Consider the following 72089-nt stretch of genomic DNA (forward strand, 5'->3'; position numbering starts at 1 on the left):
TGGCTACTATCAAAAAGATAAGAAATAACAAATGTTAATGAGGATGTGGAGCGAGGGAACACTTGTGCACTGTTAGTGGAAATACAAATTGGTGCAACAACTATATAAAATCGTATGGAGGTTCTTCAAAAAATTAAAAAATAGCACTACCACATAATCTAGAAATTCCACTTTTAGGTATTTATCAGACGGAAACAAAATCACTATCTTAGAAAGTTATCTGCACCCCCAAGTTCCTAACAGCATTTATAATAGCTATATATGAAAAAAAAAAAAAACGTAATAGTCCATCAAGAGATAAAGAAAATGTGAGAGATATATACACACACATAAATATATTGGGTTGCCCAAAAAGTTCATTAGAGTTTTTCTGTACTATCTTACAAAACCCAAATGAACTTTCTGGCCAACCCAATATATAGTGGAATATTATTCAGCCATAGAAAAGAAGGAAACCCTGCCATTTGTGATACAGATGGACTTTGAGGGCATTATGATAAGTGAAATAAGTCCGACAGACTTATTATATGTGGAATCTAAAAAAAAAAAAAAAAATGAACGCAGAGAACAGATTGGTGGTTGCCAGAGGTAGGGGGTAGAGGGTGGGCAAAATAAGTGAAGGTAGTCAAAAGGCACAGATTTGGGGGTATAAGATAAATAAGTTCTGGGGATTAATGTACAGCTTGGTGAATTCAGTTAATAATACTGTGTTCTATAGTTTCAAGTTGCTAATAGAGTAGGTTTTAAAAGTTCTCATTACAAGAAAAAAATTACAAATATGTGAGGAAATGAGTGTCAGCTAAACTTACTATTAATCATTTATATATATGTGTGTGTGTGTGTGTATATATATATATATATATATACTATTCACTATGTTGTACACCTTAAACTAATGCAATGTTATATGTCAATTATATCTCAGGAAAACTTTGGGAGAAAAGAACATAAAGTAGCTGAAATTGACTTTAGTACTGAAATGATAAACATCACAGCACAAAGGTGTTGCATTTGACTAAATATAAAGGCATTTCTAACAGTTACAGTTGTTCAGAAATGAAATAGGATCCCTTAAGGGTGGTCTACTCCTTGTAACCAAATTTGATCAACCAGATCCATTGGGTCTGCTATAGATGGGATTCCTTTGTAAAGTAGAGGCCTCTTTTCAGGTCTTCCAAAGCTTTGAGTTTCTTCCTTTCTCTGAATCAAGTCTTTGTTTGGTAGTAATGACATGGAAATTAAACACAAAGAGTTAGGAACCTCACATAGCATTTATCCTCTAAAATTTTATGCCAATATATCTACATTTAGACTGGCCTACTTTCATCCTCTATGGGACTCCTCCATGATTTAAGCATCCTTGAGCTCCACAGAATGTGTCATCCCTTCCTTACTGGGCAGATGGAACAGGTATCATGACATTAGTCCCAATCAGCTCCCCCAAAAGAAAAAAAAGTATTACATGGTCCTACTAGAGCATAATAAGTCTCAGTTGAGAATTTTCCCAAACTTCTCCCATAACAATTGTGTCCTCCTCTTAAGGAAGAAGGATAGTGAGCAGTATTTGTTGTCAATTCAGTCACTCAGTCGTGTCCAGCTCTTTGCAACCCCATGGACCACAGCACACCAGGCCTCCCTGTCCATCACCAACTCCCGGAGTTCACTCAGACTCATCTCCACTGAGTCGGTGATGCCATCCAACCGTCTCATCCTCTGTAGTTGCTTTCTCTTCCTGACTTCAATCTTTTCTAGCATCAGGGTCTTTTCAAATGAGTCAGCTCTTCACATCAGGTGGCCAAAGTATTGGAGTTTTAGCTTCAACATCAGTCCTTCCAATGAACATCCAGAACTGATCTGCTTTAGGATGGACTGGTTGGATCTCCTCACAGTCCAAGGGACTCTCAAGAGTCTTCTGCAACACCACAGTTCAAAAGCATCAATTCTTCAGCATTCAGCTTTCTTTATAGTCCAACTCTCACATCCATACATGACCACTGGAAAAACCATAGCCTTGATGAGATGGACCTTTATTGGCAAAGTAATCTCTCTGCTTTTTAATATACTGTCTAGGTTGGTCATAATTTTCCTTCCAAGGAGTACACATCTTTTAATTTCATTGCTGCACTCACCATCTGCAGTGATTTTGGAGCCCAAGAAAATAAAGTCAGCCACTGTTTCCACTGTTTCTCCATCTACTTGTCATGAAGTGATGGAACCAGATGCCATGATCTTAGTTTTCTAGGTGCTGAGAGAGGACATCAGAGGGCAGACAGACTGAAACCACAATCACAGAAAACTAGCCAATCTAATCACATGGACCACAGCCTTGTCTTACTCAATGAAACTAAGCCATGCCATATAGGGCCACCCAAGACGGATAGGTCTTGGTGGAGAGTTCTGACAAAATGTGGTCCACTGGAGAAGGGAATGGCAAACCACTTCAGTACTCTTGTCTTAAGAATCCCATGAACAGTATTTGTTGAGTACCAAGCAATAGGCTAACAGGTTCACATATTTATATTTCATTCATTCATTTCATTCATAATAACAACACCTTGAGGTAGCTTCAGGATGTCCATTAGACAAATAAATTAAGTCTGAGATCCAGAAAGTGTAAGTTAAATGCACAAAGTAACATCACAAGCAACTACAAAAGTTGGAATTCAGATCTAGGTTTACATGGCCTGAATATTTAGGCCCAGTTCCCTATTCCATGAATAATCCCCTCTGAAGATTTTTGCTCAACTCCAGACCAAAAGCTTTTAAACCACTTCACACAAACAGTTGGTTATTCTATATTAAATCACTCTAAGCAATGGTGTTTTTAACCTTCCTTGAAAAATATCCTAATAACTTAGTGCCAGCACCTAATGTTTTCACTGAAATTCCAAATAAACTGCAATATGTGGTTTTGAGTTTAGTCCTTTCTTGAATCAAGTCTTTCTTTCTTTGACTGTAATGACATGGAAATTAAACACCAAGAGATGGGAACCTCACACAGTATTTATCTTCTAAAATTTTACACCAATATGCCAATATATCTACACTTAGACTGTCCTACTTTCATCCTCTAAAGGACTCTTCTATGACCTAAGCATCCCTGAGCCCCACAGCATGTGTCATCTCTGAAAGTACATAAAATGAAGGCTAAATCTTCTCAAAGACTTTACTCTTATTTTATTCCTTAATGTGCCAAATGACTATGGCGTGTCTTCACAATGTCCCTCCAGACCTATCTAAACTCTAGCATGTAAAAGTGTGCTCATAACCAGGAAACAAAGACTTATGTTTTAAATTAAAATATGCATCTTTATTCTAACCATGAAATTATCTTTTCATTGGGCTTTACCAGAAAGAAATCATTAGAATGCAAATAAGCGCAAGAAAAAACCTTTTTCTCCAAAAAGTCAAGTGAAAAGATATGATAGAGCCAGGCAGCAAATTGTTAGTGAGCATCTCTACTGCAAGAAACTCATACACATCAATCAGCTCTTGGAGTCTGTGCCCTAAGAGAGAACTGACAGGAAATTACACAAGAAGTTATGAGGCCCAAAACACGGAAGTTTTTCTTTGGGAGGAAAATCATCTTTCATTTTCAGTTGACCTGATGAAGAGAAGGGGTGGAATAAACCTGGAGATGACAATCTGAGGAAATGAGGTAGGGTTTTGGTGCAGTGCGAATGAGAACAAGATATATTTTAAAAAACTGAACATCTGCATAGAACCTGCTGACGTTAAAATGAATGCCTCTTGTTCAGCTAGTATTTCAGGAACTCCTCCATGTTCCTCATGGGGGAGAAGGTGCCCAGGTCAAGAAGAAGCTAGTGGTAGAATGGACTACACAGCAAGACTCACAGAGCACACTCACAGGAGGTTTTGAACATTAGACCTCTGTTCTTATATAGGCTGAAGACTCATGAATTTAACAGAACTCATGCTGGGAATCAAGAATCCATGAAAAAAGGAAAGGGAATATGCAGCATTTGGTGATAATATCTTGATGATAGCCAGAAGAGGGTTTTTTCTAATTCTCAAGGCATTGGGAAAAAAAAAGAATCTTGGCCTCTAGCTCACAACACACCCAAAAGTTAATTTGAGAAACTATGCTGTTTTTAGAAGAAAATAGAGTATTTTGTGAAACGAAAATTTTTTCTTGGATGGCAGAAAAAAGTACAAACCATGAAAGCACAAGCCGCAGACTTAAACTTAAGTGTGTTCTTTCCAGTGCAATGTCCAATTCAACCTCTCTGGTTCTCCATGAAGGCTTTCTTGGGAGGTAAGTATGAGGGGTAGACACACACACACACACACACACACACACACACACACACACAATGATATTTCCCTTCTCTCAATTCCTGTTGCAATTAATGACTGAATTAATTTAAAATTCTCTCACAAAGCTATAATATTCATTGTATTGTTATTTACTAGCTGCCAGCAGTGTATTGGTAAATGTTTAGCAAATAGCCCTCTAGGGGATAAAGCCCTGATACGTGCGTTTGCCAATTTCTGTGATGTAAATACTTCCCCATGGCTGATTTCAAGGAATCAACATAAACTGACTAGATTCAGCATTGGGAAGAGATCCATACAACAGGAGTGCATGTGAGCCAACACAAACTGGTTTCAGGGCATCTCTAGTTCCCTGTCTTCCCCCATTGCATCTATAAGCAATCCCTAGTGGTATAAATGAAGTTAACATGGTTTCTTATTTGGCAAAAGTAGGTAAACACACCCAAAAGAGTAAATTCCTTAGAGGAGACTTAAGTCTAGAGCTCTATTTAAAGTTTAAGAAATTAGAATGGACATTTGCAGAATGTCTCCAACATCTGTATCTTCTGCTAGATATAGCCTCTGTTTTCTGTTTGGGTTCCATCTATCTTTTAGTCCACAGTCTTTGGGTTAAGATCCTTGCCCAGCTAAGGGATAGATCAGGTGACCAAGACCAATTTCCATATCCTATCCTGTGGTCACAGTGATTGGTTCACAGGATTGTCATGTGATCCACTGGCAACAATAAGAAGCAGTGGCTAAAAACACTGAGATATAATTGGGTATTTGTTCCCTGGGACTTCAGCCAAAGAGAATATAAGATCTTGAGCTACTGTCATCTCCTTGCCACTGCATAGAGCCTGCAAATGATACAAATCCAATAGATAGAGAAAAACTAATGATGACAATGTTTGAGTCCTGAACTCAGAAATGCTAAGAGCAAAACTTCAGCCTTAGACCTTTTGTTTATGTAAGCCAATAACTTTCCTTTTTTCAAATGTCAGTTTGTATTAGGTTTTCTCTGACATACAGCAAAAAATTTGCAAACTGATGCAGAAACATACCCTGATTAACAAGCTCAATATATTATTAACACAACTAGAAATATTACCAAAAATTTATAGCATGATAATACTTTTGAAAGCATTATTTTGGCATTTTCTTATAAAGTTAATGTACACTTGTTGCATGCCCCAGTTTTGGTAGGCACAATGAGATCCCCACATTCACTCCACTCCAAAGATATCTGCATCCACACCCCTGAACCAAGGACTGCCCTACCTTATCTGGTAAAAGGGGATTTTGAAGGAAGCTTGAAGCTGTGATTAAGTTAAGGATCTTGAGATGGGGAGATTATCCTGGGTTATCCATGTGGGCCCAATGTAATTATAAGGAAGACAAGAATAGAGTTATAGGAGATGTGACCACAGAAGCAGAGGTCAGAATGAGGCAGGAGCACTGGCTAAGGAAGAGGGTTGGAGTCTAGAAGCTGGAACAGGCAAGAATGTGGATTCTTCCCTACAGCCCTGGAACAAACACAGCCCTGCCAAACCAGTTTAGACTTTTGACCTCCACAACTGTAAAAGAACAGATCTATGTCATTATGTTGTTTTAAGTGATTAAATTCATAGTAATTAGTTATATCAGCAAGAGGAATCTAATAACCTAGCAATCCCATCTTCAGATATTTCACCAAAGAGAAACGAAAACTGATACACAAAAACATGGATGCAAATGTCTATGGCAGATTTAATCATAATTGCAAACACTGAAAACATTCTAATAAATGTTCTTCAACTGTCATATGAATAAATTAACTGGATGGTATTGAATCCAGTGAAATACTACCCATTAAAAAATAATGAGGGATACACTGGGAGAGTGGGATTGACATATACACACTACTATATATAAAGTTGATAATAAGGATCTACTGTATACCATAGGGAACTCTTCTCAATCCTCTGTAATGACCTATGGGGAAAGAATGTGAAAAAGAGTAGAGGGTCTTCCCTGGTGGTCCAGTGGCTAAGACTCCACACTCCCAATTCAAGTGGCCCATGTCCAATCCCTGGTCAAGGAATTAGATCCCACATGCCCCAACTGCTGCAACTAAAGATCCTGCATGCTGCAACCAAGACCCAGTACAACCAACTACTTAAAAAATAAAGTAAAAAAATTTTAAAGAGTGGATATTTGTATATGTATAACCAATTCACTCTACTGTACAGCAAAAACTAACACAACATTTAAAATCAGCTATACTCCAATAAAAACTGAAAAAAAGAATGAACTACTGATGTATGCAACAAAAGGATGAATCATGAATGTATTAAGTGAAGGGAGCTAAATTCAAAATGTTACGCACCTTACAATCATTTTGTATGACATTTTGGAAAAGGCAATACTACCACGATAGAAGATAGAACAGCGATTGCAATAGGGGGTGGAGAAAGGGTTGATTACCAAGCAATGGCACAGAGGAATTTTAGGGGTGAAGAAACAGTTGTTTATCTACTTCATGGTGGTACTTTCACAACTCTGCATTTGTCAAAACTCATAGGTCTAGATATCAAATAAATTGGTCAACAGTTCAAAAAAAAAAAAAAAAAACAGCAGCTGTATGAGAACAAGTTTGAGATGCTGACATGAAAATGCCTACTTAGAGGAGCTGCTTTTTCTATGCCCGTCTCAATCACAGTCAGGCTTTCACATCCAACCACCTTTCTTTCCCTTCAGCCATCATTTCCACAATAACTAAACAACAGTATAAAAATTTTTAGCTAAGCTAAAAATTCAGAATATCAAGAGGCAAGTCCCTGAAGGACCCACTATCTCTAGAAACCCAGTCAACAATAGCTCACTATTCCTTTAAAAACACAATGCTTAACCAAACTCTGACCCTACCTTGTTCCCTACTTTTCTGTTCCTGTTATTCTCTTATTAATTTTTAAAAAGCAGGCATTTCCACAGTTACATTGAGTTTAAAACCAAATATATATATTCGTGTGTGTGTATATATATATATATATATACACACACACACACACCCTTATGCTTTTAAGTTTCTCATCTTTGACCCTTTGTGCATCACCAAAGAAAAGCACTGGCTCTATCTTTAAAAAGAGAACTAGGGAGAAAAGAAGAACATTCTGATAAAAATGAATAGAGTAAGAAGTGGGGGACAGCAGTGGCATATTTCTAGGAAAAGTCAGCAGATGCATGGAGAGCTGTGGGTGACCCCTGGCAGGGGAGGCCAGACTTCTCCCTTCATGGCCCAACTTAATCTCATCTTATTCTATAAGAGTACAGTGCCTCATTTCCTATGTAGTACAAGGTCACAGGCAGATAAAAACAGAGAAAGAAAAGAAAAACAAGGAACAACAGAGCCTTTTTCCCCTGGATCTCAGAAATGGAGCTCAGCATTTCTATAACACCTTAGTGGTAAATGAAGGAGGTGTACCAAGCCTAATTTTTTTTTTTTAAATGAGTTCCCACTTTCTAGTATCTGGAAATGTTTCCATATTATTCCTGTCTCAAATCAAGGAAGTAAAGACACTGTCTGTCTTTATTCTACTACCACATGATAAAGAACGTGAAGTCCAGCAGATCCTTCAGTTCAGTTCAGTCACTCAGTCCTGTTCAACTCTTTGCAACCCCATGAATTGCAACACACCAGGCCTCCCTGTCCATCACCAACTCCTGGAGTTCACTCAGACTCACGTCCATCGAGTCAGCGATGCCATCCAGCCATATCATCCTCTGTCGTCCTCTTCTCCTCCTGCCCCCAATCCCTCCCAGCATCAGAGTCGTTTCCAATGAGTCAACTCTTTGCATGAGGTGGCCAAAGTATTGGAGTTTTAGCTTTAGCATCATTCCTTCCAAAGAAATCCTAGGGCTGATCTCCTTCAGAATGGACTGGTTGGATCTCCTTGCAGTCCAAGGGACTCTCAAGAGTCTTCTCCAACACCACAGTTCAAAAGCATCAATTCTTCGGCGCTCAGCTTTCTTCACAGTCCAAATCTCACATCCATACATGACCACAGGAAAAACCATAGCCTTGATGAGATGGACCTTTGTTGGCAAAGTAATGTCTCTGCTTTTGAATATGCTATCTAGGTTGGTCATAACTTTTCTTTCAAGGAGTAAGTGTCTTTTAATTTCATGGCTGCAGTCACCATCTGCAAATCCTTAGAGAATCCCAAAGTGCTCCAAGAGTGATCCAAATGTAAGCCGTATCAAGGTAAATGTGAGTTAAAGGTTTTACCTCTATCATTTCACTACTTCTTGTCTCAAAAATTCAAAACAGAGTTCCTTTCCCTAAATAGGTGATCTTGAAATCTCCAAATAGAACTCACTTCCCAATTGTATAAACAAGATAGTCCTTCTTCCTCCCTTCTACCCTATCAGTCCCTGTTCTTTCCCTCTAAGAAAACAAACTCACAACAAAAAACTCATCTCCTCCCAGGATTTCCTTGCTAATTCATAACTCCCATAGCTACTTACTCAACACCTACACAATTTTACAGACAACTCATTTTTATGGTGACCTGGGAGATGGGAGGTCACAGAACTGAAAATTCTAAATTAATTATTTTATAAAACAATTAGAAAAATCATGTCTGTGCTGTACCAAGGGAACAAATGACCCTAAGGGAATGCACAAATTATAGCAAATCTTATTCTTTTAAACAGAAATAAAACTGAATATTATTTTAATTTGAGGGAAAAAAATGTCAGGAAGGAAAAACTGTGGCACTACTCTCATGCTCACTGACTGGAAACCTGTGAATTAGACTAAGAAAAGAGACATTAACAAGAGAAAGGGCATATAATTTTTATTAATGTATTACATACACAGGAGTCCCCAGAAAAGAAGCAAAACTCAAAGAAGTGGCTAGACTTAGATGCTCATATACCATTCTAACAAAGGAAAGGGAGTTTGGGCTTCAAAGGATGATACATCATGGGGAAGTGGCTAGAAAATATATAGGGGAAAGTAATGGACAATGGGGTTATCTTAGTGAAGTTTGTTTACGGGAACTCATCTCAGGGTTGACTGTCTCTGGTGATAAGAGTCCTGCTCCTCTTCTTGGTATAGGTGAAGAACACCTTCACCAAGGGAAATACATGCCCTGCTTTTAGGCAGAGAACTCTTCCTGCATATATTGATTCTCAATTGCTTTCAGTACAAATAACGTGTATGCCAAAATGGCCTGTTTGGGATAGCACAGCCTGACTCTCCTTAAAAATCTTTCCAAAGTATGCTTGACCCATAGAAAATATTGGGTTGGCCAAAAAGTTTATTTGGGTTTTTTCATACCATCTTTTAAAAAAATATTTATATTGATTTGGCTGGATCGGGTCTTAGTTGTGGCACATGGGATCTTTTTTGCATCATGCAGGATCCTTTGTTGTGGCACACAGACTTTCTAGTTGTGTGGTGCATGGGCTTAGTCACTCCATGGCATGTGAGATCCTAGTTCCCCAACCAGGGATCAAAGCCACATCCCCCACTTTGCAAGGCAGATTCCTAACCACTGGATCACCAGGGAAGTACCTTTCCATACCATCTTATAGTAAAACTGTAACGAACTCTTTGCCCAACCCAATATAACTTAATCTTTTTCTAAAAACAAGGTCATCACTAGGAACACCAGTTAATGTGACAATATAGATTAGCTCTGACTTCTTCATTTTCAAAGAAACCATGTTGGAAAAGAATATAGGATTCAGAGTCATACAAACCTGAGGGGCATCCTGGAACTTCTTGTGGCTTTGCAACCCTGATTATGTTTCTTAACTCCTCTGAGGCTAATGTTTTAATGTGAAACACAGCTACATGTTTTCTTCCCAGGGATGCTCATCAAGAGTATAAAGATATTGCTTATATCATTTAAAAATGATGACTAGAGGACATGATATAGTGATTGATAGGTCTAGGTCACATGATCCATTTCTGTGCTGGGCCTATTAAAACATTTTAAAAATCAACAAAGACAGAAATTACAACTGTATTTTCTTCTTGGTTTACTTTGGTGTCTATTTTTTTCAAACAATTTTCTGTTATTTCTTTCACTGTCCCAGTATCAGCTGCCTATTTGTGTGTTACTCTGTTGGTGCTTAAAGTAAATTATACTCTTTGCCTGTCTTCACTAGAGGATATGCATACATGTCCCTGTGATGGCCTCACAATGAAGAAAGTACTTGACACCCAATGACTTTCAGTGTGACCACATGGTCTGCTCTGGCTAATGAGATACTAGCAGAATTCTACAAGCAGAGGTTTTAAATGTACTAGTACAGCTCAACATGTTTCCTTGTATTCTGAAAAGAAAAAGACCCAGGTAGCCACTAGTCCAATGAGGACAAGATAACAAGGAGCAAACACTTACCCATCTAGCACTTTGGAGCCAAACTCAGCTTAGGTCAGTTGAACCCAAACCAACATGCAGAAGGGTAATTTAAGAATAAATGATTTTGGATTTGGGGTTGTTAACACAACTTCAGTCATGTAGCAGTACATAAATAACACAGTGCCCTCAAATCTTTAGGTTTTCTCTCACTGACTGATTATAAATTTCTCAAGAACAACAAATTATCACTACTATCATGGAAGTCTCTTCCAGACTCCCCACATTAGACTTATCCCAAGACCACTTTCTTTTTTGATGATTCTAATTGCTAGGCAATTTTTAATTATATATGAATACTTTAGATTTGTGTGAAGAATAAGGATGAAATAAGATTTTAAACTCCTCCAGGAAGTAACTACTTCAATTCCTTTCATATTCAGGCAGCCTGAAGTACCCTATCAAGCATGGAGGTCTTTGGGCAAAGGAAGGCTAAATAATATCTATGGATGTGACTGATGATAAATGGTCACTGCTATAAGGTTCCCAATCCAATGAAGAAGCCCATGGACACTATCTGTTGTTTTCCAACCATGGTAAATTCTGAATTCAGCCCCAAACATTGTCAGTAAAAGACCATATACGCCCTTATCCATGGCCCCAGAAATCTCCTGTGGGTGACATGTTAGTTCTCTCACTCCTTGTTATATCCACTGGCTGTCAGGAAAATACAAATGGAAGTCAGCCTCAAAAAGTTGCACAATATAAATGATTTTAACATTCTGTTTTGGTTTAATTTCAGAAGGTTCAAAAACTTCATTTATTTCAGATTATTTTTAATATTTTGGCTCAGAGATTAATATTAAGTTTTTATCCCCTCTTTCTTTTCTTGATATTGCTTTTTCTAACCAGACTGTATTGGTTAAAACTCTAATTATAGAATAAAAGCATGGGTAAATTATTTTCAATATGGCTAAGACCAGACTAACTTCATAATAAAATTCTTTTTGTTAATTAATTTAAAATAATCTTAATAGTGACTTTTCTATTGACAGTGATAACACAACACCATTAGAATTATAATGAGTTTATATTTTTTCTACACAAAGGAGAAAGTTAATATTGATAATGATTTACACTTTCCACAGATTTAACACAGACATATGAATAATTTTTAACAATTAGATTCTCCATAGAACATAATCTTACAGCAGAAAATATCTGTGCCATTGTAAGGATGTAGGATGAACATCTACAGCATGAGATTGCCACTTCAAATGCTCATAGAATGAAAACTATTTGAGTTTGACCAAAAAAAAAAAAAATCAGGATGAATCTATCAGAAATCAACCAGCAGGTCTATAAACTATCAGAGTAGAGAAGAAAGTAAATGCAGATGTTAGAATTTTGGGGGTGGGGGAGGATAATTTGCATAAAATTTCCACCAATTTCTAGCAAGATGATTTTCATATCTTGAAATTACAGTATGAGGAAGGAAGAAATATAGAGGCAACAAGAAATAAAGTAATATTGAAAAGCCAACAAAGTTTTCACCTTTTTCAAGAGTCTCTTTTGCTTTTATTAATACATGCCTGCATTTTTTCTAGTTTTCATACACATACACTCTCCATATTTATATTTATGTAGAGAGAGAAAAAGTGCATTATATATATGTCAGTTAAGTCAGAATGGTGGTTTTATAAAGATCAAAGATATTCAGATACAGGCTTTTACATTCAAGTCATATATTATTGTAGTAAAGGAAATAAAAGGTGTTGATAAATTATTTTAATGCAAATTTTTTAGAAGATGAGCTATAAATAAGATTTTTCCATGGCTCATGGCGGGAGGGGGGAGGATTTTCTGAGAGCACGGAGAAAGATGTAAAGTATTCTTGAAATGAAAAATCAGGGTCAAAATTGTTAGGTAGTTAGAATAGGAAAAAGGAGTCCAGAATGGTGGTGGCTAAAAGACAAAGCAGGGGAAAAGCCCACAAAAATAGAACAAAGGAAGGTCTGAGGACTGGAGTGAGAACCTCAGGTAAAACAAACAGCCCTCCTGGCTAGCCCAATTTACATAGGGCAGGCTCAGGGGAGGAGAAAAAACATATAAAAAGAGGAGCCAAAATTAGGCCTCTCTTCTCTTCTCTTTGCTTCTTTTGGGTCTACCCACCCTTAAGTGTACAGGATGTATTTTCCTTTGCTTACCAAATAAAACTGAACTGTAACCAGGCTATAACACTGGTCCGTTCATCACTTCAAACTTTTGCTGCGGCAAGACAGAACCAAACAAATTACAAACTCCCCCAACAAAATTAAGGAAAAGGTGAAATTCACTCTAGTTATAATCATGTAGAGGTCCAAAAACAGAGGTGGCAGAAAGAAAATACTCCTAGCTTGCAAAAATGTCTGCAACAGAGAAATAAGATATTTAATAAAAGAAAGTTGTTACCTTATTTGTTATTCATGCATCAACTCATTCTCTAAAATATTACAGGTAATTCAATTAAATGCACATAAAATTAATAAACAAGAATTAGAAGATTTATTCATTTAAAAAATTAAAGTTTTGAGTATCTCACATGTGCCAAGCTAGTAAGGAAAAACAATTCTCTGCCTTCATGGAGTTTACTATCTAGTGTGAGAGACTCACAATATAGAAAAATACATAAACAAATTTGTAATGCTATGAGAAATATACAACAGGAAAAAGAAAGAAGATTACTAGTGAAGGGGAACAGAATATGCTATCCTAAAATACAGCACTTTAACATATAGATTATTTTGAGCTGAAGGCAATTGAGAATCAAGAGATACAGAAAGAAGCCTTCCTAGAGCTTCCCTTATATGACAAAAAACAGCAACTTTTGAGAAACAAGCACTGCCTGCCATAAAGCCCCTCTCCCAGGACAGTTTTACAGCCATGAAGACGACTGAAAGTCGGCACCAGAAGAGTCATACACAAACAAGTCTTACTAAAATGATCCTTATCTCTCATCACTTTCCTCCATATACCTACCCTTCCCATAATCTGTCGCCCTTGGAAGCCTGAAACTTTTTTCCTTTGTCTTGTCACATTTTCAAAATTTATTTCTGTTTATTACAAATGTATATAAGCCCTCAGGCCTAGCTATCTCTTTGTTCTCCATTTCTTTTCTAGGTATGCCAACATGTCAAGTAAAAAGTTAATATTAATATTATTTTTTTTTCATACCTTTTCTCCTGTCTTTTTGTCAGTCTAATTTGTATGGCCCCAGCTGGAGACTGAAGAGAATAGAGGAAAACTCTTTTACCCTTCCCTACACTGGATAGGTGAAGACATGCTATTTTAGATACATCAGTCAAAGAATGCCATTTTCAAGAAGTAGTTTTTAAGAGACTTGAACTAAACACGGAAATGGCTTTGAATATATCATGGAGTCTGAATGGATGGGGGTCTTACATGGTAGCTTAGGGCTTAAGGAAAGTTCCCAGAGGCCCTAGTGGAAACTGCAAAGCCTCTGAAGAATTAGCTTCAAAAGACACATAATTTCACTTCCACCTCATTCTAGTCGACAAGCCATTAAGGCCAGCCTAGATTCAAGGTGGGGAGAATTAGTCCCCACTCCTCCATGGCAGAAGTAGCAAGAATGTGTAGCCATCCTTAATCCTTCAGAGTTGTGCAAAAGTTTCTAATCAGGTGACATATCTTTCAATAAAGCAAAGGTCTACATCAAGGGTCAGCAAATTATGCCTAAGCAGAAAACAGCCAGCAGGCCTAATCCACCTTTGCTTTGTAAATAAAGTTCTACTGGAACACAGGAGTACCCATTCATTTACAAATTGTCGTCTATGGCTGCTTTTATCCTTCAAAGGCAGAGTCAAATAACTGCAATAGGCTTCAAGGCCTTCAAAGATTAAAATGTTTACTATCTGACCTTTAGAGCAACAGTTTGCTGAGCCCAGTTCTCAGGAAAGTAATCATGTCACTTAGATCTCTAGCAATTTTATTTTCAATCTTGGCTACAGATCCCTAGAAATAATTAACTAGACTTTGAGTAAATTCAAGTTCGGTTCAGTTCAGTTCAGTCACTCAGTCGTGTCCGACTCTTTGTGACCCCATGCACTGCAGCACGCCAGGCCTCCCTGTCCATCACCAACTCCAGAGTTTACTCAAACTCATGTCCATTCCATCAGTGATGCCACCCAACCATCTCATCCTCTGTCGAACCCTTCTCCTCCTGCCTTCTATCTTTCCCAGGATCAGGGTCTTTTCCAATGAGTCAGTTATTCACATCAGGTGACCAAAGTCCTGGAGCTTCAGTTTCAGCATCAGTCCTTCCAATGAATATTCAGGACTGATTTCTTTTAGGATTGACTGGATGGATCTCCTTGTAGTCCAAGGGACTCTCAAGAGTCTCCTCCAACATCACAGTTAGAAAGCATCAATTCTTCGGCACTCAGCTTTCTTTATAGTCCAACTCTCACATCCATATGTGACTACTGGAAAAACCATAGCCTTGACTAGACAGACCATTCTCGGCAATGTCTCTGCTTTTTAATATGCTGTCTAGGTTGGTCATAGCTTTTCTTCCATGGAGAAAGCATCTTTTCATTTCATGGCTGCAGTCATCCTCTGTACTGATTTTGGAGCCCAAAAAAATAAAATCTGTAACTGTCTCCATTGTTTCCCCGTCTATTAAGTGACGGGACCAGAAGCCAGGATCTTAGTTTTCTGAATGCTGAGTTTTAAGCCAACTTTTCACTCTCCTCTTTCATTTTCATCAAGAGGCTCTTTAGTTCTTCTTCGCTTTCATCCATAAAGGTGGTGTCATCTGCACATATGAAGTTATTTATATGTCTCCCAGCAATCTTGATTCCAGCTTGCGCTTCATCCAACCCAGCATTTCTCATGATGTACTTTGCATGTAAGTTAAATAAGAAGGGTGATAATATACAGCCTTGACGTACTCCTTTCCCAATCTGGAACCAGTCTGTTGTTCCACGTCCAGTTCTAACCGTTACTTCCTGACTTCATACAGATTTCTCAAGAGGCAGGTCAGGTGGTCTGGTATTCCCATCTCTTTAAGCATTTTCCAGACTTTGTTGTGGTCCACACAATCAAAGGCTTTGGCATAGTCAATACAGCAGAAATAGATGTTTTTCTGGAACTTTCTTATTTTTTCAATGATCCAGCAGATGTTGGCAATTTGATTTCTGGTTCCTCTGGTTTTCTAAATCCAGCTTGAACATCTGGAAGTTCACAGTTCACATACTGTCGAAAACTGGCTTGGAGACTTTTGAGCGTTACTTTGCTAGCATGTGAAATGAGTGCAATTGTGTGGTAGTTTGAGCATTCTTTGGCATTGCCTTTCTTTGGGATTGCAATGAAAACGGACTTTTTCACCAACTGCAGCCACTGCCGAGTTTTCTAAATTTGCTGGCATATGAAGTGGAGCACTTTAACAGCATCATCTTTTAGGATTTGAAATAGCACAGCTGGAATTCCATCACCTCCGCTAGCTTTGTTTGTAGTGATGTTTCCTAAGGCCCACTTGATTTCCCATTCCAGAATGTCTGGCTCTAGGTGAGTGATCACACCATCATGGTTATCTGGGTCATGAAGATCGTTTTTGTATAGTTCTGTGTATTGCTGCCAACTCTTCTTAATATCTTCTGCTTCTGTTAGGTCTATACCATTTCTGTCCTTTATTGTGCCCGTTTTCTCATTAAATGTTCCCTTGATATCTCTAATTTTCTTGAAGAGATCTCTAGTCTTTCCCATTCTATTGTTTTCCTCTATTTCTTTGCACTGATCACTGAGGAAGGCTTTCTTATCTCTCCATGATATTCTTTGGAACTCTGCATTCAAATGGGTATATCTTTCCTTTTCTCCTTTGCCTTTCACTTCTCTTCTTTTCACAGCTATTTGTAAGGCCTCCTCAGACAACCATTTTGCCTTTTTGCATTTCCTTTTCTTGGGGATGGGGATTGTCTTGATCACTGCCTCCTGTACAATGTCATGAACCTCTGTCCATAGTTCTTCAGGCACTCTCTCTATCAGACCTAATCCTTTGAATCTATTTTCAGTTCCACTGCATAATCGTAAGGTACTTGATTTAGGTCATACCTGAATGGTCTAGTGGTTTTCCCTGCTTTCTTCAATTTAAGTCTGAATTTGGAAATAAGGAGTTCATGATCAGAGCCACAGTCAGCTCCCAGTCTTGTTTTTGCTGACTGTATAGAGCTTCTCCATCTTTGGCTAAAAAGAATATAATCAATCTGATTTCAGTATTGACCATCTGGCGATGTCCCTGTCTAGAGTTCTCCCTTATATTGTTGGAAGAGGGTGTTTGCTATGACCAGTGTGTTCTCTTGGCAAAATTCTGTCAGCCTTTGATCTGCTTCATTTTGTACTCCAGAGCCAAATATGCCTGTTATTCTAGGTATCTCTTGATACCTAGATTTCCTTCTTCTGCATTCCAGTCCCCTATAATGAAAAGGACATCTTTTTTGGTGGTTAGTTCTAGAAAGTCTTGTAGGTCTTCATCAGTTCAGTTCAGTCGCTCAGTCTTGTCTGACTCTTTGCGACCCCATGAATCACAGCAAGCCAGGCCTCCCTGTCCATCACCAACTCCCGGAGTTCACTTAGACTCATGTCCATCAAGTCAGTGATGCCATCCAGCCATCTCATCCTCTGTCGTCCCCTTCTCCTCTTGCCCCCAATCCCTCCCAGCATCAGAGTCTTTTCCAATGAGTCAACTCTTCGCATGAGGTGGCCAAAGTACTGGAGTTTCAGCTTTAGCATCATTCCCTCCAAAGAAATCCCAGGGCTGATCTCCTTTAGGATGGACTGGTTGGATCTCCTTGCAGTCCAAGGGACTCTCAAGAGTCTTCTCCAACACCACAGTTCAAAAGCGTCAATTCTTCGGCGCTCAGCCTTCTTCACAGTCCAACTCTCACATCCATACATGACCACAGGAAAAACCATAGCCTTGACTAGACAGACTTTTGTTGGCAAAGTAATGTCTCTGCTTTTGAATATGCTATCTAGGTTGGTCATAACTTTCCTTCCAAGGAGTAAGCGTCTTTTAATTTCATGTCTGCAGTCACCATCTGCAGTGATTTTGGAGCCCCAAAAAATAAAGTTTGACACTGTTTCCACTGTTTCCCCATCTATTTCCCATGAAGTGATGGGACCAGATGCCATGATCTTCATTTTCTGAGTGTTGAGCGTTAAGCCAACTTTTTCACTCCCCACTTTCACTTTCATCAAGAGGCTTTTGAGTTCCTCTTCACTTTCTGCCATAAGGGTGGTGTCATCTGCATATCTGAGGTTACTGATATTTCTCCCGGCAATCTTGATTCCAGCTTGTGTTTCTTCCAGTCCAGCATTTCTCATGATGTACTCTGCATAGAAGTTAAATACGGAGGGTGACAATATACAGCCTTGATGTACTCCTTTTTCCTATTTGGAACCAGTCTGTTGTTCCATGTCCAGTTCTAACTGTTGCTTCCTGACCTGCATACAGATTTCTCAAGAGGCGGGTCAGGTGGTCTAGTATTCCCATCTCTTTCAGAATTTTCCACAGTGTATTGTGATCCACACAGTCAAAGGCTTTGGCATAGCCAATAAATCAGAAATAGATGTTTTTCTGGAACTCTCTTCATAGAACTTTATAGAAGTTCATAGACCTTCATAGTAGGTCTTCATAGAACCGTTCAAATTCAGCTTCTTCAGCATTACTGCTCAGGGCATAGACTTGGATTACTATGATGTTGAATGGTTTGCCTTGGAAATGAATAGAGATCATTCTGTCATTTTTGAGATTGCATCCAAGTACTGCATTTTGGACTCTTTTGTTGACTATGATGGCTACTCCATTTCTTTAAGCAATTCCTGCCCACAGTAGTAGATATAATGGTCATCTGAGTTAAATTCACCCATTCCAGTCCATTTTAGTTTGCTGATTTCTAAAGTGTCGATGTTCACTCTTGCCATCTCCTGTTTGCTTCCAATTTGCCTTGATTCATGAACCTAACATTCTAGGTTCCTATGCAATATTGCTCTTTACAACATTGGACTTTACATTTACCACCAGTCACATCCACAACTGGGTGTTGTTTTTACTTTTTCTCCAGAGTTCAGGAAGACTTTTAAAATGAAAACAGATACCCAGCAGAAACCATGTCCCTCAATAAAGATAAATACATTGAACTAAATCACACCAAACCAGATGCTAGCTGAGACAGAAGTGGGAAAAAAGGTCTTCTTCACACCACCCACTCTGGACAGCCAATCCATTATCACCACTTCAAAGGTTAAGGAGCTGAAAAATATTTCAAGTCTTAAAAAAATAAATTGCATTTCTTCTGCAGATTGGATATTAAACTCATAGTAAATGCTCAGGTGTTTACACCCTTTTAGTGATACCCCAGAGAGGAGACCTATATCTACTTCAAGACATGTGTCGTCTCTAAAACAATGCAACATTGGCTAATATAAAATCTTAACCAGGACTTCTCTGCCAATGCAGGGGACACAGATTTGATCCCTGCCTGTGACGATCTCACATGCTATGCAGCAACTGGAGCTTTGGAGCCCGCATGCTGCAACTACTGAAGGCCATGTGGCTGGAGACCGTGCTCCCCAACAAGAGAAGCCACTGCAAAGAGAAGCCTGTGCATCTCAAAAAAAAGTAGCCCCTGCATCTAGAGAAAGCCTGAGAGCAGCAACCAAAACCCAGCACAACCAAAAGTAAATAAGTAAACATTTTTAAAAGAAATAAAAACATCTTAACCATTGGAGGTGTTTGCCATGATGTCTCTTTGGCATACCTCCCCATACCTGGCAAATTACCCTCATCCAGAGACAAGACTATAGCACATATTACACCAGTCCTAAAGTGTGGGGGCATCTACTGACATCAGGGTTCCAAGTTAAATGCACTAGGGTAGGATTCATGGTTTAATAAGCTAAGTGAGCAATCTTATTTCTAAGGAAAGTGGAGGTATGTAAAGTGTACAACCATAACTGCTATAGAATAAATTTTATAATAGGCATATTAGGACTGAATAGCATACATCAAAAGAAATATCCTCATGAGACAAGTGTGGTATTTCTCTAGATAAAACCATTTTTGATGTTGGAAGGCTTCTCATGTATATCTTCTCACAATCTGAGATTAAACTTGTGTGTGCAGGGGGCAGTGAGCAGGGTCTTGCCTCTGCTGCATCCATTCTTGCCAGCCATTATACAAAAGTCAAGGACTAACTAAAACAACTACAAAAATCTAATGAAAGTTGTTATTAAAAGTACACAGTAGGTATTTTTTAAGTATGCATTGATAAAAATTGTGTAGAAAAGGAATATAAATTTATATTAACAGTAACAAGCAAGTAACAAAGCCTTTAAAAACAGTAAGTATTCTAAATATAAATGCCAAATAATTTTAAACATAAAGCAAGAACATAAGAAGTGACCTAAACTAATTAAATATGTTTAAGATGACATAGATAATAAAATTCAAAGGAAGTTCAAAGTACGGACAATATACACTCATAAACCTGGATTTCAAAGTAAGAAATTAAGAATAAGAGGTTTTGAATTACAAAATAACAAAATGAACAATTAATATAGATGATAAAGGGTAAAGCTAGCAAAATAAAAGACAAGCTAATGAGAGTTAATAGGATAAAATATCAAGGACAAGAATTAGAAGATAACATAAATACAATTTTCAGAAAATATAGGAAAACACTAGATGTAAGTTAGCAAAGTCCTGAAATGAGCTAAGAATGGCAGATAAAGAACAAACAAAAGAGCATGAATCAGTTTGTTAGCAGTCCTTGAACCTAGGACTATGAAACGATTCTTTCTTTTTTTTAACTTATTTATTTTTAATTGAAGCATAAGTACTTTACTGTATAGAATTCTTTATTAAAAATAAACACCCTAAAAAGAACAACTGCCCAGAAACACACAAGTCACAGGACTCAAAAGAGTAGAAACACCAGCTTGCCCTGTGCAGAGCTCTCCAGGACCTGAGAGGCTGTGAGGATGGCCAGAGAGAGGTGCCCTTTTCTCCTGCCTGTCATAGACAGGGATGTCCTCTGTTCAGGCTCCAGCTCAGCCTTCAAGGGCTCTGTGCATGAGCAATCGATTGGCTACTAAGGAATGCATTAAAGATAAACAGTGGGAAATCAGGCCAGACACATAGGATACTACAGAATGCTTTAAATACCACACTAGATCAGCGTTTGCCAAATCTGGGCATTTGATAAAAAATGTAGGTCTCATCCTGGAGATTCTAATTTCATAAATCTGGAGAAGGGGAGGGGATGGGGAAGTAAATGCTCTGTGATTGTCCCTGACAACCTTTTTCAAACAGGTTCTGACTTTTTAACAGGTCACACACACACACAAACACACTCACGCCCAAAGTAATTTTTATATTTATCCAAGTTTAGAAAATAATAATTTATGATCGTAAGACAACTGAGGCTTTTCAATATCCACGGGTCAGTTTCTAAAACATAGGTGATGAGAAAAATGCTCTGAATAATAGCAGGTCAGAGTTACACAAACCCAGTAAAAGTTGCAGCCAAGTAAGAGTGATGCTAGAAACCAGTTGCTTTCATTTGAAACTCAACTATTTTTAATACTTTTTGCTACTGCCAAGAACCACCAAGTTAAGAGGAAGTCATGAATCTATGTGTCACTAGTGGCTTTTAAGTATCAGAATATTGCCAAAACAAACAACAAGGGTCCTTTGATATTCATATTTCTTTGAGATCAAATGTATGCACTCCAAGTCATATCTACCTCTAGCAAGACACTGAAAGGATAAAAACTAAGATGACTCAAGGTCTTTCTTCTCAACTGCTGAGGCGCACAGTGCGATGTATATATATTGCTGGCACACCTAGGAAGTGATCATGTTTGTACAGCACACTGAATAAACTGCAAGGGATTTAGAAGCCTCTGCATGAATATGGTGAAAAAATCCATTACATTTTCTTACATCAAATCATTTGAAAAAAAAAAACAGTTTCGGTGTAGTATGTGTGGGGGCAGGGGATACACATTCCAATCCCTCCTAGGGAAAGGGTTTCAACATTCCCAGCAGCCAGTTCCTACAGGGATTGCCTCACCTTCCCCAAGAACACACCTGTTTTGTGGGGAAGCCTGTATCTAATGACCAATCAAGGTAAGAGTATAAGGACCCAAGCATACTGGCCCTACAGGGAACAATTCTGTGCAGCTTTGAACACTCCAGAGCTGCCTATGGGGAAGGGGGACTTGGCCCAGACTTTGAACTCATCATAATACAATCTCCTCTACCCAATCCTACCCTACCCACTTCTCTCCACAGGTGTGGATCCCTAATAAATACACTGTCCCCAAACTCCATTTCAGCAACTGTTTCTGAGGAACAAACCTGCAACAGTATTCAAAATTGATGTAGGAAACTTTCAATCTTTTCAAAACGTTTAATTAAGAAACTTGAGTTTGACTTCCTTATTTCACCTTTTTGATTTCACCTCTCCTATCATGATTTTTGGTTAAAATGACTACTCGTAACTTTTTATCAGACTTTAATAATGAACCCTTCAAATATTTGTGAATCCTCATCTAAGAGAAACTTTGTTCACACACAAGAATAAATTTTTTTAAACAAAATTTTACCACCATCCAAAAATGTGCAATGATTGAAAATCTAGTTTTTAAAAATGAATATCTTTTCATTCATTTGTGTAAATACTATTAAAATAGTTCATGAGGTATTTTGTATCCAATCAAATAATTCTTCCCAAATAACTGACAATAATGGTGAAGCTTTTATTTGTAGTGAGTGCATGCATGTTAAGTCGCTTCAGTTTAGTTCAGTTCAGTTCAGTCGCTCAGTTGTGTCCGACTCTTTGCGACCCCATGAATCACAGCAAGCCAGGCCTCCCTGTCCATCACCAACTCCTGGAGTTCTCTCAGATTCACGTCCATCGAGTCAGTGATGCCATCCAGCCATCTCATCCTCTGTCGTCCTCTTCTCCTCCTGCCCCTAATCCCTCCCAGCATCAGAGTCTTTTCCAATGAGTCAACTCTTCGCATGAGGTGGCCAAAGTACTAGAGTTTCAGCTTCAGCATCATTTCTTCCAAGAAAATCCCAGGGCTGATCTCCTTCAGAATGGACTGGTTGGATCTCCTTGCAGTCCAAGGGACTCTCAAGAGTCTTCTCCAACACCACAGTTCAAAAGCATCAATTCTTCAGCACTCAGCTTTCTTCACAGTCCAACTCTCACATCCATACATGACCACTGCAAAAACCATAGCCTTGACTAGACGAACCTTTGATGGCAAAGTAATGTCTCTGCTTTTGAATATGCTGTCTAGGTTCAGTTGTGTCCAATTCTTTGTGACCCTATGGATCACAGCCTGCCAGGCTCCTGTGTTCACAAGAGTCACCAGGCAAGAATACTGGAGTGGGTTGCCATGCCCTCCTCCAGGGGATCTTCCCAATCCAGGGATCGCACCTGAGTCTCTGACATCTCTTGCATTGGCAGGCGGGTTCTTTACCTCCAGCACCACCTGGAAAGCCCCTTATTTGTGGACTGCACACATGCTCTTGGAGCTATCATCATGTACCTCAATTTGACATTACTAACTGTGAATAGCAACTGCTCTTTACAAAGGATAAAAGTCTTTGGTGTGAAATTGGGGCTCAGAGTTGACCCTGATAGCTATGTTAGTCAGAAGACCCCACCCCTCTTAAGGCTCATGAAACATGAACCCATTCATAAACTCAGACATGGCAGCTGGTCAATGATAATACCTTTTCTGAGCCGTGGTCAGAGTATCCTAGCAGAATGGCAAATGCTCAGTTTTGCCCACCATCTTTGCTATCTGTTTTCACTGCTAGGATGATGATCAGATCTCCTCACTCAATCAGTTCCCTTTAAGTCCTGGATGAGGTTGCTCAAGCTAAGTTTGCCAGAAAAAAATACAGGATACCCATGTAATGCACACACTGCATGGAACTTTTTGTACTAAAAATATGCATTTGTTTTTTATATGAAATTCAAATTTAATTGGGTGTCATTTATTATTATTTGCTAAACTTACCAACTCCACTTTAAGTCCTGAAGACTGGTGAGCCCAAGACCACAGCCTGGAATGGGCTAAGGAGATCAATATCTCTTCAAATACCTGTAACTCATTTTCTCTGTGTATCTTTTGGGAAATGCTATTGCTAGATTTGATGTTGTTAATTCCTTTGGTTTGCCTTCTGAAAGTTTTCTTTGCCTTTTATGATGTATCTTTTTTTTTTTTTAGCTTTTTTAATACTTTACCAGTGCTTCTCTGGATTCTAATTATTTCCAGGTTGCCTAAATCAGAGATTAGTCAATGTTTTCTATAAAAGGTAGATTGGAAATATTTTAGGCACTGGGGGCCATACAGTGTCTGCTGTTAGTACACTGTCCTTGTAGGGCAAATGCAGCACTGACAGTATGTAAATTCAAGAGCATAGCTGTGTTCCAATAAAACTTTATTTACACAAAAAGGTGGTAGACCAAACTAGACCCACAGGCTGCAATGTGTCAATCCCTGCTCTAAATATCACTATACCTGGATCTGTCCCTGTCTATAATTCCACCTTTGTTAATCTCATCCAATTATGTGACTCACTTACCACTTGTATTTCAGAGACAGCAAAATCTGTACCTCAGACCCTACCTTCCCTCCCAGTCTAGAGTCTTACATTCCAAAAAGAAGTAAGATAATTCTTCCTGAATGTCCCATAGACACTTTCATTCATCAAGTCCAGCTTCCTGCTGCCTCTCCTGTTCTTATTCCATGTTTATATTTTTGTCAATAGAACTTTTATCCTTACAGCTAACACAGCTCAAAAATTACACAGGAGTTTGGTTTCTCCCTTCCCCCAGCTGCTCAAATTCCTCCAGTTGATGAATTCTGTAAATACAGTACATTAATGCTGTATGTGGGTAACCTCTCCTTTCCTACCAGCAAGGGGATGCTTTCTGTACCTCTCACCCAGCCCTTGGCAGTATCTATCATTCAAATGACTGTTAGATATCAGCATCTGCCTTTTCCAGTCAGATTTCGCCAATACCATCAGACTGCCTTTCCTTAAAGTGACTCTAATTTTTCTTTTTTCATCAAAACCTTTTGAACCCTTGTAATGCTTTTGTATGAAAGTTCTTTTGCCTGACACCAAAGACCCTCTGGGAGCCAGCTTTGTATTAATGATCCAACTGTTTAACTTTGTGCGTCATTAACTGTGGTCAATTCTCGAGTCATCCAAATACTTCCTTATCGGCTTAATTTTCCCATATTTTGGTTTTCCCCTGCCTTCCCAACCAAGGGCCACCTAAAAGGCCTCTCTCACCTTCCAAGTAAAGAAATATTTCCATATTTAGAGCTCCTGACTAAAGGTAGAATATGCCTCCCTTACAGCTATTATCATTTCTTACCTGTATCACACTTAGTTATTGCCCTGTCTTCCCTTACACACTGCTTGAAACCTGAAAACAGATTCTCTGAATATTTTTTTCTCGAGCCACTCAATTAAAAAACTTCCAGCCTTTCTCATTTTAGATCGTAAACACATACTTGAAAAATGAATAAGAAACAGAAGATTGGTGTTCTGTACACAAGAGAAGATATGTAAATGTAAATGTACTGCATCTTACACTAAACTTAATGATAAAGCTGAGAGTAAGGACTCAAGACTTAAAGGGTGCTTTTTATTACATACATATTAAGAAATAGAAAACTGAAGTATAATAGCAGCCAGGGCCAGATCAGGAACTAGAAATCACACTAGTTAATTTTAGCAAAGAGAATTTATTAAAAGGAATTTTGATAAGGAATAAAGTTGTAACTAGATAACTGAAAAAAGAAAAAGAAAATGCCAACATATCAAAAAGGTGGTAGTTGAAAGAAGTACCTCATCCCTAGGGCCTGTGAGAAGCAAAAGGAAGTTGACAGTATTGAAACTTAGAAGCCTAAAAGAAGGGTCTCATGGAGCTGGCAGACACTGGAGAGGGTGTACCTATTTAGCTGGTGTTGAAAAAACAATTCCAAGTGGATTCAGCTGCATCTATAGAAAGGAACTGCTGCTGTCAGGAAGAAGAGACACTGCTGGGGAAATGCTCATAGGAAGGGGAAGCAGACATGAAAGAGCAAATGCCTTCCTCCTCGACCAGGCCTTCTAGTGCCCCCTATTGACAGAGCCTACTTGTAGCAGCTGGCAAAACAGAAGCCTCAGCAAAACAAAGACATTAGAGTATAGAAAGGTGGGCTTTCAAATAAAAGGTAATAACTTTAGTGACATAGGAGGAACACATAACAATAAGAACCTGTTGAAGTGTGGTACTTGGGAGCTTGAAAATGAAATCAAACAAACGAAGGTAAGCAATATGGGACAGATCTCTTGCCTATTTAAAATAAAACTGTAAAGATTTCTAGGTGGGAACCTGAAGGCAAGTAAGAGAAAAAAAGATGAAAATACATTTGACCTCAAAAATCAAATAACAGCTCAAGAAAGCAAGACCAAGACAAATTAACCATGATCTTGAAGACAAAAAAAAAAAAAAGGAAAGTTGTCATAATTGGTAAAGTGCTGTTAATTCAAACCCCAAGGAATTCTAAACTGCCATTGTTTCACACTAAAGGTCACCCCCTGTAAGAAAATATAATTGTACTATCCTTTACTGTCCCCCTGTAGCTGTTACAATACTGCAGAGCTGCTCCTAACTGAAAAGAGATTGGATTTTTATGAGACTGACATGCTAAGCAGCTTTCTAGTCAAGTAAAATACTGCATTAAACAGGATTCACTTTCTTATGTTAGTGAGAAGCAGATATATTGACTGTATAGTACAGGAAAACAGTATTCAACACCTGCACTCACTGACCTGTTTCTAAGTACCAACTTTAATCAGAGGTAGGTCAACACTGTTATGAAGAAACAATACTTGGTATAACACAGAGACTGATATTAGGCATGTTTTCTTTTTTTAATTGGGGAAAATATTGCCTCGTGTCAGCAGAGAGCAGAGATAACATAAAACAATTAGACCAAATATTTTAACAAACACACTAATTTTGAAGTTTACCGCCTTAAATTACTTACAGCTTAGGAAATTAGACTGTCTTTATCATTTTATGACAAATTATGATTCAAGGAAATGATATTTGTTAGAATTCTTCATGGTGAAGGACCCTCTTTACATGCAGAATTCTAATTTTTAAAATCATTTTGAAAGCACTAAAAATAAGCTGATCATTCGTTAACGAGATTATACATTGATGTAATTGAGTTTTTTTTTTAACTTTTTATTTGGTATTGGGGTATAGCCAATTAACAAACAATGTTTTAACAGTTTCAGGTGAACAGCAAAGGGACTCAGCCATACATATACATGTGTCCATTCTCCCCCAAACTTCCCTCCCATCCAGACTGCCACACAACATTGAGCAGAGTTCCATGTGCAATAGAGTAGGTTCTTGTTGGTTTTCCATTTTAAATTCTACATCATACACTGAAAATATCAACACCTTCCTTTTTTTTAAATACCTAAGTCCAGTTGTGTTTCTTGAAGACATCAATACCAACCCTATTCTTTAAACCATCCAAAAACCCAAATTCTCAGGTACTCAGCTGCCTCACATACTGTGGTCTTTTCTTGTACCCCACTTCAGCCACCAACTCACATGGTCACATCCTTTTCCTTCTCATCAAATAAGCACACCACCTTCAAAACTTCTGCTACCACTGCTTACCCTTCCAGCACTTTTATGATAGATATACACATACTTATTACATTTCATTATAATTACATATACTCTCATTTTACTATTCTAAGGAGTACATCAAGGCTGTATATTGTCACCCTGCTTATTTAACTTATATGCAGAGTACATCATGAGAAACACTGGATTGGAAGAAGCACAAGCTGGAATCAAGATTGCCGGGAGAAATATCAATAACCTCAGATATGCAGATGACACCACCCTTATGGCAGAAAGTGAAGAGGAACTAAAAAGCCTCTTGATGAAAGTGAAAGTGGAGAGTGGAAAAGTTGGCTTAAAGCTCAACATTCAGAAAATGAAGATAATGGCATCCAGTCCTATCACTTCATGGGAAATAGATGGGGAAACAGTGGAAACAGTGTCAGACTTTATTTTTTGGGGCTCCAAAAATCACTGCAGATGGTGACTGCAGCCATGAAATTAAAAGACGCTTATTCCTTGGAAGGAAAGTTATGACCAACCTAGATACCATATTGAAAACAGAGACATTACTTTGCCAACAAAGGTCCATCTAGTCAAGGCTATGGTTTTTCCTGTGGTCATGTATGGATGTGAGAGTTAGACTGTGAAGAAGGCTGAGCACCAAAGAATTGATGCCTTTGAACTGTGGTATTGGAGAAGACTCTTGAGAGTCCCTTGGACTGCAAGGAGATCCAACCAGTCCATTCTGAAGGAGATCAGCCCTGGGATTTCTTTGGAAGGAATGATGCTAATGCTGAAACTCCAGTACTTTGGCCACCTCATGCGAAGAGTTGACTCATTGGAAAAGACTCTGATGCTGGGAGGGATTGGGGGCAGGAGGAGAAGAGGACGACAGAGGATGAGATGGCTAGATGGCATCACTGAATCGATGGACATGAGTCTGAGTGAACTCCGGGAGTTGGTGATGGACAGGGAAGCCTGGCATGCTGCAATTCATGGGGTTGCAAAGAGTCGGACACGACTGAGCGACTGAACTGAACTGAACTGAGCCTCGTTAATCAGAGAAGGCAATGGCACTCCACTCCAGTACTCTTGCCTGGAAAATCCCATGGACGGAAGAGCCTGGTAGGCTGCAGTCCATGCGGTCTCTAGGAGTCAGACACGACTGAGCGACCTCACTTTCACTTTTCACTTTCATGCTTTGGAGAAGGGAATGGCAACCCACTCCAGTGTTCTTGCCTGGAGAATCCCAGGGACAGGGACTCTGGTGGGCTGCCATCTATGAGGTCGCACAGAGTTGGACACGACTGAAGCGACTTAGCAGCAGCAGCAGCAGCAGCAGCAGCAGCAACCTCATTAATACATCCAATCCAATCCATCACTTCTTATGTTAGTACCCCATTGACAGCCTTTGATTTATCATTATAATCACTCACTTGCTACTTACTCAACTCTTGTCCAGTTCCCCTCTAGTATTTCATCTGGGTAAATGCCAATCTTGGTTAAACCCAACTATCTCCCTAATCTATGCTTCTCTCCATAAAGCTGAATGGTATTGGGGAAAAACACAGAACTGCACTGTCAGGTCTAAATTTGAAAATCATAACCAGAGTTACATAGAAATCATAACCAGAGAATCAAAAAGGTCTCTAAACAACCCAAACATACTTTCAGGATATATTCACTCACCTACTTATGAAAATGGAGTTTTAATATCTTCTCTCTCCTTAAACCTCCAGCATTACTATTTCTCTAAGACATGTATACTCTCAGCTAATGATGTTGCCACATATTTGACTGAGAAAATGAAGCCGCTAAAGAGAACTACTTCCTCTTACCTCACCAAGTCCATCACCTCCCTGGATCTCCTCCCATGTCTCTGGCTATCCCTCCATTATAATGTATGAAATGTGTCTTTCCTACCACTTATACTCCAGGGCCCAGCCTTTGTCTACTTCTCAAGACATTTATTCATTTCCTGGTAATAAACTTCTCCCTCTACACAAAATCATTCCCATCAACCTATGCATCTTCTTAATTACATCCCAATGACATCTACTCCTATGGACCCTGTACAACCTCCATCTAGCCCGTGATCCACTTCCAGTTTCTGAAGTACCTTTCTGCTCATTTGCATGACAAAAAGCATTGAGTGGCTTACTTATAGGCTATGCCATCTCTTCTGGACTTGTTACCTTTTCCACACAATTGATTCTTCTTGTCAAGGTTATTGCGAATCATCAAAGGCCACCATGTTTCCAAATTTATTTGGTAATTCTATATTTGTTCATCTTACTCAAATTCTTGGCAAGATTAGACACCAGTGGCCATTCAATCCTCTTTAAAATGTACCCTTAATTTTTGTGATTCCACATTTTTCTGTATTTCTCCCTTATACACTAATCACTTCCTCTTGTCTCTTTCTGTCCCCTCCCTTCAGTTCAAACTTGAGAAGCTATAGTGTGCCAGGGTTTCTCCAAGGCTCCACTGTTCTCCAGCTCCAGTGTTTTCTTTGGCCAGTTTTTACATATTCCATAATTTTAAATACCACCTGTGGGAGACTATCAAATTTGTATCTGCATCATACCGCTCCATTGAGCTCTGAACTCTAAACTAATTAACTATAATCCTATGACTGACATTTCCCTTGAATATCTAATCATCTTATTAAACCTAAAGTGGCCAAACAGAATCTTGATTTCCTTGGTTTTGTCTCCAGCATCGGCAACTTTGGCACTCCCCCACCACCAAGATCTTCACCAAGCACCTGGTGCTCAGATACAACATTTAGCATCATTTTGAGTCCTCTCTTCCCCTCACCCCTCCTCACTCACATGCAATCATTTAAAGTATTATGTAAGATTCATCTCCAAAATAGATTTTAAATCCACCCACTCGTTTTAATCTCTCCTGCACCAGAACTTTCAATCATCATCACCTGCATAATTGTTTTGGTCTCCTTCAAGAGAGATCATTTCCATGACTGTAGAAGCTTTACTTTCACACACACACAAATCTAAACTATCTTTTAAAAATACAAATCCTCTCATGTAACACAACACACTCCCAACACACACACACTCTTAAAGCCCCATCACTTATTTCCCTTTGCACTTAGAACAAAATCTAAAGTCCCTATCACCACCTACACAAAACCAATATGACATGACCCAGTTCCACCTTTCCAGCCTTAGACCTACCACTCTCTCCCTAGCTCATTATACCCCTGCTTTTCTTCCTCAAACTCACAAAGCTTCTCTACCTCAAGGTTCTGTATTTGCTATTAACCTCTGCAGGGGGGACTCTGCTCCTAGATCTGTATGCTTGGCTCCTTCTCATTGCAGCTCAAGTTCCATCTTCACAGAGGCCCCATTGGTCTGCACTGTATCACCCTGCTTTCATTTCTTCATAGCACTGATCACTCTCAAGACAAAAAAATCTGTCTTGCTCATTTCCTTGTAGTTCACTTGCTTTCTTTCATCTCTCAGCTCTCTCTGGCCCAGAGACTTTGTATATATATTTTTCATCACTATATTTAGAGCCTAGACTATCTAGAGCATGCATGCATGCATGCTAAGTCACTTCAGTCATGTCTGACTCTTTATAAGTTTATGGACCATAGCCCGCCACGTTCCTCTGTCCATTCTTCTCCAGGCAAGAATACTGGAGTGGGTTTCTATGCCCTCCTCTAGGAAATCTTCCCGACCCAGGGATTGAATCTACATCTCTTATGTCTCCTGAACTGTCAGGTAGGTTCTTTACCACTAGCACCACCTGGGAATCCCATCTAGAGCATAATGGACACTAAATAAAATCTGTGCAGAAAGTAGGAAGTTCCGAGGGAGAGATGGACAGAGGAGAGAAGGAAGGAAGAAAATAGGGCTTAATGATTTTTTTCATAAAAGTAATGATAAAACTACTTGTACAGTTTTTCTAACATCTCTTTCCAACTCCTTCAACCAAATTTTATCTCTTCAAGTTGATATGTAAAAAGTACAGGGTACAGCTTAGCTCAGGCATAGCAATATTAAGTAAAACTAATGTGACAGGATCAGACCACTGGGGTTTGGTCATTCATATTCTGGATGGCTGGAACGATAATGTGCCAAACCTCCTTGGGTACTCAGTGAACCACACTCTCCACCATCTCCCTACACACTCCAGTCAATTACCCATCTGGTTTGCCTGGCTCACCCAGTTGTATTTGAATGAGGGTTTTCAGCTCAAAGTGAATGGTGTGTGTCCGACCTGAAAGGCAGCCTCCAGCAGCTGTTGCATCCTGAGCCTCCCGTCATCTGCAGCCCCGCTCTCCAGACAGGAGTCAGAGCCTCCCCCAAAGCAGCAGGATGGTCAAAGACAGAGGAGGAAAAGGGGGGCCTATGGCGGGAGGCGGGAGACCTGGGTTCTGCCTCCCGCTCACTGTGTGACTTGATACAATCCCTGCACCACTCCAGGTTTCTGTTTCTCCAGCTGCAACTGTGGGGTTCACACTAGGTAATCTCTAGGAATTCCTTCCAGTGCTAACATTCCAGACTTAAAAGCCTCCAAGTGGTAACCATTTGCTGGGCGGCAAATTCTCCAACTCAATAAGCCAATCTCCAACCGGGGATGAGTGGTGATATATTACTGCTATTTAGGTTTTATTTTTTTTATATTTTCCCAGAACCCCATAATTACAAGGTTACCATCACCACACCCTTTTGACATAGAATCGGTGACAAGCTCTAATTACCCTGCTTTGCTGGAGGTGGAAGGAAGGCACAGAAGGATTCCATGACTCACCCTCTGTTCACCAGAAGCAGTGGTCTGGCAGAGACTAGAAATGCATGAACATCCCAGTTGTAGACCTGAGCTCAGGACAGCAAGCCACAGGGCTCTGCCAGAGCATACAGATGTTTTGCTTTTTTTTTTTTTAATTCTGGGATAGATGAAAAACATTCATGATTGCATTCTTTCTGAACAATTCCCTGCTACTAGTGCTAATACAACTGGATTTAAAAAAGAGTTCTATTTACTTCAACAAACCACGTAAGAACATTCTGTGTGGGCAGGCAATGAGGTATGGTACATGGGGAGCGTTTGGACTTTAAGAGATACTCACCTTTGTTTTGTGAGCAAACATTTTTCTAGGTATTAAGAAAGCATAAAAAGGATAAAGGTGTGTAAGAATCAATTCCACTCATAGCTCTGCAAGACACTTAATTCTTTGAATCTCGGTTTTCTTATGTGTAAAATGCGATTGGTAGACTTGCCCACAATACTCTCGCAAGGATGATATGTTATGAGAAATGGCAGTTACTCCCTTTTATGGTTCCTCAATTAATTAGCACCTTTCCCTTCACCCTCTAGAGGAAGCAAAGAGGCATTCCCTTTCCACACACCATACCATCTACGACCAAGGCCCCCTGCTACTGTCATCCAAAGAAGAATGACCACAGGCTGCTAACACAAGCAGTCCATCGTCTGTGGGGTTACAGGACCCCCTGGGATCTCTAGTTCCATCCTCACTAATGATATGCTGGATCGTTAAGAAATGAACAACTGACCCTGCGTCTCCATCCATAACATTAAGGCTTATTAAATTGTCCCAGGGAATATTCTGGAAGGAAGAGTCTTCCAATTTATAATTAAGAAAGGGTCTGTGAAAGGTTTATACATTGTTGGACATAAAATGTAGACGAAGTGCTGTGATTTTTAACGAGCAGTCTTTCATGTCACACTTAAATGTCTCTAGTTCTTTGAATAAACACTTCAGCCTCCTTGTCCGTCAGCTGGTCCCTGTCATGCCAGCAGCAGGGTCAACCATAGAAACCAGAGGATGAGAACAAAGAGACCAAAAATAGGGAAAGAAGGCAGTTTACCAACAAGGCAAATATCTTATCTCAGCTTATTTCCTTTTCTTCCCCTTCAGAGATATGAAGAATAACATTTTCCAATATCAAGCTTCTGTTGTTAGCCAACATTGTTAAAAACAAGGGACTCCAAACGACAAATAAGAAACAAGCTTACACATGGGTGGTCTGTGTCATTCTGTGATGCAGAAGGAGCTCAGGATGCTGAGATGGGAAAGGTGCTTTCAGGCCAGCGGCCTGCCTGATGATCTCCAGGAGATGGCACTCCTCAGTGAACTCAGACTCAGTTTCCCAAACTCTGCATAAGCCAGATAAGAATGAATTGTCCCCTATATGTTTACAGAACTAAACTCCTATGAATCCTGGAGTAATGTACATAGAGGCTAACACATGCTTTATATTCACAGCACTGAGGGCCCATAAGCCCAGAGATTTATTACTATCTTCACAGCTTCTGAGATGGCATTGTTCACTTCTTAGAGGTAAGAATGAGTTTTATCTCCCTGAGAAAAATATAAACTTGTGCAAGAACAATGTATTTCAACATATCTGTATTGTAACAAGTTTCCCAGGTACTTCAGATTAGAAAAAGATCCAAGGACCACAATTTGAGAACCTCTGGTCTATACATGCATATTCTCAAACTATTAAACAGGAAGAAAGCAAAGGGCAAGAAAAGACATCTTTACTATTTGAAAGAAACCAGTAGTAAAAATGCCACTTAAACATGATTATTCTCAAAATGTAGAGGGAAATTTTTGAAAACACAGATTCCTGAACCCTGTTCCTTATCTATGAAATCAGACCTGTGTAAAGGGGGTATTAATGGCCCATATACAGGTATATTTGCAAAGCCCCTAAGGTGATGCTGCTGATGGCCCGGGTTTAGGAAACCACTGTTAGAAAGTAAAGCCTTGGCAGCCAAGTCTGCCAAGGATGTCAGTCCATCTCCTCTACACCCAGTGGAAGTCATCTCTCCCCTCACTTGTGAACATCTGTGATCATCATCGTAGAGAGCGGCTTTGCTTGTTAAGGGGGGGTGGGGGCAGGGCTGGGGGAAGAAAAGCTATTTACCTAGTTTGCAAGCCAAGGGAGAGCTTAATTAACATCAGAGCAGATACCATTTCCTCCTCTCTCCTTGCCCTAGGAACTCACAGGGATGATGAGAGGATTTTTAATTAATGTTTGAAAAGCATTCTGAGATCCCTGGACAAGAGGCTGTGGAGAAGGGCACAACATGATTATTGTTGTTATTAATAGTAGTTGTATTAATAATAGAAATAATGAAGTTCTCCAAAGTGATTTTTTAGAAAAGCTGTGACAGCCATCACCAGTGTGTTTTTGTGCCAAGAGTTTTTTGAGAGAATAAAAGAAAAATGGAAAAAAATTTTAAATGCTTTTTCCCAATTCTTTTCTTACCTACTGACTTAGTCACTCAGTCATGTCTGACTTTGTAGTCCCATGGACTGTAGCACAGCAGGCTCCTCTGTCCATGGAATTCTCCAGGCAAGAATGCTGGAGTGGGTTGCCAGTTCTCCAGGGGATCTTTCCGACCCAGGGATTGAACCTGGGTCTTCCACATTCCAGGCAGACTCTTTACCAACAGCCACCAGAGAAGAAATGGATAAAATTTTGAGGTTCTAGTACATGAACTCTATGTAAAGTTCTTATATATTTCCAAGGTAAGTTAAAATACAAATATTAATCTCTATATTACCAGTAAAGGACTGTGGAGAGACATAGTTATGATATAAAGAAATCACTCTGAAACATTCTGAATTTAAGGATTATCACTTGTTAGTTACTGACTTACCATTTACTAATTTTTCAACTTTTAGCAAGTCTCATTGTCTAAATTTCTTTATGGTAAAACTTGGAGATATAGAAATATGTTCTACTGAACTCACAGACTAATGAAGATTGATGGAAATGGAAATGATAAATGTGGGAAAATTTTATGCCTGTAAGTTATACAGATGTTACTGATGATGATGAAAATGATGATAATGATAATGATGACAATGATTCCACTAAGAATCAAACTGTAAGAGGTACAAATGAATCTACATTACTTAAGATGGGTTTTTTAAATATATATTTTATGTTACGAAGTAAAATTATTCTATAAGGCTCACAATGAAAAGCAGCTTCCACCCCAGTCCTTATTCCAAGAGAGGCTCCTTTTCAAATCTTCAGCTGTTTCTTTTGATGTTTCTCTTCATACTGCCAATTAATACAGTCAAACTGTTATAATTTGCTTTGCACAAATAGGAAATAATCCATTTCCTATTACAATAGATATATTAACTTTTTTTTTTACTACCACTCTCATTTACCTTCCTCCTTTCTATGATATAGTTAATTTACCTTTGCTGAATTAATATTTATGACTTACATCATCACTATTGCATAAATATTGTTTATTGCTAACCAACTAGTATACTATTATGCATTTCTTCTCATGCAATTACTTTTTTTTCTTAGGGTTATTAATTGCTTAACATTTTTTAAAACTTAGATTTCTACCTATTTTATGTTAGTTCCTTCCACATATTCTTAGAAGTAAGCAAACAAATGAAATAAAGAGTAGAAAACCAACATAACAAAAATCAATGAAACTGAGCTGATTTTTTGATAAACAAAATTCTTATTATAATCTTCTAGCTAAAACTTCAGCTAGACTTAATCAAGACAAAAGAAAACAGAATCAAATAAAATTATAAATGAAAGAGGAGACATAACAATCGACACCACAGGAATAGGATTAAAAGAGGTTACTACGAACAATTATACACAAAACTGGTGTATAACCAGCTTGGATTATAGGTGGATAACTAGGTAGATAACCTAGAAGAAAATCAATAAATGTCTAGAAATACACAACTTACTAAGAGTGGATTAGGAAGAAATAGAAAATCTGAACATATCGATAATGACTAAGGAGGATTAATCAGTAATCAAAAATATCCAACAAAGAAAAACCCAGGACTAGGTGGCTTCACTTGCAAATTCTACCAAACATTTAAAACAGAATTAATGCTAGTCCTTCTCAAACTCTTCCAGAAATTGAAAAGGAGGGAACACTTCCAAACCCATTTTGCAAGGCCACAATTACTGATACTAAAAGCCAGGTAAGGACACTACAAGAGAAGAAAACTATAGTCAATACCCACAATGAATATAGATGGAAACGTTCTCAGCAGAATACCAACAAATCGAATTCAATATTATATAAAAAGGATCATACACCATGAACAAGTGGGATTCAATACATGCAAATAAACAAGCATACACATTAAAGAATGAAGGATAAAATTCATAAGATGTTCTCAGTAGATGAAGAAAACAAATCATTCCATGATTAAACTCTCAACAAATTGGATATAACATACCTCAACATAATAAAGTCTATATATGACAAACCTATATATATCATATTCAATGGTGAAAAGCTAAAAGCTTTTCCTATGAGGCCAGAAAGAAGACAACATGTCTTCTCTCACCACTCCAACATAGTAACAGACATGTTAGCCAGAGCAGAGTAATTGGTAATTAGCAAGAAAAAGACAAGAAAATTGGGGAAAAAAAGAAGTAAAATTATATCTGTTTGCTAATGACATAATCCTATATATAGAAAATCCTAAAGATTTCATCTATTGTTAGAACTAATACACACATTTAGTAAAGTTGCAGGATACAAAATCAACATACAAAAAATGTTGAATTTGTAACACTAACAACAAAATACCTGAAAGAGTAATAAAGAAAATGATCCTATTTACAATAGTTTCAAAAACAATAGAATACTTAGGAATAAATTTAACCAAGGAGATGAAAGACATACACACTGAAAACTATAAGACACTGATAAAAGAAACTGAAGACACAAATGGAATGATGAAATTCCTTGTTCATAGATCAGAAGAATTAATATTGTTAAAATGTACATATAACTCAAAGCCATCCATAGATTCAATGAAATCCCTACCAAACTTCCAGTGTTTGTGTTTTTTTTTTCACAGAAATAGAAGACAATCCTAAAATTTGTACAGAATAAATAGCCAAATAACTATTTATACAGACCTCAAATAGCAAAGCAATCTTGAGAAGGAAGAATAAATCTGAGAATACAACATTTCCTGAATTCAAACTATACATCAAAACTATCATAATGAAAACAATATGGTAATGGCACTAAAACAAACACATAGACCAATGGAACCAGACTGAAAGCCCAGAAACAAATCCATGTTTATAAAGTCAAATAATAAAGGAGCCAAAAATACTCAACAGAGAAAAGTCATTTCAATAAATGATGTTGAGAAAACTGAATATCCACATGCAAAAGAATAATATTGAACTTCTGTCATGCACACCTCACAAAAATTAACTGAAATGAATTACACACTTAAGATCTGATGTAAAATGCCTAGAAGAAAACAAAGAAAACGTTCCTTGATATTAGTCTTGGGAACAACTTTTTGAATATGACAACAGTTTTTTTGTATATGACACAAAAAGCACAAGCAACAAAAGCAAAAACAAACAGATGGGTCTATATCAAATAAAAAAAACTTCTGCACAGCAATACAAATCAACAAAATGAATAAGCAACCTACAGAATGGGAGAAAATATTAACAAACCATATAGATGACAAGGGGTTAATATTCAAAATGCATAGTGAACTTATAGAACAGCACACATACATACAAATACAATGCAAGATAAAGTGAGCAGAGGACCTGAAGACATACAAATGGGCAATAACTACTTGAAAAGAGGTTCTACATCGTTAATTATATGGGAATATCAAAGCCATAATGATATATCACATCACATATGTTAGAATGGGTATTATCAAAATGACAAGAGATAACAGATGATGATGTTAAGGATATGGAGAAAAGGGAAACCTGGAGCTCTGAAAGTGAGAATGTTAATTGATGTAGCCATTATAGAAAACAGTATGGAGGTCCCTCACAAAACTAGAACTGCCATATGACCCAACAATCCATTTTGGGATATATTTCTGAAATGAATGGAACTACAATCTCAAGGATATATCTTCATTCCCGTGTTCATCACAACATTACTCACAACAGCCAAAACATGGAAACAACTTAAGTGTTTATCAACAGGTGAATGGTAAAGAAAATGTGACATATATGCATATACCTATAAAGGAATATTATTCATTCATAAGAAGGAAGGAAAACCTGCCACATGTGTCAACATGCATGGACCTTGAGGGTATTATGGTATGTGACATAAATCAGACAGAGAAAGACAAATACTATGTGGCTTCCCTGGCAGTTCAGCTTGTAAAGAATCTGCTAAAGAAAAAATATTTATTTATAAGAAGGAAGAAAGTCCTTCAACATGTGGCCACATGGATGAACTTGAGTGCATTATGGTACTTGACATAAGTCAGACAGAGAGACAAATACTATACTAAATGTTAAAAGCCAGATTCATAGAAACAGAGTAGAACAGTGGTTGCCAGGGACAGGGAGTTGGGGAAAGTAGGGAGATGATAGTCAAAAGGTATAAATTTCCATTTATAAGACAAATAAGTTATGAGGGATCTAACACAAAGCGTGGTGGCTATAATTAACAATATTGTATTACATACTTTAAAACTGCTAAGAGAGTAAATATTAAATGTTTTCACAACAAAAGACAACAATAATTACATTAGGTGATAGATGTGCTAACTAACATTACTGTGGTAATTATTTTACAACATATATATGTATCATGTTATCATACTGTACACCTCAAACTCACATAATGTTATATATCTATTATCTCAAAAAAGCTGGGATATTTTATCATGAAGCTACAGTAGTCAAGATAAACAAATATCAATAGAGTTGAGAGAACAGAAATAACTTCTTACACTTTTTGCAAGGGTCAATTCAATGAAGGGGAAGAGGGTGAGAATGGCACAGAAATAACTGAATATACATGCAAAGAATAAAATTGTGACCTAACTATACAGTCAGCAAAAGCAAGACCAGCAGCTGACTACGGCTCAGATCATGAACTCCTTATTGCCAAATTCAGGCTTAAATTGAAGAAAGTAGAGAAAACCTCTAGACCATTCAGGTATGACCTAAATCAAATCCCTTATGACTATACAATGGGAGTGAGAAATAGATTTAAATGACTAGATCTATTAGACAGAGTGCATGATGAACTAAGGATGGAGGTTAGTGACATTGTACAGGAGACAGGAATCAAGACCATCCCCAAGAAAAAGAAGTGCAAAAAACAAAATGGCTGTCTGAGGAGGCCTTACAAATAGCTGTGAAAGGAAGGGAAGCAAAAAGCAAAGGAGAAAAGAAAAATACACCCATTTGAATGCAGAGTTCCAAAGAATAGCAAGGAGAAATAAGAAAGCCTTCCCCAGTGATCAGTGCAAAGAAATAGAGGAAAACAATAGAACACAGTAAAGACTAGAGATCTCTTCAAGAAAATGAGAGATACCAAGGGAAATTTTCATGCAAAGATGGGCTCGATAAAGGATAGAAATGGTAGGGACCTAACAGAACCAGAAAATATTGAGAAGAGGTAGCAAGAATACACAGAAGAACTGTACAAAAAAGATCTTCAAGACCCAGATAATCATGATGGTGTGATCAGTGACCTAGAGCCAGACATCCTGGAATGTGAAGTCAAGTGGGCCTTAGGAAGCATCACTAGGAACAAATATAGGGGAGGTGATGGAATTCCAGTTGAGCCATTTCAAATCCTGAAAGATGATGCTGTGAAAAGTGCTGCACTCAATATGCCAGCAAATTTGGAAAACTCAGCAGTGGCCACAGGACTGGAAAAGGTCAGTTTTCATTCCAATCCCAAAGAAAGGCAATGCCAAAGAATGCTCAAACTACTGCAAAATTTCACTCATCTCACATGCTAGTAAAGTAATGCTTAAAATTCTCCAAACCAGGCTTCAGCAATATGCGAAACGTGAACTTCCAGATGTTCAAGCTGATTTTAGAAAAGGCAGAGGAACCAGAAATCAAATTGCCAACATCTACTGGATCATGGAAAAAGCTAGAGAGTTCCAGAAAAACATTTATTTCTGATTTATCGACTATGCCAAGGCCTTTGACTGTGTGGATCACAATAAACTGTGGAAAATTCTTAAAGACATGGGAATACCAGACCACCTGACCTGCCTCTTGAGAAACCTGTATGCAGGTCAGGAAACAACAGTTAGAACTGGACATGGAACAACAGATGGTTCCAAATAGGAAAAGGAGTACGTCAAGGCTGTATATTATCACCCTGCTTATTTAATTTATATGCAGAGTACACCATGAGAAACACTGGGCTGGAGGAAGCACAAGCTGGAATCAAGATCGCTGGGAGAAATATCAATAACCTCAGATATGCAGATGACACCACCCTTATGGCAGAAAGTGAAGAAGAACTAAAGAAACTCTTGATAAAAGTGAAAGAGAGTGGAAAAGTTGGCTTAAAGCTCAACATTCAGAAAATGAAGAATATGGCATCTGGTGCCATCACTTCATGGGATATAGATGGGGAAACAGTGAAAACAGTGTCAGACTTTGTTTTTCTGGGCTCCAAAATCACTGCAGATGGTGATTGCAGCCATGAAATTAAAAGACGCTTACTCCTTGGAAGGAAAGTTATGACCAACCTAAATAGAATATTGAAAAGCAGAGACATTACTTTGCCAACAAAGGTCCGTCTAGTCAAGGCTATGGTTTTTCCAGTGGTCATGTATGGTTGTGAGAGTTGGACTATAAGGAAAGCTGAGTGCCGAAGAATTGATGATTTTGAAGTGTGCTGTTGAAGAAGACTCTTGAGAGTTCTTTGGACTGCAAGGAGATCCAACCAGTCCATCTTAAAGGAGATCTGTCCTGAGTGTTCATTGGAAGGACTGATGTTGAAGCTGAAACTCCAATACTTTGGCCACCTCATGCAAAGAGCTGACTCATTAGAAAAGACCCTGATGCTGGGAAAGATTGAGGTCAGGAGGAGAAGGTGACGACAGAGGATAAAATGGTTGGATGGCATCACCGACTCGATGGACATGGGTTTGGGTGGACTCCGGGAGTTGGTGATGGACAGGGAGGCCTGGCATGCTGTGGTTCATGGTTTCGCAAAGAGTTGGACACGACTGAGTGACTAAACTGAACCTCACAAAATATACAAATATTAACTTAAAATGAATCATAGACCCAAATGGAAGAATCTCTAAGGCCATAAAACTCTTAGTCAAATCTTCAGAGTAAATCTCTTTTATCTTTGATTTGGCAATGATTTCTTGGAAATGAAAACCAAAAACACAAGCAAAAAAGAAAAATTAGACAAATCAGAGATTATCAAAATTAAAACGTTTTGTTCAAAGCATGCTATCAATAGACTTACTGTGATGATCATTTCCCAATATGTAAAAATATTAAATCATTATGTTGTATACCTGAAACCAATATAATGTTATATGTTATATCACAATTATTTTTTAAATCACACTATCAAGGGAGTGAAAAGACAATCCATAGAAAATGATAAAATATGTACAAATTTTATATCTGATAACCATTTTGCATGCAGACTATATAAAGGACTTGGAAATCCACCATTAAAAGATAAATAACCCAAGCAAAGGATCTGAATAACCATTTCTCCAAGGAAGATATCCTCCAAAGGAATGTTCAACATCACTAGTTATCATGGTACTACAAATCAAACCATAGACAGTCTGTCACATTGACTAAGATTGCTAAAAGAAAAAACAAAAAAAAAAAACAAGTGCTGGCAAGGATTTCCTAAATTGTTCATGGAATTGTAAAATGACACCTCCACTTAGAAAACAGTTTGGCAGTTTCACTAAAAGTGAAACATAGTGTTTTCATATAACTCAGAATTCTATTCCTAGATACACATTCAGAAGAACTGGAAACATATATCCACACAAAACCCTGTACACTAATGCTCATAGTAACAGTACTTATAATAGCCAAGAAAATGCAAATCTTCATGCCATCAACTGATGATTGGAAAAATAAATCATCCTCATACAACAGAATATTATTCAGCCATACAAAGGAATGAAATGTTGATATGTTATTATTCAGTCATTAAAAAGGAATAAAGTGATGACATAAACTATCAGTAAGTCAATGATAAACACTAAATACATTATGCTAAGTGCAGGGAGTCAGTCACAAAGGTGAAATATTGTATGATCTCTTTTTTATTAAATGGCCAGAATAGGTAAATCCATAGGGTGAGAAAGGTTAGTGGTTGTCAGGAGCTGAGAGAAGGAGAGAATGGGGAGTTAGTGCTAATGGGAGTTTTGTTTCAAGGTGATAAAAATGTTCTAGAATCAGACAACAGTTAACAGTTATAAAACCTGTTAACACAATAATAGACCACTAAATTGTACACTTAAAAGACTCAGTTTTTCATATGCTATGACATATGTCAAAATTGCTCAGAAATTATGGAGAGATCCCAATATTGTGTCAGTAAATATAAAGAAAAAATACTCTGTAATAAAAATTAGTTTTTTAACAGGTAAATTTGCATTATTAAAATCATTATAATAAACATTTTTTTACCCTAAAATACTACTGGTGCTGAGTAAATTTGCCTTATTTAATGATATTGTTTCATTTTTGCCATCCAGACCCCATCAGAGAACATCTTTAGAGAAAAGAATTTTCACCATTAGCTTAACCTTCTCAATTGTCTAAAAATTACACATATGTTTGTAAGTGTGCGTACTGGCAAGAACAAAATAAGAGAAACTCACATTATTAGTGTCATTATTTTCATAGTTTTTCAGGTGATTACTGAACTAACTCATCTGTTTGGAAGTTGTATGGATATACCACTGAGTTATAAAACAAAATGCAATTCTTATACCTAGGAATCCATGACTTCTTTTCTCTCAAACAGTTCTACATCACAGAAGAGTACTGCTGAGGGCACAGTCTACATCTAGAGTTTGCTGCAGATATCATATATTCTAACTAAGACTTCTGGCAGTAACTTTTTTACTCTTGATTACCGTTTAACTTCCAGAAACAAATCTAATCATATCAGCTTCACTCAAAACCTTTGGGAAGGAGTTTAAACTCATACTGCCAGAAAGAAGAAAAGGAGGAAAGAATAGAATAGGAAATTTGAGGCACTCTCAACACTGTAATCAGTATTCTTAAAACTAAGCTATAAAGCTGAAACAAACTTTACCAATGAAAGTAATAAGGAGAAAGACACTACTTATGGTTACCAAGCGGTTATCATTCTCAAATGCTGGCCCACCGAATGGTATCCAGCATACACTGAAAATCTGGAGGGCTATGGGTCCTTGAGCTCTTCAAAACAGTGACATCATCTCTCAAAGGACAGAAAGGAAATGCCACCCGTGGAATTACAGCCTTTATTTAATATCCTAAAGCTAACTCAATATTACTGTGGTCATTTTGTTGTGGCTACTAGTAATAACTTGCATTTTTACCATGCTGTGTTCAAAGCACTTACACATTTATTTAATTTGATTATCACAGTCATCATTTAAAGTCAGAAGAGATTAAGTATTATTAGTACCATTTTCCAGATAAATCAACTGAAATACAGATTTAACTTCGTGGCTTGACAGCCTCGTTTTCACAGGCCTGTATACCTTTCTCTTCTTGAGACACTTCTTTGTTAAAACACCACAAAAATATTTGGAACAAAAGCCAGTAACTAAAGCATGCATATACAGGAGTCATTGACTAAGACCATCCCCAAGAAAAAGAAATGCAAAAAGGCTAAATGGTTGTCTGAGGAGGCCTTACAAATAGCTGAGAAAAGAAGAGAAGCTAAAGGCAAAGGAGAAAAGGAAAGATACACCCATCTGAATGTAGTGTTCCAAACAATAGCAAGAGAAGATAAGAAAGCCTTCCTCAGTGATCAATGCAAAGAAATAAAGGAAAACAATAGAATTGGAAAGACTAAAGATATCTTCAAGAAAATCTGAGATGCCAAGGGAACATTTCATGCAAAGATAGGCGCAATAAATGACAGAAACAGTATGGACCTAACAGAAACAGAAGATATTAAGAAGAGGTGGCAAGAATACACAGAAGAACTGTACAAAAAAGATCTTAATGACCCAGATAACCACCATTGTGTGATCACTCAACTAGAGTCAGACACTCTGGAATGTGAAGTCAAGTGGGCCTTAGGAAGCATCACTATAAACAAAGCTAGTGGAGGTGATGGAATCCCAGTTGAGCTATTTCAAATCCTAAAAGATAATGCTGTAAGAGTGCTGCACTCAATATGTCAGAAATTTGGAAAACTCAGCAGTGACCACAGGACTGGAAAAGGTCCGTTTTTATTCCAATCCCAAAGAAAAGCAATACCAAAGAATTGCACAAATGCACAACTGCACTCATCTCACATACTAGCAAAGTAATGCTCAAAATTTCCCAAGCCAGGCTTCAACAGTACATGAACTGAAAACTTTCAGGTGTTCAAGCTGGATTTAGAAAAGGCAGAGGAACTAGATATCAAATTGCCAACATCCTTTGGATCATGGAAAAAGCAAGAGAGTTCCAGTAAACATCTACTCCTGCTTTATTGACTATGCCAAAGCCTTTGACTGTGTGGATCACAATAGACTGTGGAACATTCTTAAAGAGATGGGAATACCAGACCACCTGACCTGTCTCCTGAGAAACCTGTATGCAGGTCAGGAAGCAACAATTAGAACGATACATGGAACAACAGACTGGCTCCAAATTGGGAAAGGAATACGTTAAGGCTGCATATTGTTACCCTGCTTATTTAACTTATATGCAGAGTACATCATGCAAAATGCCGGGCTGGATGAGGCACAAGCTGGAATCAAGATTGCCTGGAGAAATATCAATAACCTCCTATATTCAGATGAGACCACCCTTATGGAAGAAAGCAAAGAGGATCTAAAGAGCCTATTGATGAAAGTGAAAGAGGACACTGAAAAAGCTGGCTTAAAACTCAGTATTCAAAAATGAACATCATGGTTTCCAGTCCCATCACTTTGTGGCAAGTAGATGGGAAAAGAACAGAAACAGTGACAGACCTTACTTTCTTGGACTCCAAAATCACTGCAGATGGTGACTGTGGCCATGAAATTGAAAGACGCTTGCACCTTGGAAGAAAAACTAGACAGCATATTAAAAAGCAGAGACATTACTTTGCTGACAAGGGTCCATCTAGAAAAAAGCTATGGTTTTTCCAGTAGTCATGTATGGATGTGAGAGTTGGACTATAAAGAAAGCTAAGCACCTAAAAATTGATACTTTTGAACTGTGGTCTTGGAGAGGATTCTTGAGAGTCCCTTGGACTGCAAGGAGATCCAACCAGTCCATCCTAAAGGAAATCAGTCCTGAATATCCATTTGAAGGACTGATGCTGAAGCTGAAACTCCAATACTTTGGCCACCTGATGAGAAGAACTGACTCATTGGAAAAGACCCCGCTGCCAGGAAAGATTGAAGGCAGGAAGAGAAGGGGACTATGGAGGACGAGATGGTGAAATCACTGACTTGATGGACTGGAGTTTGAGTAAGCTCTGTGAGTTGATGATGGACAGGGAAGCCTGGCATGCTGCAGTCCATGGGGTCGCAAAGAGTCAGACATGACTGAGCGACTGAACTGAACTGAAAGGATGCATGGTCTAATCTATTCTCTAATAAGCACACACATATTTTCCAAGCTAGCTCCTTAGAACAATTTATACCTTTTTTATAATTAATAATTTTTATAAATAGCAAAAAGATAAACAAAACTTTTAAGTCCAATTAGATGCTTCAACATACAGTGCCCTGAAGAATAAATACGTGACCTCTAAACCAAGTTCAAAAAGGCCAGCCACCAACTACTGAAGCAACTTCATTAGCGTTTAAGCTTGTCTCTTAGATAACATTATCTTTGTAAGACATTTACACCAGAGATCATTTGCTCATTTCCCCATGAAAATGGGCCCAGGATATGACAAAATGGGACTGGTGTCACATTTAATATATTTATTAAGCAATTACAATAAAACCTTTGTTGAGAATGAGAGTGTACTTCAAGTGTCCTTTCAGGATAATTTTACTAAAGAAACAGATCAACAGTATTCAAGCATAGCATTTTTACATTTATTATACAGTAAATATCATTTATTTCTATGTGTCAGGTTTATTGGTGTTGCTAAAAATACAGTACACTAAACAAAAACTAGAAGGTCTTTGCCCTCAAGGAGTTTACATTATAGTAGACAGAAATGAAAAATAAACAAATACATATGTAAAAGAATATTAGTGAGTAGAAGCTTATACAGAGAGAACTAGAACAGGGCAATGTAAAAGAATAATTGAGCAGATATGTTTGATTGGATAGTTACTGTCTGCTGAAGGTGATATTTAAACTGACATTTAAGTAACCAAGAGAAACAAATTGAACAAAGATATTGAAAGATCCTACAGTGTTCTAAAATGGAATGAACTTGTAGCTTTTCTAGAAATAGTCTTTGCGTTCTTTTTTTTTCAATCTCTGCCCCCTACCATCGTTTTTAAAATGTATAAACTAATCCTTTGTTGAAAGCAATCTGTGCAAACTTGTACAATTTTCTTTGGAAAATTAAAGATGGGTATATGTATGAATTAAGAAAAAGAAAAGCAAGCTTAACTTGGGAGAAAGAGAAAGAGAATCCTCCTGTGATTATAGTGGTTACCAGAGAGATAGATCAAAGGCAGATTACATGGGGTATTTTGGTTAAACCAGAAAAAGAGTTTTTTGTGTACTAATAGGACCAATGTAGCATGTTGGGAATGGTGGGTGAAATGGATGATGGTGGACAGAGGAGTATCATAACTCAAGAATTTTGCACAAGAAGCTTTGGAAGATGTTTACTGTAGTCTGCCTGAGGTTGGGACAAAGTTAAGCAAACAAGAGGAGTTTGGTGCTTTGGAAAGTGTGAAAGCTGCTGGTGAACTCTATTCTCCTCTATCAGGAGAAGTAACTGAATTGAATGAAGTTCTAGCAGAAAATCCAGGACTTTCAACAAATCTTCTTAGGAAGATGGTTAGCTGATCAAGACACTCAGTAACCTTTTAGAACTAGATGAACTATAGAGTGAACACATATATGAGAAATACACAAAACCTATTGAGGAATGAAAATGGAACCCCTAAATAAACTAGTTTGAAACCAAGAAAGCGCTGAAAATATTTTTACACAGAAACATACAAATCATATGGTGACAAGGGGAATATAGAAGTGTTGACCTGAAACAGACAAATTGCCAGATATTTCCCTAGCAACGATGGACAGCAGATAGCTGTAATTCAGAGTTTGCAACTATGAGCGAATTCCCCTCATGACAAGGGAAGGAGAATGCTTATTGAGGAGAAAAGGAAGTTAGGAGGGCTGTTGTTAACAGAGTCCATGGCTTTTCACTGGGTGAGTCCTCGCTAGGAAAGAAGAGGGGTCTGTCTTCTTCCTATTGGGCTCTGCTATCAGTTCAGGCCATGAGAGCTCCCTCCACTAGTCTCCCAACTCTATTTAGCTGAGGTTGCTATTTATTAATTTTTATAGAATGAATTAAACATAAGAGAATTAAGAAAAATATAGCTCATATAAATAAACATACTGTATGTTTGTACATATAGTGTAAGAGTATGTTAAAAGAGGAGCGCAAAGCAAAAATCAGTTCACTGCAAAATTCAAAAGTCATGATATCCTAACTTAGGCTTCCCTGAAAAAGCAGCCTAAAATAGGTGGTTAATTTGGGGACATAACCACAAGAATCAGGAGTGGAGGGCAAAGAAAGGTGAAACAAGGAAGCAGTGTGTCATGAGGCTGATTACCCATGGGCAACCTGAGCATGATCCCACTGGGAGCTCTGTGTAGCCATGTGAATACATCTCAGAATATACCTTTCCACCCAAGAGATGGAAAAATTTCACATCACTGTCCCCTGTCCCCATTAGTCATGATGTTTTGCCCATAATAACAACTAAGCAGGTATGTAAAAATACACAACTTCATGTTACAGACAAGGTGAGGTAGTCAGATTACACATACAGAGAGCCAGCTGCTGCAACAACCCCTGGAGTGAAAAGTGGGCCACAAGAATGTGAGGCAGGGCACAGCTGTGTCTGATAGTCATGCCTCAAAGAAGTGGCTGTAAATAAAACAAGTTGGCAAAAGTCTTTTGCGTAAATGCATATAGAGGAAGATTTCAGACAAGGTTGAATTCACAGCAAATATTATTTAAAGGGTACACTTCACAGAGAAGATTTGAAAATTACATCTTTGTAATTATGTCAGGAAGCAACAGTTAGAAATGGACATGGAACAACAGACTGGTTCCAAATAGGAAAAGGAGTACGTCAAGGCTGTATATTGTCACCCTGCTTGTTTAAGTTATATGCGGAGTACATCATGAAAAACGCTGGGCTGGAAGAAGCATAAGCTGGAATCAAGATTGCCGGGAGAAATATCAATAACCTCAGATACGCAGATGACACCACCCTTATGGCAGAAAATGAAGAGGAACTAAAAAGCCTTTGATAAAAGTGAAAGAGGAGAGTGAAAAAGTTGGCTTAAAGCTCAACGTTCAGAAAACTAAGATCATGGCATCCGGTCCCATCACTTCTTGGGAAATAGAAGGGGAAACAGTGGAAACAGTGTCAGACTTTATTTTGGGGGGCTTCAAAATCACTACAGATGATGATTGCAGCCATGAAATTAAAAGATGCTTACTCCTTGGAAGGAAAGTTATGACCAACCTAGATAGCATATTAAAAGGCAGAGATATTACTTTGCCAACAAAGGTCTGTCTAGTCAAGGCTATGGTTTTTCCAGTGGTCATGTATGGATATGAGAGTTGGACTGTGAAGAAAGCTGAGCGCTGAAGAATGGATGCTTTTGAAGTGTGGCGTTGGACAAGACTCTTGAGAGTCCCTTGGACTGCAAGGAGATCCAACCTGTCCATCCTAAAGGAGATCAGTCCTGAGTGTTCATTGGAAGGACTGATGCTAAAGCTGAAACTCCAATACTTTGACCACCTCATGCAAAGAGTTGACTCATTAGAAAAGACCCTGCTGCTGGGGGGGATTGGGGGCAGCAGGAGAAGGGGACGACAGAGGATGAGATGGCTGGATGGTATCACCGACTTGATGGACATGAGTTTGAGTGAACTCCGGGAGTTGGTGATTGACAGGGAGGCCTGGCGTGCTGTGATTCATGGGATCACAAAGAGTTGGACACGACTGAGCGACTGAACTGAACTGAATTATAAATTATATCTTTGTAGTAAATAATACACAGCAATTTCCATAAAGCAAAGGCAACATAAAACACAAGGAGAAAGACATAGAAGACAAGATGATAACAAAACGTTCAGAAACAACTCTGGAGTCCAAAAAGAAATCAAAGTGAAATAGGCAGAATATATTTTGAATATAACAATTAAATAAAAAAAAAAAAAAAAAGAGGAAAAGTATAAGAGTTATTCTTCAAAATAGGAACTGGCTCCAGTTCTTTCATCAAGAAATTCTACCAAACTTTTTTCAATTGACATATAGTTTACCCATAACATTATATTAGTTTCACATGCACAACATAATTCACTATTTGTATATAATGCAAATTGATCAACAAAATAAATCTAGGTAACTCTCATCACCACATATAGTTACACTTTTTTTTCTTGTGAACAGAACTTAAAGTTGAACAAACAAGAAGAGTTTGGTACTTGGAAAGTGTGAAAGCTGCTGGGGAATACTCAGTAACTTTCAAATACAATACAGTATTATTACCTATAGTCACTGTTCTGTGCATTACATCCTGATGACTTATTATTACGTAACAAATAGCTCCAATAATATTTGAACTCTTCTAGAAAAAAGATTTTAAAAGGAAATACCCCAAATAAGTTTTATGAAGCAAGTGTAACAATGGTACAAAGCCTGACAAAATAGCATGCACAAAAAAGAAAACTACAAACAAATTTCATTTACAAATACTAATACAAATATCAAAAAATATTAGCAAGCAGAATGCATTAGAATTTTTAAAAAATAATAAACCATGAGAGAGAGAGACAAATTAAGAATATAGGGTTAATACATACACCCTACTATATATAAAGTGAACAACAAAGACTTACTATGTAGCACAAGAACCTATATTCAGTATCTTGTAATAACACATAATGGAGAAAAATCTACAAAAGAATAAATATATGTGTGTGTATAATCAAATCACTTTGCTGTACACCTAAAACTAACACATTATTATAAAACAACTACACTTCAATTTAAAAGAATAAATAAACCAGGACAATACATCTTATTCAAAGAATGCAATACTTCAATACCAGAAATCTGCATATAACTCACCATATTAACAACTCATAAACAGAAAATCACACAAAAACTATAGTTGCTGAAAAGGCATTACAAAGTTTAACAACATTCTTCATAAGAATTGTTTTTAAAAATAGATTCTTCTGTGTATGTGTAGGGCTTCCCTGTTGGCTTAGCTGGTAAACAATAGGCCTCAGTTCAGTCGCTCAGTTGTGTCCAACTCTTTGTGACCCCATGGACTGCAGCATGCCAGGATTCCCTGTCCATCACCAACTTACAGAGCTTACTCAAACTCATGTGCATTGAGTTGGTGATGGCATCCAACCATCTCATCCTCTGTTGTCCCCTTTTCCTCCCACCTTCTATCTTTCCCATAATCAGGGTCTTTTCAAATGAGTCAGTTCTTCTCATCAGGTGGCCAAAGTATCAGAGTTTCAGCTTCAACATCAGACCTTCCAATGAATATTCAGGACTGATTTCCTTTAGAATGGACTGGTTGGATCTCCTTGCAGTCAAGGGACTCTCAAGAGTATTCCCCAACACCACAGTTCAAAAGCATTAATTCTTTGGCACTCAGCTTTCTTTATCGTCCAACTCTCACATCTATTCATGACTACTGGAGAAACCATAGCTTTTTTCTAGACTGATCTTTGTCAGCAAAGTAATGTCTCTGCTTTTTAATATGCTGTCTAGGATGGTCATACCTTTTCTTACAAGGAGAAAGCATCTTTTAATTTCATGGCTGCAGTCACCATCTGCAGTGATTTGGGAGCCCAAAAAAATAAAGTCTCTCACTGTTTTCATTGTCTCCGCATCTATTTGCCATGAAGTGATGGGACCGAAAGCCATAATCTTAGTTTTTCTGAATGTTGAGTTTTAAGCCAGCTTTTTCATTCTCCTCATTCACTTTCATCAAGAGGCTCTTTCATTCTTCTTTACTTTCTGCCATAAGGATGGTGTCATCTGCATATCGGAGGTTGTTGATATTTCTCCTGCAAATCTTGATTCCAGCTTGTACTTCATCCAGTCTGGCATTTCACATGATGTACTCTATATAGAAGTTAAATAAGCAGGGTGACAATATACAGCCTTGATGTACTCCTTTTCCGATTTGGAACCAGTATGTTGTTCCATGTCCAGTTCTAACTGTTGCTTCTTGACTTGCATACAGATTTCTCAGGAGGTCTGGTATTCCCATCTCTTTAAGAATTTTCCAATTTGTTGTGATCCACACAGTCAAAGGCTTTGGTATAGTCAATAAAGCAGAAATAGATGTTTGCTTGGATTCTCTTGCTTTTACCATGATCCAATGGATGTTGGCAATTTGATCTCTGGTTCCTCTGCTTTTTCTAAATCCAACTTAAACATTTGGAAGTTCACGGTTCGTACTATTGAAGCCTGGCTTGGAGAGTTTTGAGCATTACTTTACTAGCGTGTAAGATGACTGCAATTCTGTGGTAGTTTAAGCATTCTTTGATATTGCCTTTCTTTGGGATTGGAATGAAAACTGACCTTTTCCAGTCCTGTGGCCACTGCTGAGTTTTCCAAATTTGCTGGCATATTGAGTGCAGCACTTTCACAGCATCATCTTTCAGGATTTGAAATGGCTCAACTGAATTCCATCACCTCCCCTAACTTTGTTCCTAGTGATGCTTCCTAAGGCCCACTTGACTTCACATTCCAGGATGTCTGGCTCTAGGTGAGTAATCACACCATCGTGATTATCTGGGTCGTGAAGATCTTTTTTGTACAGTTCTTCTGTGTATTCTTGCCACCTCTTCTTAATATCTTCTGCTTCTGTTAGGGCCATATAATTTCTGTCCTTTATCGAGCCCATCTTTGCATGAAATGTTCCTTGGTATCTCTAATTTTCTTGAAGAGATCTCTAGTCTTTCCCATTGTGTTGTTTTCCTCTATTTCTTTGCACTGATCACTGAGGAAGGCTTTCTTATCTCTCCTTGCTATTCTTTGGAACTCTGCATTCAGATGGGTGTATTTTTCTTTTCTCCTTTGCTTTTCACTTCCCTTCTTTTCACAGCTATTTGTAAGGCCTCCTCAGATAGCCATTTTGATTTTTTGCGTTTCTTTTTCTTGGGGATGGTCTTGAATCCTGTCTCCTGTACAGTGTCATGAACCTCCGTCCATAGTTCATCAGGCACTCTGTCTATCAGATCTAGTCCCTTAAATCTATTTCTCACTTCCACTGTATAATCATAACGGATTTGATTTAGGTCATACCTGAATGGTCTAGTAGTTTTCTCCACTTTCTTCAATTTCAGTCTGAATTTGCCAGTAAGGAGTTCATGATCTGAGCCACAGTCAGCTCCCAGTCTTGTTTTTGCTGACTTATGTATAGAGCTTCTCCATCTTTGGCTGCAAAGAATATAATCAATCTGATTTCAGCGTTGACCATCTGGTGATGTCCATGTGTAGTCTTTCCTTGTGTTGTTGAAAGAGGGTGTTTGCTATGTCCAGCGCCTTCTCTTGGCAGAACTCTATTAGCCTTTGCCCTGCTTCATTCTGTACTCCAAGGCCAAGTTTGCCTGTTACCCCAGAATCCCATGGACGGAGGAGCCTGGTAGGCTGCAGTCCATGAGGTCGCTAAGAGTCGGACACGACTGAGCGACTTCACTTTGACTTTTCTCTTTCATGCATTGGAGAAGGAAATGGCAACCCACTCCAGTGTTCTTGCCTGGAGAATCCCAGGGACCGGGGAGCCTGGTGGGCTGCCGTCTCTGGGGTTGCACAGAGTCGGACACAACTGAAGCTACTTAGCAGCAGCAGCAGAAGCCAGGTGTTTCTTGACTTCCTACTTTTGCATTCCAGTCCCCTTTAATGAAAAGGACATCTTTTTTGGGTTTTAGTTCCCAACAGTCTTTTAGGTCTTCATAAAACTGTTCAGCTTCTTCAGCATTACTGGCTGGGGCATAGACTTGGATTACTGTGATATTGAATGGTTTGCCTTGGTAACGAACAGAGATCATTCTGTTGTTTTTGAGATTGCATCCAAGTACTGCATTTCGGACTCTTTTGTTGATCATGATGTCTACTCCTCCTGCCTACAACAGTAGATATAATGGTCATCTGATTTAAATTCACCCTTTCCAGTCCATCTTAGTTCACTGATTCCTAGAATGTTGATGTTCACACTTGCCATCTCCTGTTTGACCACTGCCAATTTGCCTTGATTAATGGACCTAACATTCCAGGTTCCTAAGCAATATTGTTTGTACAGCATCAAACCTTGCTTCTATCATCAGTCCCATCTGCAACTGGGTGTTGTTTTTGCTTTGGCTGCCTCCCTTCATTCTTTCTGGAGTTATTTCTCCACTGATCTCCAGTAGCATATTGGGCACCTACCAACCTGGGGAGTTCCTCTTTCAGTGTCCTATCTTTTTGCCTTTTTATACTGTTCATGGGCTTCAAGGCAAGAATACTGAAGTGGTTTGCCATTCCCTTCTCCAGTGGACCACATTCTGTCAGCCCTCTCCACCATGACCCGTCCATCTTGGGTGACCCCACACAGCATGGCTTAGTTTCATTGAGTTAGACAAGGCTGTGGTCCGTGTGATCAGATTGGCTAGTTGTCTGTGACTGTGGTTTCAGTTTGTCTGCCCTCTGATGGCCTCTCTCAGTGCCCACCATATTACTTCTCTTTCTCTTACCTTGGACTTGGGGTGTCTCTTCATGGCTGCTCCAGCAAAGTGCAGCCACCACTCCTGACTTTGGACATGGGGTAGCTCCTCTCAGCCACTGCCCCTGACCTTGGACGTGGGGTAGCTCTTCTCAGCCACGTTTCTGTGCTGTTGCAGCCACCAAAAAGGGACTACATATTGAAAAGTATATTCAATATTCATTATATAAAGACCTAATTTCTATTTCCTTAACGTATTTTGAGTGCTCAAAATTCCATAAGGAAGTGATTTTTTAAAATACAAAGAATTTAAACAGATAAGACATAAAAATAACTTCTAAATATATGAAAATTTTTTCAACCCCACTGAAGAAGATTAAAATATGCCATGTTGGTATAATGATTATTTGAGCTGAAGGCAACTGAAATACACCAAACACAGGAAGAGCTTCCCAGCATCTCCCTATCTGCTGATAAGGTGCATTTCTTATAAGAAAGGTATCCTGCCTGTACCAGGTAGAGGTGAGCCCTGCAGTCACCAGAGGAAAGGAATCAATACTGAGACAAGCCTACACAAATAAATCTTACCAAAATAACCCTTACCTGTGATACATTTCCCTCATATTTCCTCATATATATCCTAGTTTACCTCATATATTCTTTGTTTCTCTTCTACAATTTATTGGCCCTAGAAACCAAAACCCCCTTTCTTCTGTCAAGTGACTTCTCCACAATTTATCATTCTTTCTTAAAATGATATATATAAGCTCCCAAATCTAACTGTTTTTTCGGGTTTTCACTTCTTTTCTGTGAAGCCTCCATGCACATAAAAATATTAAAGTCAATAAAAATTGTATACCTTTTCTCCTGTTATTCTGTTCTTTTATCAATTTAATTTGCAGGTCCCAGTTACTAAACCTAAGGGAGTAGAGGGAAAGTTTCTCCTTCCCTAAACTACTCACAAGAAAAAAAAAGTTATAAAAATACCATTTTTAATTATATTGACCAAGAAAAAAAAAAACTGAATTAGTGAAAAATACAAAGCAGGAAGATCCAAGTGTGAATAACTTCAGTAAAAACAACTGGACCATCTCTTTTGAAATTAAAAGTGAACATGATACAAATGAAATTATGTACTAAACAGAAATAGAGACATAGAAAGCAAACTTATGGTTACCAAAAGTGACAGCGGTGGGGGATAAATTTGAAATATAGGATTAACAGACACACACTACTATATATAAAACAGATACCTACTGCATAGCACATAAAACTACATTCAATATCTTATGATAACCTATAATGGAAAAGAATCTGGAAAAAATAGATATGTATTACTGAATCACTTTGTAGTACACCTGAAACATTTTAAATCAACTATATTTCAATTTTTAAAAATTTTGAATAAACATATTCATTTTCCCAGCAGTGCAGCTCCTAGAAATTGCTCCTATAAATAAACTTGTACATATTCAAATTAATAATTTACAAGTATTCACTGAAGTAGTGTTTGTAACACAAAAATGTTTCATAGGAAGGAAGCTAAATAAATAATGGGAAAACTTTTCATACAATGGGATCAGATGCAGTCATTTTAAACAGTTATTAAGCTCAAAATTGACTGATAAGGAGTGATTCTCTGGTTGCATTTTAAGCAGGAAAAAAAATCAACACTGTGTGTAAGGAAAAAAAGACTATATATACATGTGCTCATATATGCATAAGCATAATATATCCCTAGAAGGATCCACTAGAACTAGCAAAAGTGATTGTTGCCATTGAGAAGACTGAGTTACCTAGGGGATATATTTTTAATTGTGAATTATTTCTAGGCATTCTCAATTCAGAAAATAAAATTTAGACTATACCATATATGCTAATGTGTATTATAAATCTTTAGGTGAGATTTGTGAAATGTACTGAACCATGATGTACAGAGCCATGATGGCATCACTGACTCAATGGACGTGAGTCTCAGTGAACTCCAGGAGTTGGTGACAGACAGGGAGGCCTGGCGTGCTGCGATTCATGGGGTCGCAAAGAGTCGGACACGACTGAGCAACTGATCTGATCTGATCTGATATGGTAGAAACTCTCACCCTTCCTCAAAATCTTCATCAGTAAGAAATTATCTTTCCTTTCTCTTTTGCAGTCATCATATGGTTTTGCACATCATATGTGCTGGGGCAGTATTTAGAAAGTTAAGACTTGGATTATACTCACCTACATTCATGTTTGCTCCACCCCCTTTAGATCACAAGGTCCTTGAAGTCATTCCTAGTTCCTTATCCATCTTATTCATTACCAGCATTCATCACAGTGCCAAATAGAAGAATATGTTAAAGTGACACATCCCTTACCCCTCCATTTTGCACTGGAAGGGACACTCCTGGGAGAGGGCAAGGGGGCGCCCCAAACAGGGACATATGGCATGGCTCAGTGAGGCATGGGCTGCCCATCCATCCAGAAGAAATCTGACTGCCCAGTCCCCTTGGTTACCCTGACTGGTCACTTGACTATTCAGCAGCCCTTGTTATTGTAATCCCTCAGAAGGCCATCTGCTCTGCTCATGTGGGAGGGCTGGCCTCAGGGAGAAGTGCTCAGCTGCCCTGCATCCTTGAATCAGGTCAATTACACCACGGCTCCTTAATTGCTCATGACGGCTTGGCCATTGTGTACGAAGCATCAGTAATTTCCAGTTCATTGTGGCTAAAGATTCTGGGCTAATGAAGGTTTCAACCTGTCCCTCAGGGTCCCTGGCACCACTCAGCCTGTACATGTTGCACAGCATGCGGGGTTCCATTTCACACCCTATTAGCCACTGAATTTCAAGCTAAAGTACAGGGCAAAATAAAACCATACCACAAAGGACAAGGCAAGAAGAATGTCTTGTAAAGATAGTGATTCATTTTCAATGAAAAGGAGCGGGGACAGCATAACCCTGAAACAGCTCTAACTAGTCCTCGGAGAGGCAAGCAGCCTGTGGCACTGAGCACTGGTGGTGGTGGGGACTGTCTTTCATCGGATGCATGACAGGTTCCACAGGTGATCAACGTGAGTGACCTACTGGGCCGAGTGTAGGGGCTTTTGTAATATTTCAGATAAGTGAAATTACCTTTTCAAACTTCTCATTTAAGCAACTCTGGTGCTCATGTTTCTTCTTGCCCTGGTATAAATGAATAATCTTGCAAACTCACTACATTGTGAACAGTTGGGTTCCTTTCATCTGATGGTGAACAAAGAAAAAGTTGAAGGAAATTTCCCAAGTAGCACATTTGAAAAGACCGGATTTGTACCAAAAACAACCTCTTCTAGCTCTTAGTGATACTTAGAAATTTAAACATTTGAAGTTTCTCAATTTTTCTCATGTGCTCCTCTCTCTCTCTCTCTCTATATATATATATATATATATGATTATATATAATACTCAGAATTGCACACTAGAATAAATTTCCAAGTTCAAGCATTCATTGATAAAGTCTTTGATAAAGGTACTAACAAACAGTGGATGTCCTGTCAACTTACTTTCTCAGTTTTCAGACAACTGTATTTAGAGTTCAGATTTAAATAGATGTTGCTTCCAACATGGCATCACACTAAGCCAAAATGCCAGCCTTTTGCTGTCATCTCACAATATTGTAGCTAACTATTTTAAATCCAACATTCTTTCTTGGAATTATTTCAAGGAGTTATCCAACTAAAAGTAAACTTCAGGAATATCTTGCCAAAAAACCCTTCCCTTTCAGACTAAGGAATCCAGATAGGTTAGATGTATTTCCAAGCCACATGCCTAAATAGTGGTGATCACAGATCCAGCACCATCATTCTGGGGAGGTAACTGGGGCCCTCAGGGAGCTTCCACTTGCCTAAGAGACACCCCGAACGCTCTTTCTTTCTCTCTCTCTACACAAGCACACCAGCAGAATTTTTAGTTTTTCATCACCAAATGAAACTGTGCCACTTGAATTAAAATAATCAAAATTTGTTCCTTCTTTTCTCCTGAATGTTAGTTGGAGACTGTAATAGCATGTGTAACTCTGGAAAGTATTTCATTCAAAGGAATTTTGAAAACCCACTTCCCAGGTCTTGACACATGAAATGCAGTCTAGGGTTTAAACATGTTTGGCAGAAATTTCAGATGATAGGTATAGGATCATTGGCTTAGAAAGGCTAAATGTACTCCATTCGAGGTGAGGTTACATTTAAATTATTTTCTACAGAAAGGAAGTTACTATATCCTGATAGATATTCAGAAAGAAGAGCCCACAACACTTCCTGGTGACCCAGCTCTACATCTCCCATCTATTGCAGAGAGAATTCTGAGCTAGAAGTCAGATTTGGGTTTTAACCAATCTTGCTCCTCACTTGAAGTGTGGCCCTGAACACAGAAGTTTTCTAACCCTCATTTGTAAAGGAGAGCAGGTCTTCCAACTCTGCCTCTCTGATTCCTTTAGTTACATGACCATTATTCCCTAATCTTATTTTTTTAATAATGCTTTTCAGGCTTCCTGGCACCCCACTCCAGTACTCTTGCCTGGAAAATCCCATGGATGGAGGAGCCTGGTAGGCTGCAGTCCATGAGGTTGCTAAGAGTCGGGCACGACTGAGCAACTTCACTTTCACTTTTCACTTTCATGCATTGGAGAAGGAAATGGCAACCCACTCCAGTGTTCTTGCCTGGAGAATCCCAGGGATGGGGGAGCCTTGTGGGCTACCGTCTACAGGGTAGCACAGAGTTGGACACGACTGAAGCGACTTAGCAGCAGCAAGTGACTTAGATGGTAAAGAATCTGCCTACAATGCAGGAGACCCAGGTTCAATCCCTGTGTTGGGAAGATTCCCTGGAGAAGGGAATGGCTACCCACTCCAGTATTCTTGCCTGGAGAATTCCATGGACAGAGGAGCCTGGAGGGCTGTAGTCAGTGAGATCACAAAGAGTCAGACACAAGTGAGCCACTAACACAAACACTAGCACTCTTACAGAGAGAGTAGGTACATGTCCAAATAAATAAATAAAGGCTACAGGTTGTGACACTAAAGTAATAAATGGGTTGTGTATTTGTTTTTTTAAAAAATCATTACAGCAGTTATCTTCAAGATAAGCATTCCTCCTTTTTAAGCAGCTAGCTTAAGAAGTTATTTGGCCTGAAGTCAGTTTATATGGCACACACAAAATTTCACAACATTACCTTAGAACTTCCTTTCATTTTTTTAAAAGTAATGGTTTTGCCCACATCATTCAATTTACTTGGCAGATTGGCCACAGATAACTTATGAACATTCCTCCAGATCAGAATACCATGAAGGATGAAGGTGTGTCATCACTGGAAGTACATCAACTAGTGGCTGTTGCTGTTAAGTCGCTTCAGTCGTGTCCGACTCTGTGTGACCCCATAGATGACAGCCCATCAGGCTCCCCCGTCCCTGGGATTCTCCAGGCAAGAACACCGGAGTGGATTGCCATTTCCTTCTCCAATGCAGGAAAGTGAAAAGTGAAAGTGAAGTCACTCAGTCATGCCCGACTCGTAGCAACCCCGTGGACCGCAGCCCACCAGGCTCCTCCGTCCATGGGATTTTCCAGGCAAGAATACTGGAGAGGGTTGCCATTGCCTTCTCCAGAACTAGTGGCCTCAGGCTCCAAATATCGTTATAAAAGGACAGAAAAAAATTATTTAAGTCATAGTAGCAAGACCTGAAGAGGAAAATAGACTCCCAGGGAAAGGATGCTGAAAGGAACCTCCTTCACTCTAATGTGTGAATACTAATATGCTTTAAAAATCAGTAGCATGGAATAGAATAGAAAGTACAGGAATAAAGCTTCACATATGAAGGGGTTCAGAATATGCCACCCCCAAATATGCCACTTTGGCATACTGATTACTTTGAGTGGAAGATGCTTGAGAAACAACAGAGGCAAGAAGTCTCTCTGACCTTCCCTTTCTACCTAAAAGCAGATCATAAAATTTCCCATAAGAAAGGTGCTATGTCTGTACCAGGAAGAGAAAGATGTGCTTATCACCAGAGACTGGCAGCTGATGCTGAAAAGGATCTGTATGAACAAACTTAAGAAAATAACAATTATCTTCCATTAGTTTCCCCATATATTTCCTAGTCACTATCCCACAATTTACTGCCTGTAATTCAAATCCCTTTGTCTTATCACATCCCCACAATCCATTGTTCTTTATTTCTAGAAGTATATATATAAGCTTTTAGACCTAACAGCTTCTTCGGGTCTTCATTTTCCTTTTAAAAACACCCATTACACAAAAAAATATTAAACAAAATTTGTGTGCTTTCCTTCTATGAATCTGTCTTACGTCAGTTTAATTCTTAGGCACAGCCACAAAACCTAATACAGTAGAAAAAAGTCATTCCTCCCTTACACATACATGGTCAAATGATTTTCAACTAGGATCCTAACACAAATGCGAAGTGGACAGTCTTTTCAACAATTAGTGGGAAAATGAATATCCACATGTAAGAGAATAAAATTGGACATTCTTTTTATGATATGCAAAATTTAACTCAAATGGGTCAAAGACCTAATGGAAGAGAAAAAAGCCACACAACTCCTAAAGGAAACCACAGAGAAAAAGCACGACGTTGGACTTGGCAATGTTTTCTTAGATATAACACCAAAATCACGGACAATAAAGAAAAAAAGAAAACTGAACTTACCCAAGTTAAAGCATCTGTGCATCCAAGAAAACCACCAGGAGAGTGAATAGGCAACCCAGAGAATGGGAGAAGATATTTGCCCATCATACATTTGATAAAGAGTTACTACCTAGATTACATAAAGAGTTCTTACAATTTAACAACAAGAAAATCAAACAAGGTGATTTTGAAACTTGGCAACAGACTTGAACAGACATTTCTCCAAAGAAGATATATAAATAGCCAATAGATATATGAAAAGATGTTTAACATTACTAATCTTTCAGTTCAGTTCAGTTCAGTTCAGTTGCTCAGTCGTGTCCGACTCTTTGCAACCCCATGAATCACAGCACGCCAGGCCACCCTGTCCATCACCATCTCCCGGAGTTCACTCAGACTCACGTCCATTGAGTCGGTGATGCCATCCAGCCATCTCATCCTCTGTCATCCCCTTTTCCTCCTACCCACAATCCCTCCCAGCATCAGAGTCTTTTCCAATGAATCAACTCTTCGCATGAGGTGGGCAAAGTACTGGAGTTTCAGCTTTAGCATCATTCCTTCCAAAGAAATCCCAGGGCTGATCTCCTTCAGAATGGACTGGTTGGATCTCCTTGCAGTCCAAGGGACTCTCAAGAGTCTTAGGGAAATGCAAATCAAAACCACAACAGGATACCACTTCATATCCATTAAAATGGCTATTAAAAAAAAAACAGTAAATAGCAAGTGTTAGTAAGGATGTAGAGAAATCAAAATGTTTGTGCATTGCTGATGGGGATGTAAAATGGTGCAGCTATTGTGGCAAACAGTATAGTGGTTTCTCAAAAAGTTAAACACAAAAATACCATGTATACCAACAATTTCACTTCTAGGTATATACTCAAAAAAATTGACAGCAGAGACTCAAAAAGATATTTATATACCAATAGCCACAGCAGCATTACTCAGAATAACCAAAAAAGTAGAAATAACACAAATGTCCATCGACAGATGGACAAAGTGTGGTATATACATGCAATGGAATATCATTCAGCCTTGAAAAGAAATGAAATTCCAATACTTGCTGCAATATAGATGCACCTTGAAGACATTATGCTAAGTGAAAGAAGGACAGATATTGCATGATTTCACTTACATGAGGCACACAGAGTAGTTAAATTCATAGAAACATAAAGTAGAATAGTGGTTACCAGGGTCAAGATGCGGGAAGAATGTTTAATGAGTAGAGAGTTTCAGCTTGGGAATAATGAAAAATTTCTGGAGATGGATACTGATGATGACTACACAACAATGTGAATGTACTTAAACTACTAACTTATACAAATAAAATGGTTAAAATAGTAAGTGTTATGTCTATTTTACCACAAAAATCAGTAGCATGACTTTGAGGCACAAATCTATCATAGAGGTGGTCCAGATCACCCACTGAGAAAGAACTTGCTATTCAACCTGCAAGGAATGCAGGTGACTGAGAGCCTCCTGGTGTTACCACCTTCAGGACACATCTCAGCTTTCAAACTGAGACCACATCCTTCCCAGGCAATCTCCAGCCAATGACTGAGTATACAGAACCATAGGACTGGCAATTTCTGCCCAACACCAGAGTCATTGTGGGTAATCCTAGCTCTAGAGCTCCTGTTGTATTGGCTGAGATTTTGTGAGACCTGCCACATGGTCTGTAGGCTTTCCCTGTCCAATCCTGCTTGGCCCCCTTTTCCCTATTTCAGTCATTAATCCCCAGTGAACCTCTTGCCCTCCTTACTCTCAGTGTCTGATTTCTGAAGGACCTGAACGTCAGAGCTGTTACCAGGAGTGACCCAGAAAGCTGGCAGTAATCTGGGATTTGGGGGACAGATCACTCACTGCCCAGCTGACAATGAGGACTTCATCCCAGCTGGTATGCAGGATGCAAATAGTTTGTCGCATTACATGGAGGTCCACTTTTCACTGGTGGTAAGTTGAGAGAATGCTCTGGTAGAGCAAAATACTCTGATGAAATGAAGCATAAATAATGATGTAAGAAGTTGTTCATTATCTCCTATTTAACAAAAATTTCAGGTTATAAATTGAATTATCCCATAATTACTTTTTAAAGTATATACATGCATATTCATAAATGCCAGAAAAAATATACCAAAGAGTAATAACTGCTACATCTTAGTGTGATTATGAGCTAATTTTTTCTTCTACTGTAAATTATACTATTAGTAAAATGATAAAAATACTTTCAGCTTTTTAAAAAGAAACTTCATGATCTAAACCCAGATGTTTACAGCACTTTAGAGAATAGAATGTGTGTGTTGTTTCCATTCTCTATCCTCAAAGAGATATTTAAATGTAGTATCTCATATTAGCAAAATGAAATTTTAATATTGAAGAAAAAGTAACACAGTGAATTATCAAATTTGAATACTGGGTATTGAGTATTCAAAAGTGCTGTTTAGAACAAAAAACCAGGCTTCTTTACCTAGTAATTATATTATTTGTCCTTATAGTGATAACTTCAGATATATTTCTCAATATGACTCCTATATAAACAGAGAAAATGTCCTTAGGAGGTAACCAAAATATTGTGGTTGTGTTTCCATTTAAAAATGGCCCCTAGCAGATCTTAACATAGTTTCTTCTGAATTAAATGCTAAAATATCCTAGTAGAAAAAGTGACTACTTAAAACAAAATATTATGTTTTATATCTTTATGGTGTTGTTTAACATGTTGCCATATCCCCTGTTTATAGAAAGCTAGTAATTAGGTCTTGAGGCTCCAGTGCATTCAAGTTGGATGTTGTTAGTAAGAAAAGTTGTGCTGTATACTTAATTTTCATTTCTCTTATAACTAGCAATGTTGAGCATCTTTTCATGTGTCTGTTAGCTATTTATATGTCTTCTTTGAAAAAATATATGCTCATGACTATGATGAGATGCCACCTCACACATCAGAATGGCTAACATCAAAAAGTCTACAAATGACAAATGTTGGTAAGGATGTGGAGGAAAGGGAACCCTTTTACTCTGTTGATGATATAGTAAATTGGTAAAGCACTAAGGAAAACAGTATGGAGGTTCCTAAAAAACTAAAAATAGAATTATCATATGTTCTAGCAATTTCACTCCTGAGTATATACCCAAAAATACCTCAAAACACTAGCTCAAAAAAATACATGCACCCTAATATTCTTAGAAGCATTTTTTACAATAGCCAAGATGTGTAAGCAACACAAGTGGCCATCAACAGATGAATGAATAAAGAAGAGGTGAGATAGATATATAATGGAATACTGCTTCTGCTGCTGCTACTAAGTCGCTTCAGTCGTGTCCAGCTCTGTGCGACCCCATAGACGGCAGCCCACCAGGCTCCTCTGTCTTTGGTATTCTCCAGGCAAGAACACTGGAGTGGGTTGCCATTTCCTTCTCCAATGCATGAAAGTGAAAAGTGAAAGTGAAGTCGCTCAGTCATGTCCGACTCTTAGCAACCCCATGGACTGCAGCCCACCAGTCTCCTCCATCCATGGGATTTTCCAGGCAAGAGTACTGGAACACTACTCAGCCATAAAAAAAATGGATATAATTCTGCTCTTGGCAACTATGTAAATGGACCTGAGTACTATGTTTAGTGAAATAAGTCAGAGAAAGACAAATACTGCACACTATCTCTTATATGTGGAATGTAAAAAATAAAACAAACAAATGTATATAATGAAACAGATACAGAAAAAAAAAAAAAAACAAACTAGTGGATACCAGTGGGGAGAGGCAAGAAAGGGGTGTGGGATTAAGAGATGCAAACTACTATGTATACAATAGGTAAGTCTCAAGTATATATTGTACAGCACAGGGAAATGTAGTCATATTTTGTAATAACTTTAAATGGAGAATATTTTATAAAATACTGAATCATTATGCTATACACTAATATTGTAAATCAACTATACTTCAGTTTAAAAAAGTTGTACCATAGAGTCCCATCATGAGGTATGTAAAGTTTTGGTGTTGTCTCTTTTCTTAATGTTAAGATTGACTGGGGGATTATACATGTTATCAGTCATAGTCTCCCCTAAAAAGTTCTCCATCTGCTGTTTACCTAGTAGTCTGAGCAGCCATTGACAATATTACCTTTATCCATTATGTTAGGAGTTACAAGATGGCACATTTCAATTCTGTCATTCTTTCTTCTTTGATAATTCAAATATAAAGAAAAACTTCACCTCATCAACTATTTGGTTCCACTTAAGTGGAGTAATAGGAAAGCCAGTGCAAATGCTTGATTTTGAGGCAAGAGCACTGCCCTCCAAAATTTCAGTCAGACTTGTCCAAGAGTACAAATGAGCCAGCTCCTAAGAATTCCCAGAACACTTGAAAAGGAATGGGTCCTGGGATAGAGAGCTGGGGGTGGGAAGGAGGGGGCTTGTCAGATGAGTAACTGGAGTTCCTGCTGAAACAGGAAACACATCGTGAAACTTAATTAACTATTGTTTAAAATGATCAAATTACTATGCATAGGCTCAGGATGCATGGGAAAATTCAAGTTACATTAGATTTTAGCACACTGTCAAATTACTGAGGAAGAGAAAGATTATGTATTAAACTAGAATGAGACAGTTAAAACTCTGTATTAAAACAGAGTGAGGCAATTGCAAAAATATTTCAAGTTTAAAAAGTTATATCACCCTTAACTCAAATGTTACACCAAAGAATGCCTTTTGAATTAAAGTTAGATATAAGAAATAAAGCAAAAGGAGCATGGGATTCTTGGTGTGTGTGTGTGTGTGTGTGTGTGTGTGTGTATATATATTGTAGTAAAATTTCTAAGGATAATTTCAAAGGAAAAAGCTACACTGGGGAAAAATTGATGTATTTGATTTCACATAAATTTGAATACATTTGTCAACTCTAACATAAAGAGTAAATGACAACCTGGAAAAAAATTAACAAACAATATCCTCAATCTATAAGAAGCCCTTCTTGCCAAATCAATAAGAAAATTATGAACATTAATAGTAAAAAGAAAAAATAATAAAACAGAAGATGTATATGTCATTCAAAATGGAGAAACACATGCAAATTAAAACACAATAAAATTCTACCTTTTTCCTTTAAAACTGACACCAACTTTTTCTCTAACATTGAAATGTACCATTAAAACCAATACAGGAAAAAGAAAGCCCATGCTCTATAGAGGGAATCATATATCAGTATAATTTTTAAGAAAAGCAACTTGATATCATAGATAAAGTCTTAAAAATATTCTTATCTTTTGAGGTAAAATATCCTGTATTTAAAATATAGTATAAATTAAGAATTTCTTGTAAACACATAAACAGAGATATGCATTAAGATTTGTGTACAATGTTGTACCTGGTAGGTTGAGAGGATTCAGAAACAATTTAAAATAAACAATGTACACCCATGTGGTAAAAAACTATATTGTTATTAAATATATCTCCAGAAATATCTTAAAACATGTGGAAGTCTTTCACTATATAATAATGAGAAAAAATAAAGCTCAAAATTATTTCTATAGTCAAACTCCAGTTTAATCTAGTTTCACTGATATACACAAATTTGAATATATATACACATATCTATCTACACATAAATATGTATAAATGTATTTATGTTTGTATATTCATACTTATATATTTATATGTTGTGTGTATGTGTGTGTATTATGCATGTGTGCATGAAAATAAGTGACTAATATGCTTACTAACAGTACTAAGTGTAGGGATTTTTTTCCTTCTTTATAAAGTTTATTTTTTAAATGAAGTATAGTCAATTTACAAAGTTGTGTTAATTCCAGGTGTATAAAGTTTTTCATTATGCTTTTCCCAATGATATAATTCAAAATAATGACAAATACTGTATATTAATCCATGTGCATGGAATCTGCAAAGATGGTACTGATAAACCTTTTAGAAGGGCAGCAATGGAGAGGCAGACATAGAGAACAGATTTGTAGACAGTGTGGGAGGGAGAAGTTGAGCCGAACTGAGAGAGTAGCATGGAAACATACATTACCATATATTAAATAGCCAGCCACCAAGAACTCGCTGTGTGACACAGGGAGCTCAACCCAGTGCTCTGTGACAACCTAGAGGGGTGGGATTAGGAGGGAGATGGGAGGGAGGTTCAACAGGTAGGGGACATATGTATCCCTGTGGCTGATGGATGTTGGAAAAAAGAAAAATTAGTATTAGTTTAAAAGAAATGTCTTGTGTGATTCACTCAGCTGCTCCAACTATGTACATTCATTTCATCACTATCAAATTTACAAACATTTTCTATTGTGTGCCAGGCACTATCAGTACTAGGATCTGTGAGAAAAAGGCCTGGCAAGCATTAAAATATTGAATAAGATGCTGACCTTCACCTTAGGGAAACATACCATAGTGGAAAAAAATAGGTCTTTACAGAACTAAGTATGATGCCCTATCCTCAGTTCAGTTCAGTTCAGTCACTCAGTCGTGTCCGACTCTTTTTGACCCGATGGACTGTAGCCCGCCAGGCTCCTCTGTCCGTGGGATTCTCCAGGCAAGAATACTGGAGTGGGTTGCCATATCCTTCTCCAGGGGATCTTCCCAACCCAGGGATCAAACCCAGGTCTCCCGCACTTCAAGCAGACGCTTTAACCTCTGAGCTACCAGGGAAGCCCTATCCTCAGAGCTCTATAAAAAGTAATGCATACTAAGATCAGATAGCTATTACACAATCCAAACTTTTTCCCGCAGTGTCAGTTCTTTTTTTTGAGGGGGAGGGGGGCAGCGTCATATGGTATCTAAGTTCTCTCACTAGGGATTGAACCCATGCCCGCAGCACTGGCAGCATAAAGTCTTAACCACTGGACCATCAGGAAAGTTCCTACCTTGGTAAGTTCTGGTTGGAGCAAATACAAGATTTGCAAGGCCAATGATCTGTGCAGTATAGATAGGTCTCCAGCCAAAAGGGAAATGTAGACAGAATGCAAAAGACTCAATGTTGTATATAACATAAACAGTGTCATTCACTGCTATGACGCACAACTATCTATATCATTGCTGTATGGTCCTGGTTTTCTCTTAAGTCATCCCTACATTCTTAGCCCTGAGGGTTGCAATAGTTCAAGCTTTTCCCATTAAACATAAGAAACAGTCACAAGCCATGCTTGTCTTTCTCAGCCTCTCTGCCCTGTTCCACATCAGGTAGCACCAATCCAAACCAACCTTGGAGGTTTTGCTTCCTGAGTTACATGGGCAGAGTTAATGGAGCTATCACTTGCTCTTATCTGCAAACAGGGAATGATGGATGGCTATCTGCTAGTTGGTCCTTAGCATGCAAGAGAAAGACAAAATTTAGATTCTCCGTTTCTTCACTCACCTCCTGCATTCTAGGAAGCTTTTGTCTTCTCTTCCCTCCTCATACTAGTCACTAACATAACTAACAAGTTCCTCAGTGTCAACCCCCACACACAGAATTTATTAAACACAGTGCATCCATTCATTTATTCCACAAACATTTATTGAGAACCCATTAAGTGGCAAAGCTCTGTGCTAGGAGTTGGAGAGACAAAATGAATAAAACATACTGCTAGTACTTGAGCTCTAATGATATAGTAGGAGAGAGAGACATTAAAACAAATCATTGAAATAAAGGATTGGAAGTGTTCTAACAAAGAGAATATACAGAGGAACAATTATAAATCCTTTTTATTGAGAACTTGCAATATAAGTACTATGATAAATATCTTACACACATTAAAATCAGTCAATCCTTACAATATCCCTATAAGACAGTAAAAAGTTAAATCAACATACTTTCCTGGAACAATATTTTCCTGCTTGTGTGCTAAAAATATTAGGGCCAAGCTAAAGGAAGTACTCTTTTATTCCATGAAATACTTGCTACCAGAAGATAAGACTCAGATCAGATCAGATCAGTCGTTCAGTCATGTCCGACTCTTTGCAACCCCATGAATCACAGCAAGCCAGGCCTCCCTGTCTATCACCAACTCCCGGAGTTTACTGAGACTCACAGCCATCGAGTCAGTGATGCCATCCATCCATCTCATCCTCTGTCGTCCCCTTCTCCTCTTGCCCCCAATCCCTCCCAGCATCAGAGTCTTTTCCAATGAGTCAACTCTTTGCATGAGGTGGCCAAAGTACTGGAGTTTCAGCTTTAGCATCATTCCTTCCAAAGAAATCCCAGGGCTGATCTTCAGAATGGACTGGTTGTATCTCCTTGCAGTCCAAGGGACTCTCAAGAATCTTCTCCAACACCACAGTTCAAAAGCATCAATTCTTCAGCGCTCAGCCTTCTTCACAGTCCAACTCTCACATCCATACATGACCACAGGAAAAACCATAGCCTTGACTAGACCAATCTTTGTTGGCAAAGTAATGTCTCTGCTTTTGAATATGCTATCTAGGTTGGTCATAACTTTCCTTCCAAGGAGTAAGCGTCTTTTAATTTCATGGCTGCAGTCACCATCTGCAGTGATTTTGGAGCCCAGAAAAATAAAGTCTGACACTGTTTCCACTGTTTCCCCATCTATTTCCCATGAAGTGATGGGACCAGATGCCATGATCTTCGTTTTCTGAATGTTGAGCTTTAAGCCAACTTTTTCACTCTCCACTTTCACTTTCACCAAGAGGCTTTTGAGTTCCTCTTCACTTTCTGCCATAAGGGTGGTGTCATCTGCATATCTGAGGTTATTGATATTTCTCCCGGCAATCTTGATTCCAGCTTGTGTTTCTTCCAGTCCAGCGTTTCTCATGATGTACTCTGCATATAATTTAAATAAACAGGGTGACAATATACAGCCTTGACATACTCCTTTTCCTATTTGGAACCAGTCTGTTGTTCCATGTCCAGTTCTAACTGTTGCTTCCTGAACTGCATACAAATTTCTCAAGAGGCAGGTCAGGTGGTCTGGTATTCCCATCTCTTTCAGAATTTTCCACAGTTTATTGTGATCCACACAGTCAAAGGCTTTGGCATAGTCAATAAAGCAGAAATAGATGTTTTTCTGGAACTCTCTTGCTTTTTCCATGATCCAGTAGATGTTGGCAATTTGATCTCTGGTTCCTCTGCCTTTTCTAAAACCAGCTTGAACATCTGGAAGTTCATGGTTCACATATTGCTGAAGCCTGGGCTTGGAGAATTTTGAGCATTACTTTACTAGTGTGTGAGATGAGTGCAATTGTGCAGTAGTTTGAGCATTCTTTGGCATTGCCTTTCTTTGGGATCAGAATGAAAACTGACCTTTCCCAGTCCTGTGGCCACTGCTGAGAGCCAATTAAAATACCTTATCAAGATTTAACTGTTCATCACGGCTTGCTTTAAGTTCTTGCCTAGCTATGTCTACCATCAAAAGTTATTTTATCTTCATCACTGGCGCAATCCCAACAAAATCCCTGCCTTGAAAGGCTGCCCTTAAAATCATACAGCTTAGGTCCTAAAATGTCATAAATATCCTCCCCTCCCCCCCAATTCTCCATCTTGAGACATTCCTAAAAGTCAGCCCTTACTGATTTACTCTCCCTTACTTCAGTAGGCCTGATGAACCTAGCTTTGTTCAATCAGTAGGTTTTCCTGGGATCTTTTGAGGGATCTATGATCAGCAACTGATATTATAGTCACCATTTCACATATCTATCAAGATTTATGCGAGTCCCTGGGTCAGGAAGATCCATTGCAGTAGGAAATGGCAACCCACTCCAGTTTTCTTGCCTGGAAAATTCCAAGGGCAGAGGAGCCTGGCAGGCTACAGTTCACAGGATCACAAAGAGTAGGACACAACTGAACACAGAGCACGCAATCTAAGCCTCATATTTCTGTCATTTATGAGGGATTGAAAGAAGTGATATTTTCTTGGAAAGTGACTAAAAGAAAGGCAAAGTAGAGGTTTTATTTAAGCCAAATTAAAAGACAAATAAAATATTCATTTGATCTTCAAAAGAGGAAATGATATTTGTGTGCATAGTGATAGAGGCATGAATCTGTAAGATAGATTACGAGAATTTAAAATTTTAGAAAATGGCTAGAGATAACAATACAAGGTCGAGTGAAATGCTGGGAGATGAGGCTGGAAGCATCGGTGGAGCTAGATAACAATGGGTTCTACTGCCATCCTAAGAGTTTTGATTTTATCTTGTAGGCAATGGAAAAACATAGCATGGTTTTTTTAACCAAGTAATGACACAGTTGGCTTTGTATCTTTATGAAGATTATCCTGGCTACAGAATGGAAGACTAAGCTGAAAGTCTTAAGACTGAAACAACAAGACTCATTAAAAGAAACTGTTTCAGTAACCTAGCAGAGATTCTGGTGACCTGCAGGATGTCAGAGGGATTTATGACAGAGACTGGGCCACAGGATATTGTTAGGGAAAAAGAAGAGTTTGGGATGACTCTAGGTTTCTAGTTTAGGTTAACGGATACAAAATCACACCATTTGAAGGTGGAAAATTCAGGGAGAAAAACTTCTTTTAAAAAAATTAAACAGATGTGTTCAGCTTTAGATATATTTTTCAGACATACTGAGTTCTAAGTATCTATGAAGTATTTGGATACAAAGCTAGATAATGTTGGAATATCTGAGAGGCCCAAAGAATAGCATCCTTTCTACCCTGAGCAAGTGAAGAAATAAAATAGTGGAGCAATACTGATAGTAAACTAAAATATCACCTTTTCTACTATACAGGCCAAGAAGGAAGCTGTGGCTTTAGGTTGGTTATCCAAATGGGCTTCCTAACAGGATTGCACAAATAGGTGAGCACATCAGCTCTATACCTGGGTTGGGATCCATGAGCCAAGCCAAGAAGCTGAGAGAGAGCAGTCAGAAGTAAATCAGAAAAGCCAAGAGAAAGTGATATCACAAAATCCAAAGCAGGGAAGTAAACAGAAGGAAGGAGCATGAAGTTTTAGGTACTGTACAGGTCAAGCAAGAGGAAGCCTGAAAAAGTACAAGTCTAACTAGAAATTCAGGACTTTGAGATCTGAGAGCAGGGGACTCAGGTGAAAAGTCAAGTGTTCCAATCTGCAAGGCAGTGAAGCTACTGGAAAATTCTAGGCCTCACTTCAAGTAGCTGTAGTAGAAAACATGGAAAGACCAATGCAAGAATCTTGGCTAATTCTTACACCCTTTTCTCATCTATTACAGCCTCCCAAAGCAGAAAATTTGGAAGAAACTATAACCACCTCTTCTTTCCTTGTTTAGTGGATAAGACCAAGCAATTT

Source organism: Bos indicus, chromosome 8, assembly GCF_029378745.1.
Source record: "Bos indicus isolate NIAB-ARS_2022 breed Sahiwal x Tharparkar chromosome 8, NIAB-ARS_B.indTharparkar_mat_pri_1.0, whole genome shotgun sequence".
Classification (NCBI taxonomy): domain Eukaryota; kingdom Metazoa; phylum Chordata; class Mammalia; order Artiodactyla; family Bovidae; genus Bos; species Bos indicus.